General features: G+C 46.7%; 6 protein-coding genes across 6 annotated transcripts; 3 read left to right on the plus strand and 3 right to left on the minus strand.

The window, feature by feature from the left end:
- Positions 1-11,843: 11,843 nt before the first annotated feature.
- PtA15_7A590 (uncharacterized protein) lies at positions 11,844-14,810 on the minus strand (the record flags this gene model as incomplete). The annotated part of the gene is made up of 2 exons (XM_053171212.1): positions 11,844-11,922; positions 14,692-14,810. 2 exons carry the CDS (start codon positions 14,808-14,810, stop codon positions 11,844-11,846), a joined length of 198 nt encoding a protein of 65 aa, XP_053022416.1.
- A 1,327-nt stretch (positions 14,811-16,137) lies between these two features.
- Positions 16,138-19,243, plus strand: PtA15_7A591 (uncharacterized protein; the record flags this gene model as incomplete). The annotated part of the gene is made up of 5 exons (XM_053171213.1): positions 16,138-16,448; positions 16,536-16,568; positions 16,672-17,086; positions 17,237-18,729; positions 18,811-19,243. The coding sequence occupies 5 exons, from the start codon at positions 16,138-16,140 to the stop codon at positions 19,241-19,243; spliced, it is 2,685 nt and encodes an 894-aa protein (XP_053022417.1).
- A 22,214-nt stretch (positions 19,244-41,457) lies between these two features.
- Positions 41,458-42,504, minus strand: PtA15_7A592 (uncharacterized protein; the record flags this gene model as incomplete). The annotated part of the gene is made up of 6 exons (XM_053171214.1): positions 41,458-41,552; positions 41,623-41,708; positions 41,776-41,785; positions 41,859-41,924; positions 41,990-42,188; positions 42,244-42,504. The coding sequence occupies 6 exons, from the start codon at positions 42,502-42,504 to the stop codon at positions 41,458-41,460; spliced, it is 717 nt and encodes a 238-aa protein (XP_053022418.1).
- A 43-nt stretch (positions 42,505-42,547) lies between these two features.
- Positions 42,548-45,048, minus strand: PtA15_7A593 (uncharacterized protein; the record flags this gene model as incomplete). The annotated part of the gene is made up of 5 exons (XM_053171215.1): positions 42,548-42,674; positions 43,195-43,310; positions 43,373-43,495; positions 43,564-43,696; positions 43,766-45,048. 5 exons carry the CDS (start codon positions 45,046-45,048, stop codon positions 42,548-42,550), a joined length of 1,782 nt encoding a protein of 593 aa, XP_053022419.1.
- Positions 45,049-68,961: 23,913 nt separating this feature from the next.
- Positions 68,962-69,519, plus strand: PtA15_7A594 (uncharacterized protein; the record flags this gene model as incomplete). Its single annotated transcript, XM_053171216.1, has 2 exons — positions 68,962-69,021; positions 69,205-69,519. 2 exons carry the CDS (start codon positions 68,962-68,964, stop codon positions 69,517-69,519), a joined length of 375 nt encoding a protein of 124 aa, XP_053022420.1.
- Positions 69,520-69,547: 28 nt separating this feature from the next.
- On the plus strand, positions 69,548-69,937 carry PtA15_7A595 (uncharacterized protein; the record flags this gene model as incomplete). Its single annotated transcript, XM_053171217.1, has 2 exons — positions 69,548-69,622; positions 69,680-69,937. 2 exons carry the CDS (start codon positions 69,548-69,550, stop codon positions 69,935-69,937), a joined length of 333 nt encoding a protein of 110 aa, XP_053022421.1.
- Positions 69,938-71,821: the final 1,884 nt, after the last annotated feature.

The following is a 71,821-nucleotide window of genomic DNA, read 5'->3' on the forward strand; positions in this document are numbered from 1 at the left end:
CGGAACGCTTGCCGTGCAGGCCTTCAACTGACAAACAAGTATTACACCCTTACTGATTGCTCGCCCTTGTACCGAGTCGCTACGGGTGTGTGTTTTTGATATTTAGTTAAACTGTAGTATTTGTTAGTCAGTTTCAATCCCAATTGGCATGCATTCCTCATTGCTGCAGGGTATTTTCTTTCACTGATGACCGTCGACAGGTGCTTGGTGACTTGGTCGATGTAAATGACAACATTGGATAAGCGAGACGATCCCAAAATGAATAATTGCATTGTTATCTCGTGGAAAATAGTTAGTACGTGGACCAGATCGCGCGCCAAGTTCAGGTCTGACTGATCCAAGTGATTCCTGCGATGGAGACCATGCCTCTTATCGCGCTGCCACTCAAGACTTAGAGAATAAGTCAGGAAATGAGATGTTCTTCAAAGCAAGATATATAATGAGGGAAGGGACTTACATAGCAGGTTCACACCTAAGAATGCCATTGAGCTGAAGAAGTGTCGAGTCCCATCGGGTACGGACATCTCTTGGAACATTGTGTGGCTTTGGGAGACCTTTATCTTGACAGATCCCTACAAATTCAGCTTTTGAATTCGGAGAGTACCTCAATTTTCTTGCAACCGATTGAAACTGCGCAAAAATGTGATTTAAGTTAACTGTTATTTTTAATTTGAACGAACTCGATTTGCTGCTTTTTTACCTTGGCCAGAGTTTTTTTACATGTTTCAGTTGTATAACAATCACTTTCATCTTCATTGCTCACACCATCAACATCTTCCTTGCCGAGCGATTTGGTTTTGTACTCATTGGTATTGACCAATGATTCAGAATCACTGGAATCTTCGCCTTCTTCTTCCACCATCCAGTCTTTTTTGCCCCGAGGAATCCTAGATAAACAAGCAAGAAATACATAAATTTGATTGACCAGAACAATTGAGATTAATTGAGGGATTGAGGTGGCACCAACTTACAATCTGATTTGCTCCTCCGCATCATCACTCTCATCTTCAAAATTAGAATCTTCAGAGTCAGCGGCAGCCTGGTACAAGGCCAGGGAAGTTTTATGTTGTTTCGCAGGTCCAAACGGTCGAAGAATCGCCTGAACAATCAAGTTGAGAATGTGCGCGAAGCACCGGATCCATTGTGGCTCGCCCGAGAACCGTGGCCACTTGAGCTTCTTGAGTTCTTTCACCATCACTTGGTTGTTTGATGCGTTGTTGCTCACAATCCCACATATCTAAAATTGGTCAGTGTACGAAATCAAATAGAACCATAGAAGACGGATAGGTCTCACCTTATCCTTAATTCCAAATTTATCCACGACTAAACCTAAAGTCTTGGCCAAGTATTCTCCCGTGTGGCTTTGATTAAGACAAACAAAGTCTAGAGGCATGGCCTCTAGATCTATCTCATCAGCGGTTTTGTTTATCAATCGGTAGATTACTATACCCATGATGTCAAAGCCGTTTGGAGACTGCCAGGCATCAACTCCTAGATATAATGTGCCTTGATACGCCTGATAATAAAAAAAAAGAGATACAAGTGAGCCAGATATTATTTGAATCCAAGTGGAACTGATTCTCACATCCAACTTGTCCCAGTACTTGCTTTGAATGGCTGAATATAACAAGTGGATGTCCTTTGAAACCTCCTTGTACTTGGGTAAGTGCTTCACTACCGTCGGATGTAGGATTGATTTCATGCTTGGATCAAAAAGTGCTGAAAACGGCCTTGCAGCTTCAGCGCACCACATAACGCATAGTTGGGGAACCTAGAATAGAAAACCAACGATCAGCATCAATAAAACAAAAACAAATATGGTGCACATAACCTCTTTGGGATCAATTTCCCTTGTCCCAGTAAATCCAAATTGAGCCAACAACCCTGTGCTCTTTGCATCCTGTGTTTTGCGGAGGCATATTGAGGTTACTACAGGACAAGTCCGAGGTTGGGTGGTTTATCTTTGTGCCACATCTGATTCTCGGTGTCAGTTAAGAGTTAAGATTTCTTTTGGATCAGATAAGAAAGAAGGACATACAACTTGCACGGATAAGCTATCATCCGCCGGCCAAATTTGTCCTTTTGATCGGAAAGTATAGGTACTTCATACAAGCTATAGCTTGAAGTGACAGAGTTTTGTGTGATTTTTATAGCTCTTCCTACATGATAATCAATAATCAGAAAACTTTTAAAAAGAATGAAATGAATAATGATTGTGACTCACGTAACTCCTCTTTGTCGCTTGAAGGCTGGCTAGGTTGAGGATCAGTGATATCGTCCTTGTCAAGGGGGGGTTGGTTGGTTTCTTCTGGTGGTTTCCCTTGGTTTTCTTGGTTAGAGGAGGAAAGAGTTGATCAATGGTTGGGTTGCTTGCGGGTGAGACTCCCAGGAGGCATGGTGGTCTTGATCACTTCAGTGCTGTGGGCAGCTTGCGGTGAGTCGTGACCAGGCCACAGGGATAGTACTGTCCCTCCGGCCCTGACTCCCCCCGGGGGGTGAGTGGTACTTTCAGGCGGTACCCGGGTACAGCACCGCTTTCCGGTGTAAGACTCAAAAGTGGTAATGAAACCCTTTTGCTGAATGGTGAAGGGTATGATGGAGTTGCAAGCTCTGCCCTTCTGTTATCAGTCAACAAGACCCACCAAGCTCAGCTTGGCAAGTTTTATTAAGTGATAGGTCTGGTCTGTTCCAGATGAAATCTGTTTGACCGGCAACGTGTAAGTGTTTTAATTACTTTGTTATAAGGGTTGAATTGTTGTTAAAGGGTTGATTTATTGTTATAAGGGTTTTAGGATTTGGGTGTGGATGAGTGTTGGGTGACTTGTGAGTTCTGGGTGAGAAACTGGGGAGCAGACCACTGGGGGTGGAGAGAGCTCCTTTTATAGACAAAAGGGGAGCCCCAAAGGGGCTTGTGGGTTAGGGTTTCAACTAATCTAGACAACAGGGTGAGGGATTTTAGCTGGTGGGAGTAGATACAAATGATGTCATAACCCCTCAGGGGCGCATGGATGGTGTCAGAATATACAAAAGAACCTTCTAATGCATGCATGAGGTGACAGTAGACTGCATGAGCTTTCATACAGGGGGAATTAGTGTATACACAAAGTCTGAGGCTGCAGAAACAGTGTAAATGATGTCATACTATGTATATAAAGGAGTGTATGTAGTTAATATGTAATGAGTGTAGCCTGACAGGGAGATGTATGTTTGTATCCTGTGATGTGTATAAGTGTACTACTGTGAAACTTGGGTTGAGGCCGGTGACAGCTGGGTTACTGGGACTGGCCATGTGATAGGTGTCCATGAGGGGTAACTTCCACCTAGAGGGGTTCCAGGGGTACTTCCAGTGGTGACTAGGGGTGAAATTGGCCGTAGAATCCATTTCTGGGGTCCATTTGATGGTATCTTGAGGCCTAGGATGAGTAATTATGTGGCTTAGAAAAACTTTTTATTTTTCCACTTTTCCGTCTACCACACCGGGCAAAACCAGGTACCTTGTACCGCACCCGGCACCGCTTCGCGGGTGCGAGGCGGGTGCAAGGCGGTACCCGCCAAGCGGTACTAGGTACCCGCCCCGGGTACCGAATGACTATCTCCAGTTGACAATAGCCTGGTCAAAGTTGAATAGTTGAATTACAGAGCAAGAAAATTCTTGAAGGAGACTGAGTCACAATAACAGAGGGTTGGTCTCAACTGGTGGAAGATGTGACAAAATGGGGGGAGTGCTGTTGACAAGCAAAACAGAATGAAAGAACAATACCAACAAGCAAAATGAAGCTCTAGTACAAGTCTCAATGCATTGGACATCATCAACGGACAACGGTCAGGTCTGATATAATTGAACAAAGCACAAATAATAGGTACATGTCATTGAGGTCCGGAGTCCTCCCGGGCAAACCATTCAACCAGGTTAGTCAACTTAAACTGTGAGCTTTTTCCAGTGCACACCCGCCGGCCCAGCGCATAGCCCATCAGCAGCCCAAGCAGTCGGCTTGTTCTCAACGGATCTTATTTGCTTTTTGGCTATGTTTACTACAATCATTCTTTTTGCTATTAAGTTCATCTCAAGGTCAAAAAATTAATATAGCATTGATGTCTCATATGATTCACAAAATAAAACCAAATAGAAATGAGGTAAATCAGCATTCATGTTGATGGGGTCAAATCAGAAAATATCACAGTACCGCTTGTTCCAAGCCATTGTTGATGTACGCACTGAGAAAGCTCCTCCAATTGGTCCTTGGCAAAACTAATCAGCTGCAGATGATGGTGGTTGTTAAATGTAATGTTAATGCTGAATTTTTTTAGAAGAGGTTGAAAGCTTGAAATTGCCAATGGAAAAGTGCCTACTTCATTTACCCTTCTTTTTGGGATTGCAACGGCAGTTGGTATCTGTTGAAGGAACCAGCTGAGATTGAGCTGGGCCATGAACAAACTTACGCCAGTGGAGGCCTTTTTACACAATAGAAACATGTGAAACATGTTTCTGTGGAACTTCTTAGCTCAAAGCCCTAGGCAGTATTGACAGTACGGGCCTTGGCAGCTCATCCTATTGAGCTAGAGACACCTGACTTAACTAAGCCTCCCGGGACCGGGGGTGCAGAGCACCCCGATGCGGAGCATCTCCCATTCCCAAGGAGGTCGCGCTTCGCGCCAGCCCAGGCTGTACCATGGCCCTGCGAAGCGAGGGACTTGTGATAAGTCAGAGAGACACAGCGATGGAAAGCGGATGTGGACTGATATGTACTTTATGTGTACCTCCCCTTTAGCCACCAGGGGAAACCCTTACAGGTATTGGTAGCGCTTGAAACCCTTCCACCTCTAGAAGCCCAGGGTTCTACTCCCGGATAGGGAAAACCAAAGGAGTTGTTGGCTCCGGCCGCCTCCTACTACCGCCATCTCAAAACAGGAGAGCTCTCCTCCCTCATCTTCCCATTGCTGTAGTACAGTGGACCTGGGCCAACATTGGTTGTGCCACCCAAAACAAAAACAAAAAATGAATTCTGACACCCGTTTCAGATACATATGCCGAGTACATGCCGCAGTACATAGATACTGCAGTCTGCACTACGTCCACAACCTTCTCGGGTTCAAAGGGCATGCCCTCCGACCCTTCCGCCCAGAACAAGCCCATAAACTCCGGGCCAGGCCCGCTGATCAGGACCGCGCACACTCCAAACTTAGTCGGACCAGACCTTGGATCGGCCGCCAGAAGTGTGTTCTTTTGCCGGGGAGGCTCGGCCTATTTATGTCTGTTCGTCCGTCCCCCATCCTCCCACTCTGTTGGGAGGAGGGACGGCCAGGCCTGCTTGCATGACTTTGCCAGCATATTTTTGGGGCGCTTGCCTTGATTGTTTTTTTCAAGCGCAAACAAACGGACTGCTGCAGCTCGCGGATGTTCTCCAAAGAATTTTCACCTGACATACTAGCCAACAATGCCACTGAAATAGATCACCTTCCTGAATCACCCAGGCCCTTTATTTCCCTCAGCCAAGGGACAGCAAAGATTCCTACTCAAGATATCCTTAGCAGTATCATTAGTGAGACCTCTGGCAGAAAAAAACTAATTATATATAAGACTTGATGTACAACCATCCTGAAGGCACAGATTCCGACTCAAGGTACAAATTATCTAAACAACTGCCTACCACTGTCAAGTCTTCCAAAAGGGCACTCCAACACAAATCACCACCACCCATAACAAGAAGAAACACATCACCTGGAAAAATTGGGTCAAAGCTCACACCAGAATCATGGGCACTTGGTGGTAAATTTGCTTCCAAACCTGAAAAACTTCAAAGAACTAAGAGTTTTTTTTTCTTATCAGACTATGTGATGTAAGGTATGTACAATAGATTTATATATAAAGAAAAAGGAAAAAGTACCTAAGAGCAGGAACAGAGCCGCTCTCTACTTTTAAGTTGAGACTGAGATGAAGTAAGAAAAGATTAGTGTTGGCTTTTGGAGGTCTGTCATGGTCAACAACCATCATTAGCTAAACTTCCTTTTCTGCTCTCTCCTGAAGGTTTGTTTGAGCCTTACTTGTATTTGTCTTTTGACCTGGGTGACTTTTCACTTTATGTTGGCTATACGGCTAAGTAGCAATGCAAAACAATCTCCAAGATGAACTTTGCCTCAGCTGCTGTTGTTTTATTCTAGCCTCTGCCGTCTTTGAACACAAATCACTTTCCAATATTGCTTCCTGCTCTTTGAGCGGTATTGGGGTGTTTGGTCTGTCTTTCTTTGACGGTTCTGTCTAAGATAAATGAATAGAGTGTTAGCATCTATCTAATCATCTCACCATGAGTCTCTGAAGCTGCTTACCTTTGGTGCTTGCTGATATTCTCTTGATCAGTGATCTTGGGCCGGGATTTTCTGTAAGCCTAATCTTGCTGCTCATGTGCGTCAGACCTGTTTACATCAGAAGATGATTTTAGTTTCACAACTCCCGCGGCGCTGATTTGGACTGCGGAAATGGTTTGCTTTTGCTTACCAGATTCCGCAGCTAATTTAGTTCCCAGCGTATTGCTCAATTTATGAGTTAGGCACCGTTCCCCTAAGCTGGTATCCTCACAAAACCAACTAACAATCCAAAACATCTGGTATCTCATCTTGGAGGCCTCATTACACGTGTACATAGCTCTTCCATTGGTGGGGAATCAGTCAACTGGGTTTCAGGACAGCGTTTATCTTTTTTCACAACCCACCCTCCATCCTGTTGTAACCTAAGTGGTTAGGTTACAGTTAGTGACACTTGCCTGTCGGAAGACCATGCTATGTCTTTGGGGACTAAGCTGCAGAGCTTATTCCCCACTTCTACGCAATTGATAGGCTTAACACTTTTGGTCATATCACATCCAAATCCTCATCCACAGCAGGCACAAGATTTGAACTTTCCAATAGCATTTAAGGCATCACCAATTCCATTAACTACCAGGTCCACCTTAATGTAATAGTGGGAAGTGGGGGCATGAGGACAGCCTATATCAGCTCAGGTGAAAACAGAGCTTCAAGTTGGAATTGAGCACATCAACAACTGGGTAGCAAAAGTCAGGTTAAATGAATCACACCCATCAATTCACCAACATGAAACTGATGCACTGATGTATGAAGGCTTATCTTATCTACTCACCCAATTCAAGAAAGAACTCAGTCACTGTGAACACTTGAGAGAAATGCTCAAGAGAAAGGGAAACTCCATTGAGGTGAGTGATTGTCCCTTGCACCTGATGTGATATGTTTAATGCCATGCTAAATAAAATATTTTTGCTTTCAATTCATCATCTTCTCCGCCATTTTGTAGTAGCTGATGGCCCAATCAATTCACCAACAAATGTGCACTTCCTGGAATACTTCTTGCAAGGCCATTATGTCAAATATTCCAGCAAACATAACTTTTCTGTGCCTCAAAATCAGCCAGGAATGGACCCTGATTTATTCAAACTCATGAATTCATTCACACACTAGTCATACAATCAATCTAAAGGCAAGAACCTATTCAGTGACCTGCAGGGTGTGGGCCCAACCCTTACTGATCCCCAGATTGTTGATATGGATCCCAAGTGTGTTCAAAAATCATCTTTTTTTCAATCAACTTCTTATGACTTCCACCATTTCTTTTTCTGATGTGTTTCCTTTTAGATCTTGGTCTGATGTGAACACCAGCAGTGAAGGAATTGTAAATTTTTTGAAGGAGCATTCTTGCCGCACAGGAAATGAAGTTTGTGAAGCACTACATCTGGGAAAAGCAGTGGACTTGAAATGGGTAAAGCCCTGGGGATCACTGGCCCACCTTCTAAAATCCAGAAATGAAGAGCTACCTGAAATCTCTTACTTCAAAGTTTGATTCACTACCCCCTCCACATCACCCATTCAATCCTGGATCAACACAGTTGTAGCATTTTCTTCCAATTTACATTAACAATTCCTCTTGTCAATCCATTCATCTTCAACTTTTTTCTTGTCAATACTTATCAAATTGCCTTCTGGATTTCTTTACACATCTTACATTGTCTTTCAAAATTCTTTCAAAATTTGTATTATACATCCTCAGTCACATTTAACAGTTTCTTGTGAATCCTCATCAAGTTCCCTGTTGGCTTTCTTTCCATAACTTGCATCATCTCTCAAACCACTTTCTCATTTTGTATTATACATCCTCATTCACATTGTCAATCATATGTGATTTCCGTTGGATTTCCTTTCAAATGACCTTCTCATCTTGCATCAGAGTCTACAAAACAGATTTTTGCCCCCAACAGTCATGGTTGTTCAACCCCTTGTTGGACATGGTTGTCCCAGGATAGGTCGCGGGACAGCGGCCAATCCGAGGTCTTGTTTGACTCGAGTCTGACTGAGTGCCTGGCCCGGAGTTCATGGGCTGGTTCTGGGCGGAACGGTCGCGGGCATGCTTCAAACCAGGCATGCGGCATGCTTAAGGCTGTGACCCGAACCCATGCCCCGACCCTGAACCCCGGGGTTTGGGCCCCGGGGTTCAGGGATTGGGATGGCCTTCTGGAATGCCCCGAACCCCGGGGCATGGTGGGGTTTTTTGAGAGAGGGGGCGAGGGCGCAGAAACAGCCCTCGAGTGAGTTTTTTTGGGGGTTTTTTGGTTTCTTGTGTTTGTGTACTATTCCAAATGGCCATCAGCTAATTACAGTCGTTGTTTTGGGCAATACAATCGAGAGAAAACATGAAAATAAATTGAGAAACTAATAAAAAAACTACTACAAGGGCCCATCGAAAGCCATGTACCAGTCTTTAATGCACAAGAGCTGCTCGATGCTTCTTGGTGCTAAGGCAGATCGCTGCCAAGAAACAATCCGTCGGCCTTTAGAAAACACACGCTCGGAGGAAGTGCTTGTTGCCGGAATAGCGAGGAATTTTTGTGCCATCGATGACAACTTGGGGTAAGATTTTTGTTGTGTGGACCAATATTCAAGGATCTTGATGCCTTTGGGTTCGGGATCCTCTTTCAAATATCAAGCGATCTCCGCTTGAATACCGTGTAACGCCACAGTTGATTGGTATCGCGAAGTACCGAAGAAGTTTTTCTTCTTTGTTGAAGCCAAAGTGGTAGCTTGAGGCTGAGGATTTGGAGGAGTCGAGGAAGGGAGATTTTTCTCAAAATCGGCAGCAATCACACAGAAAGTTTTTTTGATTTGATCAACGGAGGCGGAGGTGCCGTAATGTGCCATGATGAACTCCTCGTGGAATTTCCAGAAATCAAGCTTGAATGTCGGGTCCAAGATCATCGCACAAATGTAAACTGGCTTTTCTAAAGCACTGCCAAGATATTGATCAATCTTCTCTATCATCTTGGTTGCCGGGATAACGAGTTGGGCTCAATCGTAAAGACCGTTGCGTGTCTCATGAAGGTGAACCACAAGAGTTATGTAAACGGGGAGAGCTGAGTTTAAAGTTGGATATTTCGAAGCGCTGAGCACATTTGTGGCGACTTCCAGTGGTTCAAGCAGTTCCATAATACCTTTTGCTTGATCCCACTCAGCATTGGTTAATCTGAATTTTGAAGCCTTGCGACTGTCTTCGCAAAAGTGGCGGCATGATTTTTGAAGGAGAATCACCCGCTCAAACATCTTGTAGGTTGAGTTCCAACGTGTTGAAACATTGATATCAAGACTCTTGATGCCCCTGTCTTCAATCTTGGGTTGCGCAAAGCTGACCGCCTTAAGGAATTGCTCGCGACGTTGAGGAGAGAACCGTACATAAGTGCACAACCCGTGAACTTGCTTGAGAATGGTGTTCGCATTGATGTCTGCACCATCGGGTTCCGAAGTAACAAAGGTGATTGCCATTCGAGGATCAGATGATCCCATATCAACTGTTGAAATTTCCTTTCCATCTTCTTTGTCTTCATCCTCCATTTTTCCAAGAACAGAAATCCCCACCTTTGCCACAAGATTGATCACATGCGCGATACACCCAAGAAGGTTGGTCGAAGATTCAAAGTGTGGTATTTTGAGAGTCAGATCGGATGCCATTTTGTTGTTTGTGCTGGCATTGTCGGCGGTGATTGTGTGGAGTTTTCCAATGCAGTTGTAAGTGTCAAGGACTTTGTGAAAGAGATTTGCAAACATTTGACCGGTATGACTTCCTGGAAGGACAGATTGGACTCGAGACAAATCAGTCCCTCCAGAATTCCTTGCTAATATTAAACACCGTTCTGTAACTTACCTTGAACGTGGGGGACGGCTAATGTCAAGTCCATCAATTGAAAATCTTCATCGATAAAATGGGCCGTTACCGCCATGAAGGCCGTACAGTTGGGTGCAGTCCAAGCGTCCTGGGTGAAGCAGATTGAGCCCTGTTTCTTGAGATATTTGGCCTTGATTGTTTCCTGAGATTGAAGATGCACCCAAGCAAGTTGGGTGGTGATTCCTGTAGAGACTGTAAAATGAAGATGTGTCTGGTGAGAGTCAAACTCACGACCTCAGCTATGCTGAGACACATACTAGAGTGCTGCCTTTACCAACTAGGCTACAGACGCTTGTGGCTGCCAGCTGGGTGGTTGGTTGGTAGTGCTCATGGGTCGATCCAACAGCCCTCCATACTGTGGTGATACATCATGGTAGCAGACTAACAGACAACTCAACAATTCCAGATCTGGACAGCTTGATAAATAGCGGCATAGCATCCTCATTGAAAAGATGCATAAGATTGCGGAACGACTTTTGTTCAACGACCAAAAAAGAAAGGTCGCATTCAGCCAAGAAGTAGACCATTGCGCTCTTCAACGATTCACTGTTGAGTTGAACCTAAAGCGTAGCATATTTATTAACACTAGATACTGAATTATCATTAAGGATAAGAAGCAGAAACAACATACCTTTGGCTCGCATTGTCCCTTCTTGACCCAACTTCCAATGTCCATATGGGAAGACTTCTGGGTCTTCTTCAGAAGATTCGAATCGGCAATCTGATGGATTGACAAAAGGTGTCCGTGGAGGTTTTTCGTACTTCGACTCTTGTCTCTCTTCAATGCGGCCCCGCAGATTTTCCCAGTTTTTTGAACGACTTGACAGATGACCTCGTTTGCGGCGGTATTCGATTTGATGAAATGGTTCCAAACCCAGCTTCTCTTCAAAGTCTGAGTACTGGTGGGAGCTTTGCCATCGCTGTCAGAGATATCAATAAAATCTTCGTTGTCTTCATCAAGTTCGATAACTTTGCGCCGGCCAGATGGTTGGGAAGATGCCGACTTGGAAGCTTGTGAGTTTGGATCGGGAGGGCTGGAGGGCTTGGGCACCTTGCGCTTCTGCTTCATACTGAGGAGATTGTTGCTGGCGGAGTGGTGAATCTGTCTGAAGGCCAGCCAGGCCCTTCGATCATCTCTCCTTGTAAAAATGGCTGTATGCCTCGGGGCTCGGGGCATACCTCGGGGCATACGGGGTTCAGGGTGCGGGCTGAGCCCTCATGCCCCGACCCGAACCCCGGGTCACAGCCTCAGGCATGCGGGCATGCTTCAAACGAGGCATGGTTGTTCAAAGTTAAAACTGTTGTCGGACATGGTTTTCTGAGGAGAGTTGGGACCGGCGGCCGATCCGAAGTCTGGCCGACTCAGTTCGGAGTGTCTGCTTGCATAAACACACGGTACTGATCAGCGGGCCGAGCCCGGAGTTCATGCGCATGTTCTGGGCGGAAGCGTCGGGGGGCATGCCCTTCGAACCCGAGCAGGTTGTGGACGTATATACAGACTGCAGTATCTATGTACCGCGGCCTGTACTCGGCTTATTTATCTGACACGAGTGTCAGAATTTGTTTTTCGTTTTCGTTTTGGGTGGCACAACCAATGTCGGGCCAGGTCCACCGTACTGTAGCCTCCTTACACATAGCCCCCAAGGTTGTTCGGCTGTTCAGCCGGCGGGGAGAGAGATGATCGAGGCGGCTTTTCTTGGTTGGATCTAGTAGGCTCGGACATTTTAAGGTAAGTAATGTTTATTGCGAGCCTAACGCATTGCCAAACCGAGGGGGCATATGCGTTTAGATGTGAGGGAACAGTCGACGCATGCAGGGTGGGTTATGTTGTTTGTGGTAACCAATTGCCTGTGGCAAACTCCTGAGGAGAATTTTCTCTCTCTCTCTCTGCAGAAGAACGCTTTGGGGATCGGTCTCGTTTATGGGGTGTTTGATGGATACATTTTCGAGGGCAGTAGATTTTGGAGGGAACTACATAGATACATCGATTGAGGGGAGGGCACTGGGTAACTTCTTGGAGGGCGCCAGGTAAAATTCAGGGAGCTGGCGCCAGCTGGAAACGTCCACTTTTTCACTTCAATCCTGAATGCGCTTCCTGTACCCCTCCTGTGTTGATGGCCGGTTCCGGTGATGGGCTATCCACCCTGTGCCGATGATTTTCTGTTCCCTCCGTGGCCCCTTGCCCCTTGCCTCAACTTGACAGTCGCTTCATGACGATCATCAGCAAAACCTACATAACAGCGATGGGCGAGAGGAAGTCTTGCTGATTTGCACGTACGATTTGGGCTCGACATATCCCGGGCTCGACATATACCGACAAGTACGAGATAGGCACTGTGTAAAAATATTTATTTACAAGCGACGTGTCCGAATGTTCCTGGACTTTGGACGAGAGGGGCAGAGCAAGTTGCATGGCCTGGGCTCACGAGGTCATCTGGCTGGATTATTTTAGCATTGAGAATAGCGATTCGTGGCGAAACCGGTGCGAAAGACTAGATCTCGTCGCCACTCGTGCACAAGTCCACGACATCCACGACTGCTTTGCCTGGAGCGTGACCGTTTACACTATATGTGATATGTGGTTCCGCATAGGTCAGATGGGGAGGATACGATTGGATTTTGGAGACAGTGGAGTGGGCTCCATGTTCGTCCACTCATTGGTGACATCATTCTGCTATGAAGAGTGTTTTTGCCGATGTGGCATTTTCACAGCCTCTGACTAGCAGGTCTGCATAGGAGACTCGAGCCCAACTGGCATCATTGCTTAGGGTTTCTGGTTCATCGATACATAGAAAAGTACCATGTCTCTTTCGATGATAAATCTTTCAAACGGCGTTGGTCAATCGCTCCCTTCTATGGGCGACGGCGGGCGATAGGGTGATGTGCGGCGAAGATAAATATTGAGTTTCGGAGTAAAGGAAAAAAATATCGGTGTGAATTTATTTATTTACAGCTGTTGTAATGCGTTGTTCAACCGCTTTTTGTAACCCCACAGTGATGGCACACAGCAGTGGTTGAAATGAACTGTCTGCTCGCCAAATCAGCCCAACTTTCAAAATTCAAGCCTCCTCCAGGAGTTCGGTTCCATCCACCCATCTTTCGGACGGTTCATCGTGGGACATGAGTCCATGACTCATCGGGGAGACCTCTCAAGAGCCCTGCCCGTTACCATGCGGAGGCGTCTATCCATCGATGATCGAAGGTTTGACGGATGTGGACCTTCTTTTGGAGACTGTAGTGTGCCCGCGGGCACAACGATTTTCTGAACTTTAGGCAGAGTCGCAGACACATTTTCTGTCATCTGGAGTTCCTCTTCACCGTTGAAAGTTGAACCTGTCAACTCTGCACAGCTCTGCACCGGATAAAACAAAACCGAGAGAATTCTTCCCAAGGATGAAGGAGCCCGAATTATGCGCTTGAGTTACAGAAACCTGCGTCCAACTTAAAACAACCCTTGTACATAACTTTATCATGTTCCGGACAAACATTGGGTGCCAAAAGATCCATGTCAAGACTCAAATCCAAATCTTGATGGTCTTCTTGAAACCTGGCCCGGGATTTGCAACTTGATCAGGTTTTCCATTCATGCAAGAGCACAGATCAAGTCCAGAGGGGCATTCACAGGTGTTCACTCGTAAGCTGGCTGGGAAAAGACAGCAGCACCTCATTCTCAGCGATTGGCGTACACTGGCGTACATGTATGTAACATGAATACGTAACAGCTGCCTCTTCGTTCTGCCAAGCTGAGTTTGAAAAGGTTTGATGATGTGTTAACGCGTGGAAAGAGGCAGGAGAAGGAAGACACCCATAAATAGGTCAATTTAAATAGAAGAAAAACACCTGCACATCTTCTTCAAGCATCAATCCCATTTGGCTTGAGTAAAATATGCATTGATGAGGGTTGCAGCCCTTCGAATTCCATTTCATAATCTTTTTCTCTGCAGTTTCCAATCAAGAAAGATGAGCACATCCTGCCTAACAGCCCCCCAAAACTATCACCCAGAGCCAACTGAACAACAGCAGAGCTCTACCTTGAGGGACATCACCGCCCGTCTTATGTATCCATCCAGGAGTTATGTGAGGCAGCTGGCTGGAAGTCTTCTGCCATTGGAATTTACATAAACATATCCCTCAGATCCAGAATATAACCATTCATCCACCTTCACGCCCGGCTCTCAGAGCCGTACATACCCAAACTCCAACTTGTTTTCTCGGCTTTGCCATTCTCTGAATGGTGAATGGGCTCATAAACAAGGGCGCGTTGATAGTGGTCCTCTTGAAGCGGCCATCGGCACTTCGTGGAGCTGTCGGCTCGTGAACTTTCCCTTGAAAGCAGAAGTCGTGACGTTACATATGAATCAGCAGATCAAGAAGGAAACAACACCAACACATGTTTTATCATTAGACTGGAGTCTACATTCATCATGATATTCGAGTGAAAATGTACGTGTTGTACCACTCTATGCAATACAAACGCTCGAGTGCATCCGTCTGCGCCGTGGGGGACGGCGTAGCCAGATCGGAGCCACTTCCCGGGAGCTGGGCGGGTGGTCGGGTGGTCGATGGAGTGCAACTCTTTTCTTCTGTCGGCCATCTTTTCCTTCTCACAACAACCCCACTTCGCCGAGGAAGCCTCCCCAGCAGGCGCGCTGGCTGCCTCCGCTCGGAACGCATCGGATCTCTGATATCACAATATCTGCAGCCTCCATCGACTCTTCTCTCTCCCTCTCTCTGTCTGTCTTCAGAGTTCTGTCCCTCCTGCATCAGAGCCTCCCATGTATTTACTTATGTAAACAAATACTTGCATGTATGTCTTGCCTGCCGTGCTCGTCCGATACTTGGTGTGTTGCATGACTGGGTATGTATCTGTGTGACTGACTGGCTGCCTTGTTCTAATCACCATGCTTCTACACCATCTCCCCCAACTCCCGGCGCTCGCTATGCCCAACTGTCTTCTGCTTCCTCCACCGGCCATTCCTGCGACGCGCCGTCTCTAGCAACCAGATAAACATGCCCTCTCCCAGAGATCCGCCACCCGCCAGTACAACGCGACGGTACTAACTCCTCCTACAGCTCGAGAATACCGACTAGCATCCTCCCAGTACCACCACAACTCAACTCACACTAGCACCATTCCTTCACTCATCTACACTTCTATCGTCTCCGTCCCCCAGTCACGACTGCCTCGCCTACGAACAATATACGCAAAACATCTCCTCAAGCGGTGCCCTTCTTCCCTCCCTGTCTACCAAACCTCAGTTCGCAGCTTCTTTCATCAGCAACAACCACAAGTGTCGAGTGGTAGTCACCCCAGCTCAGCTCGGCCCGGTCCCAACTCTACCCGATCAGCGTCCATCTCTCTCCGCGCGCTCTCTCTCTCTCTCTCTCTGCCATATAGGGTGCATCGTACAAAGCTCGGATTTCGAACACTCACTCATGTTGACCAGACCAATTGGCCCCCGTCCTTCTTGCAGTCTTTCTTGTCTATAAAAACAGGCCATCAGACCCACTGGCCGCCCCTCTCGCGTCACAACATCGGACTGTCATCTTCGTGCAACCCATTTCTTGAATAACTCGTCAGGTGTTTCTTATTGTAACCATCGCCCTGCTCTTTTCCGGCCCCCAAATACTTTGCTCCCCCGCCCCCTTACTCCGTCTGCTGAGACCTGGCACTGAGCAAGTCTCTTGGATATATATATTTATTTATTTACGTACTGTGCTCGTTTGTTGGATGAGCAGTACTACTATTCTAGCACCGTCTTGAGCACTTCCAGCTCAGTCGACCCCTCCAGAATCCACACCCCGCTTGTTTCTTTCGTCCAACTTCTATACCCCCCTCAACCGGCCCCTGCCCATCCTCTCCTCCTCCGATACTTGCGTTTGTTTGTCCCACAGTTGTCGTCAACGTCCATCCATCTCCAATGGCCACCTCCCATTTTGTCTCCTCTTCTCCTACCCCTGCTCATCATCTACCCCACCCCTTCCGTCACTTGGAGGCCCGCCCTTCCCCATTTTCCCCGGCCAGCGGCTCTCGACGTCACCAAACCCATCACGCGCAGCACGAAGATCACGAAGCTGATGAGTATCTTCGATCGAGCCCAGCCGGATCCGAAGGGTGCGTCGAAGCGGAGGACCAGGCAGAGTACTACGACGACCGAAGCCCAGAAACTGACGAGCTCGAGGACGAAGACCAAGCTGGCATGATGGACGAGCACGACCAACACGCTTCTGGGTGCGAATACGACGACGGAGAGGGCGACGAGGAAGAGGAATCAGAGGAGGAGGAGCCAGCTGAGCAAGCCATGGACGAGGCTTTCAGCCCAACATTAGATGCCTCGTTTGCAACGTCCATGTAAGATATTGGCATCTCTTCATCCCTTCCTTCGGCGGTCAACCTACTTGAGGTCACAAAATAAAAACAAAGTATTCACCCAAAATATCTCCACATTCCCTAGGTCAATCGCTACCGCCCCTCCCACTCCGTCTCCCAATCCATATGGGACCACATTCCCCGAGAGCGTCAGGAATTCAGTCAGCAGGAAGAACACCTTTCTACCCGCACATCTCTTCGCGCCCAACCCGAATGCCATGCCTCCCTCCTCTTCTCCGTATGCCATGGACATCTCACCCGCCCCTGCTCGACGCTGCAACATACCGAGAAACTCACTACAGACAAGCAGCTTCCAAGCACACCACCCGGACGACCCATTTGCAGGAAGCCCCTCTCGCTCTCAACCCAAAACTCTCTGGAAGGCCAGCCCGACCACCAGTGAAACCCGGCGGACGATTGGCCTGAGGAAAGCGCTCACCCGTCCGCAACTCCCCATCGACACAAAATTCGTCGCGTCGGGTAGAGCTGGTCAGAGATCTGTAAGTTTTTTTACACATTTCCATTCCTCTATCAAAGAATCATTAGCTCTCGGTTTCTGCAAAAAACAACAAAAGAAAAAAGAAAGAAAAAAAATAAACGCGATTTACACGGCCTTGACTCATTCGGGATGCCTACTCTCATTATTCAAGCCACCATGTCCATTGGCTCGGGCCAGCAGTGATGGCATGGATATCGATTCTCCCAGCTATACCCAACCGAACCATGGGGATGGCAATGACGCCCGCAGCTCCCATATGAGCTCTGATGACCAGGCGACTGGCACGTCGCGTCTAATTCAGCGGACCTCGCGCTCGGCAAGCCAAAGCAGTATTGGCAAACGCAGCCGATCTGATGAGGACGACGACCGGGAGCACCTATCCTCCCGTCCGAGCAGCAGCGGCAGTAATGGCCGCCAACTAGCTCCTCAGAAACGCATCGCGAGTCCCCCAAGGTTGTCTCTTCCAGCGCACTCTCAAGGCAGCCGTCTGTTTGCGCCTACACCCACCTTACCCGCCGAGGAGAATCGCTCATTCTCACCCTACTTTTCGTCCTCGTCACCAAGTGAGAACATGAGCCCAAGCATCAAAGCGGCTGCGAAGTTGACCCTGGGCCGCAAGGCTGGCGAGCGATCACTATCGGGATTTCACTTCCCGACTTCCAAACCCCACCTCCCCTCGGCCCCCATTCTCTCCAGCAGCCGTTCTCAACAATACGGCAAGGGCAGTCTAGGCTCTGCCTCCGGAAGCAGCATCGCCACCCGGCGCGCTGGCTTAGGTGTTGTACAGAGTAGCGCAACACTCTTCAGTCGCCATCAATCCGCCTCATCCTCCTCAACCGTCGTCAATCGCCAGCGGGATGCCATCGGAAGGCCTGCCTCCAAGTCTCGCCGGGCGATGAGCTTCGCTGCCGGCCGAGGTAAGAAGCTGGATCTTTTGCTGCAAAGTAACAGCATGGCCGTCGACCTCGACGAAGAAGATGAGGAGTCAGACATGGACGCCAGCTCAGCGTTCAACTGCTCCCCCATGCCCCGAACCGCCAACCCTCTGGTCAGTGGCACCTGGCCCAAGTCTTCCGAAAGTCCGATCCGCCCCAACAAGAGCAGCAGCTGCATTGACTCGATGCACCACTTGACCCGGAAGTCTTCTGCACCTGGTCCTTCGGGCTCGAGATCGTTGGCCCCACCTCCCTTCAACCACGGTATGGCCGACCAGAGTCCCACCCGGCCATTGATCGCTACTATCGGCGCGGCGGTAGAGAGTCCTGTGGGGATGGCGTTCAGCGAAAAGGAGCGCGCTGGGAAGATCCTGCCTTGCCACAAGGTATCCAACGACGGCCTGATGCGTATCTCCCCCCAGACGATGAACCGACTGCTGGAAGGGGAATACGACGACAGCATTACCCACAAGGTCATTGTGGACTGTCGCTTTGGGTACGAGTACGAGGGTGGGCACATCCGTTCGGCCATCAACATCCAGGACAAGAAAGCGGTCGACAAGATGCTTCTACAGGGTGGACTGTTTGCACGCGGGGAAAGGGACGTCCCTCTACCCAGCGAATCCGGCAAGGTGGACTCGGCTGGGCAGAGGAAGAAAGTGGTAGTAGTATTTCATTGTGAATACTCTGCCATGAGGGCACCGACTGTGTACGTAAACCAACCATCCTCTCATTTCCCTTTGACCGCGGCACCCGAGGCTCATTTTCCCATTGTTGTGCGACCCTTTAGTGCGAAGTATCTTCGCGAGCAAGATCGGCACAAGAACATGCCCCACTACCCTGCCCTGCACTACCCCGAAGTGTACATCCTGGAGGGCGGCTACGCCCAATACTTCGTCCACTCTCCCCAGCATTGCGATGGGGAGTATGTGAAGATGGATGACCCGAGCCATCGAAGCGACCGCCACGCCGACTTGAACCAGTTCAGGACGCGTGAGAGCTCGACCTTCTCGCGGGCTAAGAGCTTCACCTTCGGCGAGAACAAGAAAGTGGCCAAGAAAGGGAAGAAGCCCGTCTTCCTCATCGGCCAGACTCGCGTCGAGTCCCACCGGCAGCGGGATATCTTCGGAGCCAAGCCCAGTAACGAAGGCTCCTCCCAATACTCCAGGATCGTCGAGGAAGACGAGGAAGACATGCCCGGTCACCTCCCCGAGACGCAATAGTCTCCCCAACCCCTTCGCTCGGGTTCTCCGTCCCTTCCGAGCAACTACCACCCGCCATCCCCCATGGCTTTTTAATCGAAAAACAAAACGCGAACCAAGAAGTCATCTCGCACATAACTTGGTGGACCACTAAGTTTACGAAACCAAAAAAAAAAATCGGCCCGCCGATACCGATCTCCAACGGCTTGCTCCTAAAATTCACCGCAAGTGATCTTTACGCTGTACTGATATGTTGAATTCCCCCCTCGTCTCTATTCCCGTTCTGACGATCTATATATATCCTTTCCGAGCTGTGTGACACTAGTACCCCTTTTCCATATATATTATTATACCACCAAAATATTTGCCCTCCGCTCATTCCCTTCCATTCCCTCTTCACACAAACATCATCAACGCATTCCCACCACCCCCCACTTACACGTATCGAAATGTCCACTATATTCCCGCCACATTTTTTGCTTGTCTCATTGATGTGTGTTTATTCCGCTTTCTTTCGGGCTCTTTCTGGTTCCTCTTGCACTTCGTATAACTGTTGTTGTCCAAAGCGATCGGAATACATAGATATACATACATTTGGGTTTGCTTCTTTTCCTTCTTCACACCAAACGATACCCTAGTTTCTCATGTTTATCATTATATCATTATCCCTTCTACTTTTTTTTCTTCTTTTTTACTTTGTTTCTTCTTATTTAAGTTGAATACCATAAGTTATCATTATATAGTACCGAACTGTTTAAGTGTCCCTTCGAATATGTTGATCATCAAGGTTATTATTACCTGGGTTGTTCTTTGTTTTCTGCTTCCATCGACGTGACAAAAAAGGACCTCACTGAATCCAACAGAAAAATCTAAAGTGTTGTTGCTCGTTCCCCCAATCTCTTGTTTTTCTACTACATTTTTCCATCGAAGAAAAACATTGATTTACGCAAACTGTCATACTTTACATACTCCACAGATTAACCACGGGCTCAACAAAGCCTCTCGCCCGCAGGGTCTCTCTGCCTGAACTCCCATGGCCCGTCCCGAGGCCCTTCGCGCCCTAGCCCCCATCAGACGAGTGAATTCCACTGAGCCCGATGCCAAATTTTTCTTTGTATATGCCCAGGGAGCAACCTGGAGAAACGTTTCCCCCCAGTAAACACAAACCATACTCCAATTGGTCTCGGGTATTGAGCAGCCATCCCCAAGCTGCACTCAGGATGAATGAGTAATAGAAGTGGCTCATCAGCACATAAAAAGGGAACATAGCAATTAATTGAACACTGAACCGTCAGATTCAGCCGATCATCAATGGACGACTTCCCGTCGAGTCTGAGAGCCTCCCAGATCTCGATTTACACACCCAAATTCTTGATTTTTGACAAAAAGAGAAGTGTTTTCCCAACCCTACAATTTATTGATTTCATGTGCACTGGTTGATTTTTTGATAGGTGTTTTAATTTAGGATTTAGAGGGGCATCTAGAGCTCTCTAAATGACGACGGGAAGTCATCCAATGTCATATGCATTACACGCTGGGATCAGCTTATCACAAGCCAAAGATGTTGGTTTATAACTTCAGATCAATTCAGTTAGTTCACGTCACCTGACATGTAGTTACGTCAAAGTTTGTCTGGTGAAGCCTAATCTGAATTACACAGCCGTTTGTTTTTCATTTATTTTTCCTGTTGGTTGCTTTCTGGGGCATTCAAGGCTTCAACTCAAGGCAACATCAAAAGATAACTGGATGTACTCAAAGATTTATCTTGGGATGTTGGCACATTGCAGCTAATGTCATTTCAACCCACCCTACTTGTATTCTATGACCTTCCCGGTGGGAGTGGACATGGTCTATCTGTCTCATCATTGATAGGACAGGCCCTGAGTGGTAATTTTTTTCTCTACTTCTGTGCTGTCTGTCTTCCAAACAGTATCTCAAAATCAAAAAGATGTGGACCCTTGTTCCCACCAAAATTTGTGATCCTCCTTTCCCATGTTCCTTCAAAATTGGGCATCCAAATACCTTTGGGAAAAGACTGGCACACTTTTGTTAGGTTTTTTGCTTGCAGAAAGTGGCTTCAAAAATACTGGTAAATATTTTGCTGGGATTCTTGGTTATAATTCATCAAATTCTGCACGGAGCAATTTGGATGAACAGCAACACTGTCCCTCAAGGAACCCTCCAAAAGATCAAGCTTAACAAATCCCGCGAGGACCGCAAGGTGTGGAGCTGCAAGCAGGGCTTATGACTAATAAAAAATACCAAATTCCACATGAAGCATCCAATTCTTTTTGTAGGCAACCTACATTACTGGTCTTTAAAATTTGAAATGAGATTAAACTGATTCAGCCATCTTCAGCACCATAAAACCATTATGTTGCTTCATATTGGTCAAAAGCAATATAATGGTATTATGGTGCTGAAAATGGCTCAATGAATTCAATCTGAGTTCAAAGTTGAAGAGCAATGGTGTAGGTTGCCTAAAAAACATTTCAAGGATTTATGTTGAATTTTGTATTTTTATCGGACTTGCTTTGCGCACTGAAAAAACTCTTTGTGCACTGTGCAGTGCGCAAATTTCCAAACTCTTTGTGCACTGCAGGTGAAGGAATCAAAGTTTTCCAGATTTTTTTGGCAAATCAATAAAAAGACTTTTTATTGCCCTCTGCACATTTTTAGGAGCTTTTTTAAGCTCACTTGTATGCTGAAAACACCCATTAAGAAACAAAACAAGTTCAGTCATTTGGGGAGCTTGAAGTAAGGTTCCCGCATGCCAAAAATTCCAAATAGTTGATTGAATAATGCGAGATATTATTCAAGTGTTTCAGAACTTCTTGGCCACTTTGTGGAAGAACAAGGCTTTGAAATATTAGGAGATAGAACCACTTACTGGCACACTTTGACAGATTTCATGCATAATTTCCTAATATTTCAAAACCATCTTCTTGCACAAAGTGGAAAAAAAGTTCTGAAGCCCTTGAATATATATCTATCATGATTAAACAAATCATTTGGAATTTTTGACCTGCGTGAACCTTAATTCAAGCTCCCCAAATGGCTGAACTTGTTTTGCTTCTCAATGGGTGTTTTCAGCATACAAGGGAGCTTCAAAAAAATCCTAAAAAATGGGCAGAGGTCAATCAAAGGACTTTCTATTGATTTGTCAAAAAACTCTGGAAAACTTTGATTCCTTAACCCACAGTGTGCAAAGAGTTTAGAAATTTGCGCACTGCACAGTGCGCAAAGAGTTTTTTGCAGTGCACAAAGTAAGTCAGTTTTTATTGAATTAGTCAGTGATTATATCACCTATATTTATATCAGTGCCCAAATGGGGCCTGAAAGGAGGACATTGGCATAAGGCTATCTTGAAAATAAGCAGGAGGATTCTTGTCTTTCAATTCTCCACTCACCCTGATATGCAATGATCTTTTTATTCTATTCCAGCTGAGTACTGGCATCAGCTCGGCTATCTTTCTGTCTGCTCAGCTTCTCTCTAAGCTTTGTATTTTTTTCATCTTTTTTTGAAATCAACAAGTTCTTCATAGCTTGTTGGCACTTTACCTGTTTTTCTTTTTGCACTAGGGTTTTGGCAGTAAGTCAAGGTAAGTGGCTGCTGTGATTTTCAGACCAATACATGCAGCAGAATGCAAGATTCAGGGCAGAGCTAGTGTATGTACCGATCCTCAAGATGTTTTAGGATTGGGATGGGGATCTCAAGCTCTGCCTCCACCTCTACTGGTGTATTCAAGGTTCAGACTCTGCCGACTTGGTTTCAGTTTCATTACACTCTTTTGTATATGTTTCCTTGGTTCTCTCTCTAGCGCGTGTTTTGAATTTTTTCTCTTTTGCCCCACTTATTTCTGTGAATCAAAAAAATAAAGGCAAAGACAGCACAAGCAGAGGGAAAAGAGATCACACAGGAGTATAAAAGAAGCAAAGGAGGAATAGGGAGAAATTTCTAGAAAACCAAATAAAAATCTGTTTAAGTATCAAATTACATTAAGTCATGGTTTCCTGTCTGAGAAGGATGCCTATTCTTAGACATGGTATTGCAAAATCAGATTCTAAAGGTCATCTAACCACTAGTCACTCACTTGAACCACTAGGCTAGCTCCACTAATCAGATTCTAAAGGTCATCTAACCACTAGTCACTCACTTGAAGCTACTCCCTTTTTGGAAAAACAGCTCCTATATATGTCGCCGCAACTGGCTTTGGGAGTTGTTTTCCAAAAATATTTATTGATTGGGAAGTTGTTATTGTTTTCCCTAAGAAATGGGAGTTGCCCACTCAAAATGCCCTTTGCAGAGGGCCTCTTTGGGATTGTGTGCTGGAGTAACATGTTACATGTTGCACAAGCTTGATACATGGGTTAATTAGTGTAAATTTTACATGGGGTTACTTGTTGCTGAAATATCTACATGATGTTTATCTGGTGCGTAAATATGTTGTAAATGCACCACAACCCCCACCCCCCCCATATTACGCGGCATGTAACCTGGGCCCTGGGGCGCTCCGTGGTGTAGTGAATAGCAGCAATCTCATAAACCATGTAAAAAGACGCTATGCATGGCAGCGGCGCAGTCTTAAAATCTTTTACCCTCTTGAAACAAGTACTAGAGTACCACAACAGGATGTGCCTAACGGACACCTGCACCTGGCACCCAACAATGGGTACTAGGGGCCAGGTTAACAATACACCTCATGGGGTGTGGTTTAGAAAATGCATACAATTCACAGATAAACTTATTGAAGAATTTCACCTGGTGTATGTTTCAGCCACCCAGAGATACTCAACAAATCATTTTACTTTTTGAATGAGGTGCTTTTTCAACCTCCATGGTCCCAGCTTCCACATTCTTGATATTTATCACCAAGCAATTCTCAACAAAACACTCTTGGAAACATTAAGAAATCTCAAGTCAACAAAACTTCTCCTACTCACAAGAAATATGCCAATGAGTTATACTCATCACCTGCTAAGATTTTTGAGGTTACTCATTTGTTGTCATGCAATGCAGGATCTATCAAATTCTGCTGATACTTGTGGTCTATGTAGTTATGGAACTCAGTTCCAACATTCCAAACCCAAATATCTTTCTTATAATCTCTCATTTAGCTTGCAGACTGAGGGCCAAGATGATATGATTTATGAATCATCAAACCAGTTGGACCATGCCAACAATATCTCCAAACAAACAGATATTGAGAATATTTCTGGAAATTCAGGCCTTGCTTCAACAAATCACTCCCAGACTAAAGAAAGTAATGTGTGTGAAGATCTGAGAGTTCAGGATGAACCATTGCACCATGAATCTAGCATTGTGAAGCTTCCTGCATCATTTTCAGGGGTGAACAGATCTCAAGACAGACATCTCACCAACACAAAACCACCAAAATGCTCCCAAACCTCAATCAATACATCTCAAACTCAGAATAAAGTGGATCTGGAAGGCAATTTCTTGAAATCATCCTACATTGAAAGTGAATTTTACCCAGAGCAGGTAAAGCATTGTAAATTATCTTCTGGGAAGGGGAAGTTTCCCTACAAAAGCTTGAAATTGAATGAAATGAAGAATATTAGAGGCTCTGTGGATAATTCCCAAATCATGAAATCAGGGTATGATAATCAGTTAATTGCCTCAGCAGCCAAGAGGATTAAACCCACTCATCCCCTATCAAAAATTGTAGCACAAAGAGATAATTATGACAAACTTGTTTTAGAACAATACAAGACAAAAAGTGTGCCAATCAAAACCTCCAGCACTTCCAAACCAGCAAAAGGATCAAATTTTGCTTCCCTGAGCAAACCAATGCAATTGAAAAGCTCAATAGGCTACAATCCAATTCAAGGAGGTCAATCAAAAAAATCAATACTAGTAAATTCTAAAAATCATTTTCCTCTCTCTTTGGGAATTGGAAAAGTTAGAAAGATCTGTGATGTTCAGCTTGAAGAAAAAGTCAAAAAGAAGATCAAAACCAAAGACCTGTCATATTTTTCTCCTGAAAATTGGAATCAAGGGGGATCCTCCCATTCAAATAAACCATTAACTGTAGCATCATCAGTTCCGCCCAAAGGATCAAGCAGAAGGAATGGTGATTATACTGAAGGATTCACTAGATCAGAGCCTGGAATGCGCTCAAGGCTCTCCAAAGAAAAAGAAGATATAAAAATTCCTTTGAGTTTAAATAATTCCAACTTCCACCCTGTATCAAATCCTAAACCAAGCATGAGCCCTGCTGATGATAATCGTATGTCTAACCCAAAAACCGGCAAAAAGACAAGCCAAGATTCAACAAAATATGTCTTAAAATCTAAACCGCAATTGGATAATGACAGAATTGTTCAAATGAAACATAAGGAGAACAAAAAGGAAGAATCAATACAGAAACATAAAGGTTTCATCTATAGCAATTGAAGAATCACATGAGGGGAAATCAAGGGATTTAGAGGGGAAATATGAATCTAATTCATCCCCCAACAGGCAATCAACAGCAAAGAAGGTTGGGTCTTCCAACCATTCCAATACCAGTGATATTATATTTTCTGAATGCAGCAGAGAAAAATCTGAAAATATGATGGTTGAAAAGTTAACAAAGAATCCCAAGTCAACCAGCGAAGTTTCAAAGTTGATTACATTTGCAATCTTTCGCAATAGAAGAAATGTTCAGCTGTGCAATATTGACAAGTCATGTCTCAAAATTCTGTACTTCAACCAACACAGTCTTGTGGCTGAAGACCCACATAGACATGTTCAAAATAGAGTTCAGAAAATTTTCTCTTTAATGCCATTGAGTAAAATGGGAAGCATCATGTTGAATTCTGGAAATTGCTTCACATGGTTTAATTCTGTATACGGAGCTTCTAGTTTTGCAGTTCATGATGACATGGTTAAAAGTGGATTATATAGCAGGAGAAGTTTCAACAAAAGCACCCAAATAAGGAAATACAATTCTTTCTTGCAAAATAAGCAAGTGTGGTTCAAATTTTGGGAAAGGCAGGCCAACATCAAATTTCAAGCAGAGATGGAAGATTCAATATTCACATATGAAATCCTCACGGAGATACTACCATTATTCCTATTCTATGTTCAAATTATTGATCACATATTTAATCCCTGTGAATCCATAGATGAAAAGGCCAAAAATGTCCCTGCTATCATAAAACAGGCAATAGGAGTTTTCAAGGCTAGTGCACCATTGTTGCTGACCGTGCGAAGTTATAAAATTAATGGTAGGATATTATATTCTAGTTGGATTTGGAGCTTTCTGAAGTGTTGGATGGAGACCTCTTTCACCCAAGAATTCAAAGAAATTTCTTGGAAAGGGGAAAGTGATATCAACACAATCTTCAAGGGATTTTTCAACCTAATCTTTACATCATCATGTGATCAGTTGACCAATCACCTGAGGTACAATTTCAAATTTGAGATGAAAAGAATGTATTTCAATGAATACAGCCTTTATCTTGAAGATTCAGTTCAAAATAGCCAAAACAAAATCAATCATATGCTGAGTAACATGGAAATAAATCCAAGTACAGGAAGTATTGTGTTGAATTGGGAAACTGCCCCCAAATGGTTTGCTGAAATTAAAACAGCTTTTTCAGCCCAATATAACCATGAGGAAGATAAAATTAATCAAGAGAAAAGCTTAAAGAAGCGGTCAAGGAATTCTAATTATTGGCAATCAAAAGCTGTTGATGAGTTTTTGGAATTAAAAAATCTTTGGCTAACCTTCTGGGAAAGACAGAGCAACATCAACCTTGAGCTGAAACTTGAGATAGAATTGCTGGAAAAAGGAGAATTCCCCATACTTGTTGTGGAGAAAGCATATCCAGTGTTTCTTTTTTATGTGCAGATGATTGAAATTATAATGACACCAATTGGATCTGTTGAGAAAAATGGCAAATATCTTTCAGATCTTTTGAAAAATGCAAAGAAAAGTTTTGAAAAGTTTGCAACATCTCCGTTTATAATGTCATACAAAGACAAGAATGACACACAAAATGTATCCAATCTTACCTGGAAAGCTTTAGAATACTGGTTAGAGAACTCCTCAAATTATGAATTGAGGAAAATTGCTTTTGGATCAAAAAAAAAGATACTCCTAATTTTTAAAGTGTTTTTCAACACAATATTCAGAGCCTCAATTAAAAATTTAAACTGCCACTTGAACATTTTTGAAGTTCAGTTATTATCATGATAAATTTAACCATATGAAACAGGTAGCTAATCTGAAAAGATCAAAGCTTATGGGAAGGATAATTTACTAATCTTGATTTTTGACCTTATCTTGATGTGTTTTTTCCACTGGGTACCATCCAATGGGTGGGTGGGGGTCACAGTAGAATTCAAAAATAACTTAGACCTATCAAGGCCTTCAGGAACATACTTATAGCACCAAGGAACACCCAAATGTGGACAGCTTCAAATTTTTCAAAAGTTGCTCCCAAAGGCCCTCAAATAGGTTCTAAAGTTTTTTTTTTCAAAATTATATTGTGAACCCCCCTAATATACACACTTTGTTGATTTGTAACACTCTATGGTTGATTAGGGCAAAAATGAATGTTTGAGCCTACCTCTGCCTTTATCTGGTTACCAGACACTAAAGAATTCCACCAATATTAGATTATGGTTTTGAAAGCCAATTTGGGGCCTGGTCACACACCACAGTTTGGCAAACAAAAGGCCCAGCAATAAGGCCCTGTTTGGCACCAATATAATCAGTGATATATTTCACAGATTATATTGGTGAAATACCGATGGTGTTTGGCGGAGCGATATATCCAATTTCCTGTAATTACATTACTACCCCTCAATATATCGGCAGCTCAGACCCGGCACACACATACATATCATACACCCTCTCCACTGGTCATGGAGAGGATTGACCGGTGCTCAATGTGTACACCACCTCTCGATGATCTCGATGACCAGTTGACCGGTCATTGAGAAGGAGGATACATACACCTTCTAATAGATGACGGGTCACACAAGTCATCCAGGTGTTGTACATTCCTTCTTGATGACCAGTCAACTGGTCATTGAGAGGTTGGGTTCCTCTGGATGACCGTTCAAACAGGCCATCCCAAAGCCTCTTGATGGCTTGTTTGACCGGTCACAGAGATTGACCGGTTGATCTTGTTGACCGGTCATTGAGATCGATCAAGAGGACTTCAACCTTTTGATGACCGGTTGACCGGTCATCAAAAGGGTGAAATCCACCAGAGACCAGTTTAAAGAGGTCAAGTTTCCTGTTTTCGTTTTCGACAACCGGTTGAGCGGTCATCAAGAGGGAGAAGTTCCTGGCAGGGATAAATTTTTGCAATGGTCATCCCAAAGGTGTACAATCTGCGTCGGACCGGGGTGAAGTGTACATAATAATTATTCAGCATGTACTGACAAACGCTAGCAATATATTAATTTAATTTTTATTTCGGGTGTAATAATCAGCATGTCACAGATTATATCGCTCTAGATTATTTCACTGATTATATTGGGGCCAAACGGGGCCTAAGATATTGGAGAAATTATCTGGAAATTTTGCAGGGCAACCTGCTCAGATTCCCCAGGTTTTGAGCAGGGTAACCTGGTCAGTTTCTGGAGATGGGTGTGTTGGTTTTGGGCCAGAGCTGGACCAGTGGGGCAGTCCAAGGATGCCAGTGGATAGCCCTGAATGGCACCCTTGGCCCTTGTTGGTGTCCTCTTCTCCCGCTTGGCCCTTTAGATGGTTAAGATTTGGGCTGTTTGTAGGTCAAAGCCATTGTTTGAGGAGGAAGGATTGGGTGATGAGCAAGAGTGGGGACCCAGTGCATTGCAGTGTTTCAAGAGACCAACCAACACCACTACATAACTACCCACCAGATTCAACAAGCAAGGAATTTATATCTTCTATGATCACCCCAAAAGGCATTTTAGGGCTTTCTCAATGTTTTTAAAGAAACTAGAGGCTAAGGGGGCTGCGCTGCTGCAAGGTTTTTATAGAGCCACATGACTTCACAAAACTTTCAATGCCAGAAAAAGTGGCATTCCAACTGCTGATACACATGTTTCAAGCTACAGCCAGGCAAGCTCAAATAAATCATTACTCAGATGCAATACTCAAATTTCATATTTCAGTTGTCAGGTACATCAAATTGGAATTTCTCCACCCATGTGAAAATTAACCATAATGCTCTTGGATGTTCAGGCCAACACTTTGCACCCAATGCACGGAGTTGAAATCTGCAAGGAACCGTGTCAAATTAAACATGCTTTTTTGACCAAGACTCAATTCATTGGTCAAGCTGTAGCTTAGTAGTCACAGAAAATTTTCTGAAACAATCATTAAATTTCAATTAGGGAGTAAAATAAAACTCCAAAACTTATGCAGTGCAGGCCAGTGCACCACTTGGTGCTAAACAGCTTTGCTAATTCATGCTTTGATCATCATGCTTCCTGGTATGAATTACTGAAATAAGACCAGTTAATAAATTCATTCAAACTGTCACTTAATACCATGCCATGACTGGTTAAACTTGTTAACTGACCAAGAGCCAAAATTATATTCAGTTTCAATCTGTTCTATTTTGTTTTCATACCCTTTTGAGACCCCATGATTCTCATACTTCAGACCAGCTCAACAGCTAAAAGTAACAAAAAATTAGATAAAATTAACAAATCGGCACCATGCAACTGGCACCTGTGTCAAAAGAGTCCGGCTGGGCGATATCCTGGGAGAACATCGCGCTCTGGCCTGTTGTGGGAGGGCGCCGAGCGAAGCGATCTCTCCGACGGCGACTTGACGGAATCACTCTCAAGCTCGCTCAGCTTGACCTGTGGTGCCGTGGGCCCTTTTGGACAACAGGCTTTAGAGCATTTCCACCGCGGGCGGTATTTTTGGGGCGCTAAAATTTGATCTCTGGCAGTGCGCAGCCAGTTTTAGCGCCCCAAACTTCTGCGGCATACACCGCGAGAGTCTGTAAAAAGTCATGAAAGGCATGCGTTGCCCCCGGTCCACTCCCCCGTCAAATCCACCCGGTTATTGAAGGGAGTTCACTTGTTGATGATCGGAACAAAGCGGGTCGTTCCGGTCATTGTGGGGAGTATGTACCCCTCTCAATAACTGGAACGAACCAGCCATTGAGGGGAATAAATATGTACCTCCCTTGATGAGGTCGGAACAATCCGGGTTGTTCCGGTCATTGTGGGGAGTATATACTCCCCTTGATAATTGGAACAAACCGGCCAACTCCCCTCGATGATCAGAACAGAACAGTTTGTTCCGGTCATCATGGGGAGTATCCTCTTGATGACCAAAAGGAACCTGACATCAAGGGGAGTATGTACTCTTCTCAATGACCGGAGGAACCGGCCATCAAAGGGAGTATGTACTCCTCTCAATGACCGGAAGGAACCGGCCATCAAGGGGAGAATGTACTCCTCTCAATTACCGGAACAAACGGGCCATTGAGGGGAGTACCTCTTGATGGCCGGCCTGCCTTGGCCATCATGTGAAGGGATTGTAAATTTGGGGGTGTGAGCTGTAGTTTCACGAGGAGTTTGGTGTGTGAAAGGGAGTTGAGGTGGGGGTGAATGAGTCCCTAGTGAGAGCATCTCCACCGCGGGCCCTAAGTCAGGGGACTATACCAAATTTAGTCCCCCAAACCCAGTTTAGTCCCTCCACCGGAGGCCCTAAAGGAGGTCCTAAACTAGGAAAAACCCATTGGGGCCCTATACCAGTCCCAAATCTAGGACAGCATAGCTCCCCACATAGTCCCTCAAATTCACATATCACACAGAAACCTTCTGGTGATACTCCACTCCCTTCCTTACACAACCCCCGATATCCCCCACTCACCTCAATGTACACACATATATATCATAAACTCGATGGGCCATACCAGCCCAATCAAGAGCAAACCAACAAATCAACACCACATTCTCTCGATGGTTGGCCCAGACCATCGAGATGAATACATGTACACTCCTGGGAGTGGCTGGTCAGTCCCGGCCATTGACAGAACCCCGCTACATGCATGATCCGGTCATCAAGTGCACAACATAATGCACTCCTGATGACCGGGACCACCGGATATCAAGCCATCAATGACCAATCTAAAATTGACGACGGGTCTGCAATCAATGACCAGCCTGTGATTGAGGACCGGTCTGCAATCAATGACTGATTATTAGTATTACCGACCGTTCTGCAATCAAAGACCAGTCGGCAATCAATGACAGGTCGGCGACCAATGAACGGTTGGCGACTGATGACTGGTCCGCGACTGATGGCCGGTCTGTGAGCAATGACCAGTCTGCGTACACCTCTTGATGGCCGGACCAACCATTGAGAGGTGTACTCTTCTTGACAACCGGTGATGCAGTGATGCAGGGGGATCGGGGGCATTCCCTTTCACAACCTGGAGGTCCTATCTTAGGGACTCTGCGGTGTGAAAAAGTCTTTGGGTGGGGGACTAAAACTGTGCCACAGTTGGGTGAGTTGGGGATTTAGTCCCTCAGATAGTCCCGCGCGGTGGAGATGCTCTGAGTCCCTACATGTAGGGACTCAAGGTCAATATTTAGGGACAGCCGTAAATTTTGGGGCAGGCTAAATCCACACCAAAAAATCACTACATCCACTCCAAAAATGGAGTGAACAGTAGTCCACTCCAACTTTCATTGGAGTGAACCATAGTGTACTCCAAATTTTGTTGGAGTGAACAAAATTCCACTCCAAAAAAGCCTGTTTTTTGGAGTGTACCCATGATGCACTCCAAAAATGTTGGAGTAAACCCAATTCCACTCCAAAAATATCTTCTCCAAGGTAAAATGATTCATTTTTTTTGGAGTGCACAGATTTTCACTCCAAATTTATTGGAGTGGTTTTCAACACTATTGCAGTAAAATAAGGGTCAGCCTAAATGCACTCCAAAAAAATCCCAAAAGCACTCCAAAAGTGATTGTATGGAGTGTGCACTCCAATGATTGTTGGAGTACAGACTAGAGTACTCCAAGTCAATTGGAGTGCAGAACTGGGGACTCAAGACTCTTTGGAGTGCACCACAAAGAACTCCAGTGGCCAGGAAATGTAATGAGTGCCCATGAGTCTCACTCCATCAGATTGGAGTGCATTCCCCCAGCACTCCATTCCTGATATTTCTCCTCCTCAAAAGGGGAGTGCAGTACTGTGCACTCCAGCCAGAGCTGGAGTGCCTACAACTTCAACTGGGCTATGTACAAACACACCCCACTTGATCCTCCTGATATCCATGACCGGTACAGACCGGCATTGAGCGGATTAACATCTCCTCTCAATGACCAGTCTGTACCGGACCGCCGGTCATTGAGGGAAATCACAGAAATCACACCTCTTGATGGCCGGTCTGTGCCGGTCATCAAGGGGAGTAACATCTCTCGATGACCGGTCTGTGCCGGTCACCGAGGGGAGTAACATCTCTTGATGACCGGTCAGACCAACCGGTCATCAAGAGTAGCACCTCCCCTCAATGACTGGTACACACCGGGCATTGAGAGGTGTTATTACCCTTGATGACCGGTCTGACCGGTCATCGAGAAATGTGACTCACCTCAATGACCGGTGATGACCGGTCATCAAGAGGTGTGAGTCCTCTCAATGACCGGTCTGTGCCGGTCATTGGGAGGTGTGACTGATGACCGGCGCGGAGGTATGAGTCCTCTGGATGACCGGTTGTGTGAGTCCCCTCAATGACCGGTCCAGACCGGTCATCAAGAGGTGTGATTGCTGTGGGCACTCCAAAAAAAAGGAGACTTGGAGTGCACCCTAATGCACTCCATTTGGCATTTGCTAGCTGGAGTGCAAAGCCAAAATCCTTCACTGAAAAGGTGGAGTGCTTGGGCTTGCACTCCATTTTTTTTGGAGTGCATCTAGCTGCACTCCCCTATTTTGGTCAATTTTGGAGTACCCAGTTGTGTACTCCAAGAAACATGGAGTGCCCATCTGGGGACTCCATGTTTTGGGAGTACAAAATCAAGGCACTCCAACTTTTTTGGAGTGCTGGCCCCCCAAAGCCAAAAATGTGGAGTGCATGAAGTAAAAGTTTGGAGTGCATTTAGGCTGACCCTAAAATAAGTCAGGGTTCTCAAAGAGGAATGAAACCTTATGTCAGCATCATATGTGTATTTAAAATACATCAAAAATTATGTATGTAAAATGTTTTCAGTTTCTACAATGACTAAAACCTGAACCAGAAATAAATTCAAGGGGATTAAATTTGGTTGGTTCATGTCACCTGCCTACTACTGCCCTAAAGTTTTCCTGGTACTCCACCCCAAGAACTTGGAATATACATTTTTCAAAGTTACATGCAAGTTTCAATTAGAGATTTAAAATTGCATTTTTGTAAATTTGAGAAACCTTAATCCACTCCAATAAATTTGGAATGAACATCTGTGCACTCCAAAAAAAAAAAAAATGAAAAAAATGTTGCTTGGAAAAAATATTTTTGGAGTGGAATTGGGTTTACTCCAAAATTTTTGGAGTGCATCATGGGTACACTCCAAAAAACAGGCTTTTTTGGAGTGGAATTTTGTTCACTCCAACAAAATTTGGAGTACACTATGGTTCACTCCAATGAAAGTTGGAGTGGACTACTTGTAAGGGTCTGATGTACCCTCACTGGAAACAACGTGGAAAGCGGGGGCGAGGGGACGAGGCCGGAGCCTGAGGAACTTTCTAGTTCCAAACGGTGGGCTGAATTGCAGATGGGCTAGCCGGGAGAGAACAGATTCTCTCCGTAAGTACAACCAGAGAGAGAAAGAGAAGGGAAATGAGAAGAAGGCTTACCTAGCCGGGAGAGAACAGATTCTCTGCCGGACTAGGGAAGATGGGGTTCGAGCACATGTATCTGTCTGCGCAGGGGTTACATAATCCTCTGGCCCTTTGTGTGAAGCCCCCTAGGATAGGGGACTTTACACTACTGTTCACTCCATTTTTGGAGTGGATGAAGTAATTTTTTGGTGTGGATTTAGCCTGCCCCTAAATTTTCAACACAAATAGCGCCCGCGGTGGGTCGGGTTGAGGCGGTAAACTCCTGAAATTTCCAACTAGGGCCCCGATTTAGGGCCCGCGGTGGAAATGCTCTTAGCAAGTGTGCTGGCACAAATGTTGGATCTCTGCCGGCTGCTGCTGCGGCCGCGCCAGCTCCACTTGATGGGTGGCTCCCGACCGGGGAGGATAGTCCGGCTGCACTCTTGGGTTTGAGCTGAGCCTTTTGTCAAAATTGAGCCAGGAGACCACCAACGTCCACCGGCAGCTTGTCCGAGACCTCCCTGCCACTCAGGAACCCTGTGCTTGGGTCCTGATAGCGCTTGTTGACTGTCTCTGAGCAGACTTCTTCAAGTGGCAGCTCCAACCACGGCCTATTGGAGACGCCGTGTGTCAAACAGATTTTCCAGGCATAAATACCAAATAATCAATATTCCACACTCAAAAAGGAGGGCAATGAGAAAAGACCGTGTCAACGACGCCGATCCTCTTCTTGCTGAGACCTCAAGAACCCAGAGACAGGGAGCAGCTGATCATGGGGTTTCCGTATATCATAGAGGCAGGAATTGAAGGCAAGGATGATATTGATGATGTCCTTGGCCTTGGCCATCCTGGGCCCACTGCTAATCCCTTTCATCTGAGAGCCAGCAGACACATGCAGTACCCTTGCACGCCCAAGTTCCAGTGCAAGAAGTGGTGCTTGTACACATGCGGATCTAGCAGCAGATCTGAGCATTTGAAGCTTGACGCTAGCTTCTCCCTGACCGCTGTAAGACTCAAAAGTGGTTGCGAAACCCTTTTGCTGAATGGAGAAGGGGATGATGGAGGTGCAAACTCTGCCCTTCTATACTATCAGATAACAAGACCCACCAAGCTAAGCTTGGCAAGTTTTAATCAAGTGATAGGTCTGGTCTAGTTCCAGATGAAGTTGTCCGATGACAGATATGTGAGAGTCGAGAGGTTTTATGATGATGGAAAGGGTGAAAGTTGACTTGATGTTTCCGGTGGGGTTTGAACACAGGTCCTCAAGCGGGTGATATGAAAAGTTGAGAAGAGTGTCTAGACTGAGAAGGGTATATGTCTCAGTCAGGAGTTGAACCAGGAACCAGGTAACTTGTGACAGGCACGTGATATGTTAAGCAAGAGATATGAGAGATATGAGAGTGAGCTCAGTGGTTATTTGCAAAGTAAGGGCTGTTATGAGGTGTTATAAGGGTATTTATAAGGGTAAAGGTAAAGCTATGGGTGGTATGTAAATAACTGGGGAATACTGAGCTGAGGGAAAAACAACTGGGGGGAGAGAGCTCCTTATATAGACAAATGTGAGGGATTTTAGCTACAAGGGGGACCCTGGATGAGGGATTTTAGCTGGTGGTCTGCGTACAAGTGGTGTCAGAAGATACTAAATACAGGCAAAAAGTGGGGTGAGAAATGAAAGATGATGTCATACTAATGCAGGGAGTGCATAAACAAAGCGGGGACATGTCAAATACAGAGGTACTTCATGCAAGGGGTGCATGAGTGGTGTCAGACTAATGCAAGGAGTGCAGAAATGAAGCGGGGACATGTCAAATACAGAAGAAATGGGGTTGGTCTCCTGCAAATGCAGTGGCGATAAGAGGGATAGAAAAGAGTATGTGTTTGGCTGGGGCTGAGTATGTGTATACCTGGGAAAGGTGACTTGAGGGTTGTGACAGGTTGATGACTGGGGCTGGCCGTGTCCATGGGGGTCCAAGAGGGTGTGACTTCCAATCCAGCGGGGTTCCAGTGACGCTTCCAGTGGTGACTAGGGGTAAAATTGGCCGTAGAATCCATTTCTGAGGTCCATTTGGTGGTATCTTGAGGCCTAGGGTGAGTAAATATATGTATGAGGAAAAACTTTTGATTTTTCACTTTTCCGTCTACCACACCGCAAGCTCTGGTCCACCAATGAGTCCTAAGGCTGGCACCCGGGGGTTTGGGCAGGGGGTCAACCTCATCCCAAACCCCGCATCCAAAACCACCCGGGTGGAACAGATTTTTTTTTGCCCCTGAGCTGCTGGCTGCCTGGCAGCGGAGTTGAGGCCGTGCACTCACAGGCTTGACAATCTTTAGCACCCTCAGTCACGATGAAGCGCAAGAAAACATCCCACCCTGCTCCCGCTGGCGCTGGAAATTCCACCAGTTCCACCTCAAACCACCCCGATGTTATTGAGATCAATGTTGAAGATGAAGGAGAAAAATCCAGCCAATCTCAAGCTCATTCTGTGAAGCGCATTTGGGTGTGGACCTATTTCAAAGAAACTGAATCTGGAACCTATGCAGTCTGTCAATTTGTGGGTAAGACTAACGTGATTTGTGGCGCAAAGTTGAAAAAGGATTGAAGTAGCAGCACAAAAAACTTTCACAAACACCTTCAAAATATCCATCAACTCGTTGATCCAAAGCTCAGTAAAAAGATTGACAAATATCAAACTGACATTGGACGGTGGACCAATACTAATCAGCTGGCCCCAAAGGTAAATCTCTGGCAAATTTTGTGTGTTTTTTTGTATCAGTTATGCTGAAGGCCCCACAATTTTTTTAGTTACAGCTGAACCAAGAGTCCCTGAAGACGGCTTTGGTTTACTTTATTGCCAAGGCCGATCTCCCCTTTTTGGTTGTGGATAGGCCTTTGTTCAAAAACTTGATTAGACTTGTGAACAAAGAAGCAGCGAAGTTGATGGACCCCATCAATCAAAAGACTATGGCAAATCACCTGACAAGGGTGTATCTCCATTCTCAAGAAAAGATGAAGGCTCTATCTCTAGCGCCAGGATTTCATCAGTTTTACCCAGGACGCATGGACAGCCCCAAACTCAACTGCTTTCATGGGTGTAACTGCCCACTTTATTAATAAAGATTTTGAGATGATCGATATGACTATTGGAGTCCCCAATGTACGAGGTACGTACTCTTGAGTCATATTGCTTTCCTCTGCTCTCTTCAGTTACTGTATGTGCTCAATCTGATGTGATATTTGGACAACTTTATTATCAGGCAAGCATACGGGAAAAAACTTTGCCAACCTATTCCATTGTGTGCTTGAAGACTACAACATCCTCAGCAAACTACACACCATTACTGCTGATAATGCAACTACAAATGGAGTGATGGCTTGAGAATTGAAAGTTCAGATACCGTCTTTCAACACTGAGACCCACCTTTTAGGTTGCATTGCCCACGTCATAAATCTAGGGGCAAAAGCGGGTCTTGTGGTCCTTGGCGGCGTTGAAGAAGACCGCAATGGTCAAGAAATCTCGATGGCAGATGAAGATGACAAACAGAATTGTGAAGCCCCCCTCATCAATGGGGCTCCACACGAAGGGTCACGGGATTACGTGACCCCCGCGCATCAAATTACTTAGTCCGAGCTACTCGCTTCCCTAGTCCGGCAGAGAGTTCCTCCTCTCTCCCGGCTAGGTAAGCTCGACCCCGTTTCTTCTCTCCTCGATTTCCTTCTCCATGATTTGACTGTATTTAGACTAACACAGAGAGAGTTCCTCCTCTCTCCCGGCTAGCTTGAAATCCAATTCCCCACATTTTGGACCTAGAACCCTCCCAGACGGCTTCTAGCCCGCTCTCCGTGCCCTTTCTACCCATCTCATCAGTGAGGGTCTACTGGACCCTTACAAGAATGCCAACGATCCTGATGTGTCCGGATTTGGCAACACAGTCATGCGCATCTTGCATCTGACCTCCAATCCGGAAGGCAGTGGAATCAACCTCAAAACTATCCTCAAGAGAATCCACGGCATGTGCACTTACGTTTGGTTTTCTCCGCAACTCTGTGAACGCTTTTGTAAGGTTGTTGAATATGTACAGCCAGAGCTTAAGGAATTGGGTGCCAAGCTCTTTTGCCTCGAGATCGATGTGGCTACTTGGTGGAACTCAACTTTTGCAATGTTCAACCGTGCAATCCAACTTCGCCGGTCTTGCATCCACTTCTGCAACAAGACTTCTGAGACAAGATTGTTCATCTTATCCATGCCAGAATGGAATCAAGCAGCTAACCTGATGCGCTTGCTAGAGCCTCTTAACAAAGCAACACAATTTCAAATGCTCTGTGGATCCAACTACCCGACCTTAAACACCGCACTCCCTGTCTACATAGTCTTGATGAAGCACTTGAAGCAAGTTCAACATGATCTATATGACCCAGCACAGCTCATCCAACCTGCCACCCAGATCATCAACAAGATTGAAAGCTACCTCTGCTCCGCACTTGGCAAACCAAGCTACATATGTGCAATGATCCTTGACCCAACCTTCAAGACTGCCGTCTGGAAAAGGAACAAAGCCTTTATGGAGCAGCACTATGATATGCCAGTCGAGGCAATCCTCACAATTTTTGGTGGGGTTGCAAAGACTTTTGATGAGATGCCCGATCCCCCTCAGCAAACCCAGTCGAACCCGGGTTCAAAGAAGAAGACATCTAGCTTCTTCTCTTCTGAATTATACAAGCCAACAACTGAGCTGGACACAGTCAAGGCCAAGATTGATTGTTATCTCAAAGAAGACCTTGAACGCAAAGGAAAACCGATCTTGAAGTACTGGTCTGGCCAACAATCAAAATATCCGATCTTGTCAAAGATGGCTCGGCGCTACTTAGCCATTCCGGCTACAAGTGCAGCCTCGGAGAGAGTCTTCTCTAAAGGTTGTCGGGTAGTCTCTTGGCAGCGCACATCACTTGATCCTGAAACCATCAAGCAGTTACTGTGTCTCAAGGGATGGTATCAGCTACTCAACAGCCCATTATAGTTCCTCATCCCTCTCTCCCCATGCATTTTTTCTCCCAACACTCATATAAATTAGTCGATACACTTGTTTTTTACTCCAATCAAGTTGTTTTTCACTCCACATGCTCCCCTGTCTACCTTCCTTTGCTTTAGGTACACATTGCTTGCCTCATCGGAGCACTGAAACCCGTTATCTTGCTACACTCAACCTCCCAAGCCCGCTCATTAAGTACTGCCAAACCACCTGGGGTTTTGGGCGGGGTGTTGGCCCCATCCCAACCACCCGCACCCGGGGGTCACTTTTTGGGTGCCAGCCTTAATGAGTCCCACTTGTCTAGGAACAACGCCAACACAAGCACGAAGCCCGGAATTGAGATCAGCGTTGATGGGTGCACAACTGAGCGCGCTTGGGGACATGATGAGGTGGATAGTTGGTTATGATAGGCCCGGTAGACAGCGAACAGGATATCAGAATCCAAAGCCGTCCATCAAATATAAAATCCAAAGTCAGTTCCCCCTTCCTCACCCGTAAAAAAAAAGAAGGAACAGACCAATTGCTGCTCATCTCTACCTGGACGTCACCCTCCTGCACAAGCAGATTATTGCCACAGTAGGATCCCAAAGGTCAACGCAGAGCCAGTCGTCAAAGTCCGCGAGTTGTGCGACGCCACCTCCGCGTTCTTGGCCACTGATCGAGATCTTTTTTAAAAATGAAAAAATACCAACAGGCTCTGGGATTTGGCAATGGAGGTCTGCAGTTTGTGACGGAGAGGAGGGAGGACTGGCAGTGTGGGGAATGGCTGGCCGTACTGGCGCTTTTGAGGGAGAGGGACTTGAGGATCCTGGCGCGGCCACATGCGGTGGGGTAGTCTACAGTTGCTCCTCCTCCTCTTCCCGCAGCTCTTGATGTTCCTTGTGTCTTGTTTGCTTTGATGATGGGGGCGGTGGAATGGCTGGGGGATCCGAATGGTTAGACGATGAAGGGCGAGCAAACGTTGTAGGCGAGTATTGTGCTGAGTATTGGCAAGGCGCTGACAACATTGATTAAGGGGGTAAATATTTTTTGGTTCCTATGGCGCAGATTTTGTGAAAAGCATGAAGTTGCCGTGGTTACTGAGGGGTGTGGAGGGAAATTAACATGGGATCATTGTGGCTGAGGGGGGTACATAGGTTGTTGGCTTGGTTATGACGATGGCACTGAGTTGCGGGCATGGCGGGTTGAGCTTTGCATGCAGCTGGGTGAGTGCCTATAAATATTGCGGCCTTGGTATTGATGGATCGCCAGTCAACTGTCTGTGCTGCACTTCCAGCCAGTGAGTTGACTCAACACCCTCCGCTGTTGCACTTGCGCAGTCTGAGGGTTTATTCTTGGTGCCCCCCCTTTGCAATTGCCTTAAATGCCGCGCACTGGGGGGCATCTGCCCACTACTTTAGACCTCTCTAGAAGAGGATGGGAAGTGGGTTTGGTGCTGTTGCTTGTTTTTTTTTCTGAATTTGTAAGGGGGAACCCTTGATCTTGGTTTTTGTGATTGTCTGTCTTTAATAAACTTGGATTGGCTGGTTTTGAAAACCATTTTCATCACCCCACTCCGCTAGCCCAAGCCTGCCCAAGCTTTCCGTGGCGTATGGGACACACCACCGCTGTGTTGTCAACAACAGCCCGGTCCACATTGGGCTTTTACAAGCAGGATTCTGATTAGAATCAACTGCGTTTAATGTCAGTTCTTGCTGAAATTTGCACTCCCCCAGCAATTTTTAAGCTCAATTTTTTATCAATCAGCAACATCAATTTTAGTCGGGGGCATAAAATGCCCCAAGTTGAACCAGGCTAATGCGGCTATAAGAAGCAAAAATTATTGTAAACACTTGTCAGTTAAGTGGCAGTTGAGCCACATGACCTACAATGATCACGGTGCCAGGTGCAACAATCTTCAATAAGTGACGTCCGCCTATGTAATAGTGGTCCTGGTTCAGTGGTTAATTACATTATGACAATTATCGCACACAAGGCTGGTCTGGAAGAAATGCCCAAAAAATGATAATAGCTATGTACATCGAGAAAAATCCAAATACGTATGTGTGATAGCTAACGTCCGCTGTGCAACTCTAGAATGATACAAGTGTATGACAAAAACAAAGAAATGGATGTGCTGCTTTAGAAAGATTGGTTAGGGCAAATGTGAGAGAGACGACAATCGTGATGATAAAAGTAGAGATTCGTGCTGCTAGTTCAATGAGACAAAAACGAATTGAAGGTGACGAAGCAAGGATAGGCTGTAAGAAAAGGTTTGGATGCTAGAACAAACGCAACCGAACATTCAAGTTCAACACTTGTTAAACATTTTGTACACATTGAATTGGCAGCTTGTTCATGGTATGAAATAGGCCTGACTATCTCAGATCCATTCAATGAGATAGCAAACCCTTACCAAGAAAAAAGAAGGGTGCCAAGCAAAAATCCGGCGCAAAGTTATTGATGAATGGGAGTTATCGATGACATCGGAGGCCTAACCAACAAGGCGGCATTGGCTTGTGAGCGAGCTTTACGTTGCAAATCGTTAGCATCTAGGAGAAAAAAGACACGTTCAGTGGAAGCAGTATAAAGGTTAAGATATCTGACTGATTGGTAACTCACGAGGAAAGGGCTCAGGAAGGCCCATCAATGGTCCACTGGAATGGTATATCTTTGGCCTGAAAGATTCTTCTTCCTCCATGATGGCACTACGATGAACAAAGAAAAATGTCAGGAGGTATACTACAAACTGGTGAAACGTTTTAGAACTCTTACCTGTTCCTAACTGAGTCGTCCCACCAATCAATAACTTTTGTCAGCCGAGCTGGCTTCATACACGAACATGAAAATGCACTTACACTTCTCGATCAAGTTTTCCTTTCCTTGAATGCTGGCATAGCACATTTGCACCGTTTTCTCAGACACTGGAGAGAACCATGTAAAATGGTCAGTTATCCAATACCGGCCTACTAGATCAAACCCGACTCACAAAATACGCCCCACTTGACCCCTAACTTAGCCTTGGCAAACTTTAACACATTTTCTACGGAGAGGAAATTGATGAAAGCGTAGCCAACGTTCAAGCGGGCCTTGAAGTCCATTCTCAAGTACAAGAAGTCAAACCCTCTGGGGCATATGTCATTGATAAAATTAAAGAGCATCTCATCGGTAATTTTGTTTGGAATGTTCTGTCGAAAAGGCGTCGTTAGTTTGGTGCTCGGGAAGGTCAAGTCCTACGCCTACCTTGATCATGCATGTGGTGCGAGGATCACTACCACACTCGATACGATCCAAATCCATCACATTGCTAGGGGGCACCCCAGGGAATGGAAACGCGCGCGGTCTACTGACAGCTGGCGGATGAGGACTCATTTGCGGGTCGATGTGGCGTAAAGGTGAGCCATAGAGATCGGGTGTAATGGTCTGAGGTGTGCCGCACGCCATGCTGTCTGCCGACAAGGGTGCAGGGCCGTGCAGATTATACAAAGAAGTAGCAGGAGGCATGGATAACTACCAAGGTTGAAATCAGTGTAAACCTCGATAACTGTTAGTTGAAAGCTAAACTAACTGGCTGGCTCCACGGAAGCACGTAATTAGCAGCGTACGGGTCTCCAACATAGCGATACAACAAGCTATTGTTGTATTGGTCCGTAGAATTGAGCATGGGCGGAGGTCTGATAGTGGGAGGCAGAAGGCACACGCTGGGTGCAAGTCCATTACCAAGTGGACCGGTAATCCCACCTTCTCGGAAATCAGATAGCAGATCAGCGGCTGAATGACATTTCCTAAACAGATGAATTTGCGCCTCACCAGAATATTGGTTATCAATGACGGAGCGTAGATCTGATTCAGGAACCTCAACGGTGACTTGAAAATCCTACGATCAATGTCGCAAAACGGCATGCGAAATGTTTGGCAAAATTGTCGCTCGAGCGGGATGATAATTTGAATTGAGAAGGCTCACGGCAAAATCTCTGGCAACCAGCTGCTTTTGGGCTGCATCAGCTCGTCGGTCGTCATACCACTCTACAAACCAACGGGATGGCCCAACAGCTCGTAAGGCTTTCAGATCACCATATCTTTGCAGATATTCTATCAATACTTCTTCCGTTATGATGCCGCGTGGATCTAGAGCACACAAATCATGTCAACAAATTGTGATGTTTTTTTAAGAAATAATGTTTACCTTCAAACCGCAAATTGAGAGCGCCTTCATTCGAGGAAAGAACGGGGTTCTCAAAGTCTTGTGTGAGATGAATTACATCACTGCGCTGCAAAGGTTCCATCTTCAGATAAGAGCCAAAATTGTTCTAATTGTAGCAAGAAAATCAGGTAAGCTGAGGAAAACATAGAGCACAGATAAACGATGTACCTCGAGATTTTTAACGCCATTTTGGATCAAGTTAAGAAGTGAACGCGTGTCATGGAAGCCAACCAAGATGAAGCCAACAGGGCTCAAAGTATCCACGTGAATATCCAGTAAATCACCATACGCCTGGACGTGAAATCTTTTAATTCAGTACGGTACCCAAGTTATGCTGAAATTGAACGCAATCGACTCACCGCAAACGCGTTGCGTACTCGGACGATACCTTTCATACTGCCCAACAATTTGGGAGGAATACCTAGGACTTTGCAATATCGCGGCGATGTGGCACCAGACATGACACCCCACGGTTGAAGTCGGTTAGAGGAGCTATTGCATTCATGTTTGTAATCAGCATCAGTAAAACTCGTTGTTATAAAGATGATGCCGGCGACATACGACATTGTAGATTCTCCGAGCTGACCACCTGCAGCCGAGCGTGTATCAACTTCGGTAGCTTGTTCGGAAAGATCTTGAGAGGATTCATTTCCTTCCCAATTGACACTCAAAAGACTTTTGGCATTGCCCATCGGCCTTCTGCCACTCGTATCAGCCACAGTGCTGGAGCGGGGCCTGAAGTTGGCATTAAACAATTTGGATTGTAATCGGTCTACTGGGGAAGAGCCTATCAAGGACATAGATCGCTCCTCAATCCGACGGGCCGATCCGGGGGGTCCCGGCGTGCCTTCGTTAGACGACGAGGGGAGTGAAGGGCGCCCGTTGTGGAAAAGTGGACTGCTGTCAGTGGGGGCCGTGTGGTAGCGCTGGTGGCGATCACTAGCAGCGTTACCAACCAGTAAAGCTGATTGCGGCGTTGACTTGGAGACGCTTGATGCAAAACCGGTTGGATTTCTGGATGTAGGAAATAAGAGAGTCGCGGGATCCTCGGCGCGCTGGTGACTCGAGCCCAGGTAGGAGCCAACGTTTGCAAACGCCAGCGGAGAAGACATACCCGCAAACATGTTGAATGAATTATTAGGGTAATTTATGACATTCTGGCCAGCACGGCCAAGACTGCCCGGCGGTGTGTCATTTTTGCGCTGGTTCAGCAACGAGGAGACTGGCGAGACATCAGAGGCGAGGGAACGGAATGAGCCGGAAGGGGTGCTGCAAAATGTGCCTGCGCGTTTGCGGTACTCAGCAGAGCTGTCCCCAAGAGGCACACCAAAGGCGAGACGGCTTGGTGAATCTGACTTGGGAGCGAGAAGGCGATTCAAAGTCGGATTCTCGGTGGGATCGAAACTCGGCTCCATGGGACTGGACACGGACCGAGGACGGTGGGGTTCAATCGGAAGCAGGCTCATTTGATGTGTCAAAGACTCGATCGGACTAGCTCGGGGATGTAATTCCTGCGAGTTTGGGGAACTTCCTCTACTCGAGGCCCTACCAGACAGCCTGTAGGTTGGCGTAAGTCCGGACAGGGGCGTTCTGGGTTTGTTAGCGACCGGCTCATGCTTGATAGTGGTGGGTGGAGTCATGAGCATGCCTCGTGACTTGTCCATTCCTCGAAACTGGACATGTTGGGAACTGTTATTCCCAAGAAACTGTTCCGACCTCTTAAGTGGCGTAAATGGCGGGGTCATAAGCACATTCGAATCACCCGCTTCTTTTTTGCGGGATGCGTTGTCCTGCTCCAAGGGTTCAGCCAGAGCGGAGGTTGAGCTAGGGAGCCACTTCGACATTAAGTTAGGGCCTTTTGCGGAAGGGATACTGGAAACCGGAGGGCTAGAAATATTGGAAGTTGGTACACCGACTGGACTGGCTAACTTGGCTGCTACAGGTTCACTCTGCTTCGAAGCCGACTCGTCTGCGGCCTGATGATCAAGAGGTTTGTGCGGCAGGTTGCGTGGCGCATACTTTGAAGCTCCCAATCCAGACACAGGAGACTCAGCCAGTGGACTACTGGAAATGGAGCTCGCGTTGGATGGCGACAGAGGGGTTGCCGCGCGCAGGTGATCCGGAGTTGAGACTTTAGATAAAGAGCTTCGAACAGCAGAAACGGAGGGTTGAGCGTCCATACTGAGATACCAGCGAGTTCAATCAAGTAACCGCAAACCAAGGAGATACGATATGCAATCTAATGGTCGAATGTGAGTGCAAAAAGTTAGTAAAAATTGTTATCCTCAATTCGGGGGACTGTCCGCTAAATGGCAATTCAAAGGTACACAAACATACCAGGACTCAATCGATCTGGATGGATTGGATAAAGATGCAGCCTGCAGTGAGGCTAAGTGCGTCTGATCCAAGCAAGAACTGGCGGGCGGGCGAAAAGAAATGGGCGTCGGGACGGAAGGATCTTTGGTCGCAGCTTGTGGTCTATTTACACCTGACAACGTGGGCGCGGTTCATAAATGATTCGTAGCTTGGCTGAGACCACCGATTTGTTTGAGTGAAGAAAGGTCTTGGGAAAGAAAACTCGGGATGCAACTAACTCGCCGGGACCAGAAGGAAGAAAGAAATTGGCAAAGCAACAAATCAAATATCAGTCGATCGAATTATTGGATGTGCAGAGTACTCCCTCCACAAGTGCACACGAGCGAAAGGTATAGCATCTCCACGGAGGATACAAGCCTTGGGAGGCTTGTGCAGGAGCCCGACCAGTAGGCGGCCCGCGCAGTTACCCGCGGACTTCATGATGGTCAGCTATTAGAATGTCAAAAATGAAAGCACAACTCAACACTAGCACCGGATGAGAAAGAAATGCCGAGAAGCCAAGATTGATCTTGTGGTCAGACGACTTAATTCGAGGCCTAAACCTTGCCAAGAGGCCAAAGTCCCAAAGGAGGTGGTGGAGGAGAGGTGGTCTGCCAACAAGTTCAGCGATCACGCACAGCAAACAAACAGCAGCTGAGGGGGGTGAAGAGAAAGGGCTGAAAGGACCGCAAGAAAGCCACAGTCAAAATTCCGAAGGAAAAGGGTAAAGTATATATAACAATCGGTTCTGCCAAGCGCAGCAACGCTTCGGAGTCACTTTCCGTAAGCGGACAATGAACGGCGGTGCGCGACAGTGAACGTCAAGGCGAGCGCAGGTTACGGACAGGGGATAGATGATGGTGGGGGTAGCAATGGACGATCGAAAGGCCGAATTCGGACAGACGGAGCGATCCTTGTACTTGGGGCTGATAAGCTGAAAGGTGTTGGGAGTTCCGAGGCTGGAGTGGCAGGATCGGTTTGGTTTGGGGAAGAGGAGGAGGTTGGTTTCGGAGCGGCAGACAAGTGAGAGGGTTGGTAGTCAAGTGGTCAATCCAAGACAGCATCTCACTTGGAGGATACTCGAGGTGTTTGTAGCCAGCTGGACACTGTCAACAAAAAAATAAAGCCCCAGAAGTGCTCTGATCGACACGGAAGGGGAACTCGGGAGTTGGGAGCACAACGCTGAGCTCGAAGCAATCAACAGTTGGCTGACGCAATGAGGAAGTTCCAACCGAAGATGTTCATTGAGGTGTTAAATTGAAAATACGGAGAGGAAAAAAAGCCCGAAAGGGTTCTGGAAAAGAGGAGGGAAAAAAGGAAGAAAGAACAGCGAAGGTGAACCTTATCACAGGATGAACCTAAGCTACCATCTGCGGGGTAAAGAAAACCCCGTCGGCCAGCCGGTGCTGACCAACTCCTTGCCGTTAAGGATGGTCAGTCAGCCGGGGGGCAGTTCCGTGCAGAGCTTCGGGATGCAGAAGCCCGGATCAGGATGTCTCAGTCGAGTGATTTGGCACGGAGGATGGCCGGAGAGCCGTTGTCAGAACTATCAGTGATCGAATCTGACAACGTCTGACTCTAGCTGGCAATCTTCATCAGTCAGCCGGTCAGCTCAAATATGCACTGCCAAGGCGCTACTCCGAAAGACCCGCCATCGACGAAAGCTCATGTCAGCCAGCGGAGATGGACATCAGCCTGCGAGAAGGGATATTGCCTGACGTTGCAAAGGAGTACAGCCTCCTGCATGGAGGAGAGGCCAGCGCTCGGGGTTGAAATCACCCACAAGAAAGACTTGGACTGAGAGTGATCCACGATATGGTAAAAGGAGAAACAGCTAGGTAGAGAGGGAAAAGGGAAAGAAAGATTGAAACCAGACCTTTAAATGAGAGGACGCGGCGTCGATCAACTGGTAGGATGGTATCGACGGCTCAAACGAAGCGTTACCCGGATAACAATGTTCCAATCTAAGATAAATGAAAACGATGTATGGTGTAGTATGCACTGCCTTGCGAGCCAAGAAACTGGAGTGGTCAAGAAACTAGAGTGGTCCTTCTCATTCGCCAGATCGACCTGCAAGAAGAGAGTTAGAAGTATTATATTCAGGTAGAGATATATCTGGAGAATTGTTGGTTGAAGATAGGAAGTTATTATGGAAAGTGATGCCGGAACCCCAGAGCGATTATCCACCGACCGTCAGCGAAAAAAAAGCATCGTCACAAACGTCTGCTCCTGGAGACTTGCAGAGACTGGAGCGAGATCGGGTGCGCAGGAAGCCTGATAACGGCCATGAAGGAACCCGGATAATGAAAAAAGTGCTGAAGAGCTCGTCAACGGGCGACAGGCGCCCAGTGTGCAGAGCAGCCGTCGGTGCCCTTTTAAAGCTCTGACCGCCCCTCGACCCGCCAGCACCCCCCAATCTTCGCCGAGTTTCTATTGACTCGTGAGTCTTATGAGAATCGAATCTGCACCGGCGGGTGATGCCTATGAAAATGTCAGATTGCTTTTACCAATTTTCTTACATACATGTGATGGTCAATATTACAACGACTATGATAATCGGACCTGCCGGACTCCTTGATCACGTTGCAGACCATTCCCTTATATTTACATGGTGACTCTCACACCCTCTCGCACACCTCGGGTGGCGTGCGGGAAGGAGGCGTGGACGATTCGGATCCTTGTCGTCTTGTCGAACCAAGATGAGGTATGTACACACTAACGAGAGCGACTTGGCAAGCTGTGTACGTACCGGCGTACGACTGAAATATCCGTTGGCAGCGGCGACGTTTGGATAAGCTTAACTCCTGCCCTTGATCATACCATATTGGTCTGGAAGGCAAGACTTATCCGACCTTGCCTGTTCCGCCGATATCACGGGACTAGCAACCAATCGTACCTCTGGAACGGCTTAATGTCACCTCCGGAGAGCGGGATTTTTGCGCCGACACCTCAGGAGCCGCATACACGGCGGGGGTACTTCCTGCCCCGCCCGTTTGTGGAACCGACGAGAGGAGGGTAATCCGTGGGACCGACGAGGATTGGCTCGGTAACCCCTCGGTAAGCTCGTCGGTTCCACGAAACGCTTTTTTTCCACGTGGAACCGATGGGCTTCACACTTTTCCCCGCCGGTTCCACGATGTGCCTTCCTGGCACGCGTGGAGACCACGTCAGCTCATTGCTCACGTCGGTTCCACGGCTTTTTCTTTTTTTTTTTACTTCCAGCCAAGACCACCTCAGGCTGGTCCTGAGGTTTTGAAAGTCCGACAAAACTTGATTTTGAATAGAGGAAGAAAAAAAAATTAAAAAAAAAAAACTTAACCAAAAAACCTATCGCAAACCCGATCGCAAACCATCGTTTGGGGGGCTGATATTGTGTAAAGCAGCCAATTATGACAATGTGAAATAGTCCAGTTGTCTGGCAATGCCACTCGAGCTCCCAGCCTGGTTGTGGGTTCGAGTCCCATGAGCAATACTTTTGAACAAGGTGCGTTTCTGCGGAATTTTTCACTAGCCCGCCTACGTGGCCACGTGGATTCCACGGGTACACAACTGTAAGTATCCGTGGAATCCTCGGGCCATCACGAGGTGCCCCCGTGATCCACTTGGTGGATGTTGTAACCCAGTGAGGGTTACGCGTGGAGGGTCTCACCTAGACCCCTTTCTCTCACTGTTTTCTATGTATATAAACCTAGTCATGTTCATATACATAAAAATTAGCATTCCTATTCCAAACCACATTCTGAGGTTCCTTTAGGTTATGAGCCCTTAAAACGGTTATCTCGGCTGAACCTATCCTTTCCAATTTTCTCTCTACTTCATCGGATAAACAAGTCTCTATATCTTCATACTCTAGGGTATCCCAGCGTAGGGAGTAATCGGCCCGTCAGCAATTGTGTTTTTTTTTTCTTTTCGTTTCCTCTCTTTGTCCTCAGCACCAATCCACCATCATACCAAACAAAGTATAGCTATACCTACTAAGCTACACGCGATTAGCTACCGCCGTGTATACCTGTTCTCAGGACGCTGAGTTCAGGGGCCAAACAGTTGCTTACCTTCCTCTCGACTCGATCAACAAACTTGTGACCAAATCTTGAATCCTTTCTTTCTTACTTTGCTTCCTCCGAAAAATTCTTTCTTCTCGTTCCTCTCTGATATCCATGCTCGAATTTCCTTAGTAAACTTACCTCCGATCTACCGCACTCAATCTTTTCCTATATCATTCTTATCATCATAAAAAAAAAAAAAAAAAAAAAAAAATAGCAAAACACCGTTCTCTCCTCTCTCCGATCTTCAAACATCTTACTCTATCTGCAAATCCCTTCCGAAATACTCTTCCTCCTCTGTCAATCCATTTTTTTCTCTCTCCTCTTCTTTTGATCTATCTACCTCTTCCCTTCCAAACACCTCATCGACTTCCTCTACAAATCCATTCTCGTCATGTCTTCCCCAGTAGTAAACACCCCTAACTCTCGTGGCAATACCCCCAGACCCGATCCTCCAGCCCCCAATCCTAGACGCCCTGCAGTGGTCAATATTGCCGAAGACCAAAATACTGCGGCCATAATTGCGTCAGTCGTTAATCTTATCCAAGACGAGGATCATCTCCTCCCAGATGGATCCAACTTCAGGGTGTGGGGTGATTTCGTGGAAGAACGAATGCGTGACGCCGTGAATGACGGCGACTATCTCATGTTTCCCTCAACCAATGATGTTCAAGAACGTATTGCGAGATCAGTTCTGTTAGCCTCTATTGACCGAACTCTACGCCGCCCTATGGCACGTTTTGCGACCACCCGGCTAATGTTTGCAGAGATTCGCCTACGATTCAATGTCATCACCAGGGCGGCCCAAATCAATGCCTTTCGCCGGTTACTCAGATTCAACATCCGTGATCATGCATCATCAGCAACAGTCAACCTGGCGATCACCGACCACCTGGATGAACTTCACCGTCAGAACATCGACCTCACTAGAGATCTACCGGGGTTGATTCTTCAGAATGGACTTGGGTCCGAGCCGGAGGTGATGAGGGAGGTGGACCAACAAGTGGAGATGGCACTACAGGCTTCGCGAACCAGGACGGTACCGGATTTCGACACAATTGTACGAACTGTCACCATTGTTTGTGAGAACGTCCGGCATCAACGTGAGGGTGATAATGAAGACCGTCAAATGCCAGCAGCTCAACCGCTGGCCATGCAGGCCGACCCAATTGGCGCCATCTCGATCCCAAATACCCCAGCCCAACACCCGGACAACATTCCGGATGCAACAGATTTCATGGCGATGCAAGCAGGAGTCTGCTGGCAGTGTCAATCACCCGGCCATATGCTGCAGGATTGTCCCCTCCGAGCACGGAATGTCTCCAACCGCCCGATGAACAGGCCGGTGAACCAACATCGAGGGTATAATCAGTATGTTGTGCCCCAGCAACAGGGCTTCCAGCCTTTCTATCCGATAGTAGCACCCTCCGGCTACACCGGCACCTACCCAACAGTTCAACCGCCGACTTCTGCAGCTCAACAAACCAGCCCGCCTGTAAACACTCAAGGCACTCAACCGGGCGATTCCTACCAACCGGTCTACAGGAATGCCCGCCAAGACTCAGCACGCCAACCTTCTGAATCTCAACAACAGCAATCACAACCGGCCGCCAGAATGTCCGAAGCACAGATGCAGCATCCTCCGGAACACTCGGCGCGCATGGTGGAAATTGGGGATCTTGCCGATGACCTGGCTGATCTCAACTTCGGACATGCTGATGTGGTGATGGCGGATGGAGCACCGATCGTGGATTCTGGTGCGTCTCACCATCTTTGTGGTGACCGTCGTGTTTTCTTCAATTTTCGCTCATTTTCCCGCCCGATTCCTCTTAAAGTAGCTACTGAAGGCAATGCTGCCTATATCACGGGCCAGGGTGACTTGCATTTTGATGGTTTGGACAACCAGAGAGTGACCATACATGGTGTTCTTTATTGTGAGCGGGCGAGAACGACTCTCATCTCTCTAGCCGCGCTGAGGAAAGCTAACGCCTACTTTACATACGATGTATCACAGGATCGCTATGAGATTTTCAACTGCAATGGCAAACACATGTTTTCCTGACCTTTCTTGGCGCGATACAACAAATGGATTTTCCCTAATCCGCTGCTCAACCCACTCCATGCCACTCATGTTCCTCTTTCCTCACATGTTACTCGTTCAGCTCCCAATCCTTCCTTTTGTCCTATCTCTACATCCGAGCGTTTGAATTTAAAAAACAATTTCTATGTGCCAATTGATACGCCACCAGCTGACTTCAGCATCTCTGACAAGGATCTAACCGCGAATGAGAAAGTGCTGATGTATTGGCACCGCCTGTTTGGGCATGCAAGTCTGAGAAAGATTAAACACTTGTGCAAAGTCGGGAACGGAGAAAATCTGCCAGCGATGCTCCCGCCGGGAGAAATCAAATGCTTGATTTGCGCCATCAGCAAGAGCCTACTCAAGAACCGGCTCTCTTCTACTGACCGTATTGTTCCTCGTTTAGGTGTGATATCAACAGACATTATAGGTCCGTTTCAGGTCCCAACGTTCAACAATGGGCTGTTCATCCTGACGATCAGAGATCTCGGCACAGAATTCTCCGAAGCGAAGATCATGAAAAGCAAAGATCAGGCTTGCTCGTTGGTGATCGCAACGATCAAACGTTGGGAGTGTGCTACTGGTGACAAAGTTCGGGTAGTTCGTAGCGACAATGGCGGTGAATATAATAGTAATGTCTTCCTGACTTTCTTGGCTAACAAAGGTATCAGAGCTGAACGGGCACTACCTTATCACCATTACCAAAATGGGGCGATTGAAAGATACAATAGGACACTAAGTGAAATGGGAAGAACATTACTGATCGACAGCAGACTCGACAAGTCTTTTTGGGGTTTCAGTTATATCTGGGCAAGTGACACGCTGAACCGCATTCCAAGCAAACAAAGTGGAGAACGCTCGCCTTTCGAAGCGTTCTACGGGAGGCGGCCATCTTTCGACACTGCAAGAATATTCGGTGAAATCGGTTTCGTTCACATACCGGTTGAAAAGCGGCAGAAACTGGATCAACGAGCCTTCAAGGGACGCGTGGTCGCAAACTGCGACAACAGCAAGGGATGGGTCTTTTGGGTTAAAGAAACCAACAATTTGGTGGCGTCGGCAGTAGTAGATTGGCAAGTAAAAAGACCAATCATGTTTAAACAGCCTCCTATCCCCAAAGCTCCTGCTCATGTGCTGCAATCAATGCCACCTACTATTACTGATGCTCCTGCAAACAAGCACAAACTGGACTTTGTCATGAACCGACTCTGTCTGGGAGACCACAGTGCGGACTCGCTCATAGCGGAACAGGAGCTGGTTGTGGACAAACTATTGCAGGAATGTTCTTTCTTTGCGTCAACAGTTCCGAGGACGTTTCTTCAAGCAAAGAAGTCGGCAGAGTGGCTGAAATGGTGTGATGCGATTGAGGAGGAACTCGGCAACTTGTTCCGGATGAAAGTTTGGTCAGCACTACCGTGCCCCAAAGATCGACGCCCGCTCAATGGGCGATGGGTTTTTGCTGAGAAAACAAATGACAGGTCTGAGGTTGTACGATGGAAGGCGAGGTATGTTGCGAAGGGTTTCACGCAGCGCGAGGGGTATGATTTCAATAAAACTTTTGCTCCCACCGCCACTTTCGCCTCTCTTCGTCTCCTTTTAAGCCTGGCTGCGAAGTTTAACTGGCCAGTTCGGTCTTTTGATTTCGTTGCTGCTTACCTGAATTCTCCTATAGATGAAGAGGTGTGGGTTAAGGCCCCAGAAGGGATGAATCTGCCCCCTGGGTACGCGATGAAACTTCACAAGGCACTTTACGGGACCAAGCAAGCGGCGAGGTGCTGGTGGCTGCACCTAAAAGGGATCCTGGAACGATTGGACTATAAGGCAAGCCAGTATGACAACAGCCTTTATACTTTACAACACGCCTCGGAAATCGGTATTGTATGGATCCATGTGGATGACGGCGTGGTAACAGGCTCCTCTGATACACTCCTCCGAAGGCTAGAAAACAGCCTAAAAGGGATCTTACAGATCAAGTGGACCGACGGTCTAGAGTCGATCATCGGAGTCGAGATACAGAGACAGACTGGCAGCTTCCGCCTCAGGCAGCCGAAGCTCATCGATCAGGTTCTGGCAGATCATTGGGACGGAGCACTGACTTACAAAACTCCTCTACCAACTTCTTTAGAGCTAATAACAGATGCGAATGGTAATGCTGATGACTCAACTAAGTACCTTTCTATCCTGGGATCTTTCAGCTATTTGGCAGTGGGTACCCGGCCAGATATTGCTTTTGCAGTGAATCTCTTGGCGCGTTTTTCGGCGAAACCCGGAGTGAATCATTGGAAGGGAGTTCGCCACCTGCTTGGATACCTGGCGGGATCACGCGACATTACGCTTGACCTATCGCCACAGGACGACCACAAAGCTCTCAAGTGTTTTGTTGATGCGTCCTGGGGTGGCGAACATGCAAGGTCAACGTACGGCTTACTGGTAACTTTCTTTGGGTGCCCCATCCTATGGGCTTCAAGGAGATTTGCAACTGTAGCCGCGTCGACTTGCCAAGCGGAATATATGGCACTAGGCATAGGGACGCGGCAAGTTTTGTGGATCAGACATCTGCTGGCTGACATCCTTAAAAAAGACTTCACAGGACATATGCATTGCGACAACCAGGCAGCAATCCGAGTCAGCACGGATGACTCCGCGAACAAGAGGGTCCGCCATGTGGACAGGGAGTTCTTTTTAACTAACCAGGCCATCTACAGGAAACAGACAGATCTCGTATGGGTGCCTACAACGGAACAACTAGCGGACATTTTCACGAAGGCACTGGGAAAGGACCTTTTTGAGAAATTCCGGGGGAGGATAATGAGCGGTGTCTAGCTGAGGGGGTAGTGTTGTAACCCAGTGAGGGTTACGCGTGGAGGGTCTCACCTAGACCCCTTTCTCTCACTATTTTCTATGTATATAAACCTAGTCATGTTCATATACATAAAAATTAGCATTCCTATTCCAAACCACATTCTGAGGTTCCTTTAGTGGAGACCCCGTGAACGTGTGGACCAACAGCCGCTGGTCCGACCTCGCGCGCGGCTACCACGTGGACTCCTCGTGGATTCCACGGGTTATCCTCGTGGAAGGACTCCCCGGGTGTACATTACGGACGTCAATCACGGACCGGTATGTAAGTCAAACCCAAGCTTAACACTAACTTATCAAAGTCCCTCCCTATGCGGGAGGTCGGAGTTTGGAGTTCGGGTGGTGGTTCGGGTGGTAGCTCATTTGGGTGGAGCTTAAAGTTTGGCTGGTGGCGAAGCCACCCCTGCCGCAGGAAGGAACTTAGGCCTAATGTGGGGGTCGTGGCGCGTAGGCCACCCACCAAAAAGTGGCAGAAATGCAGTCTTTGAGTTTTGCAGCCTGTAGTTTCAACGCTGGCCATTCCAGCTACCGGAACTTAGAAGCTCCTCCATGGCGCCAATCTTTAGAGCTCTCCCCCCCATCAATCATCCCACCGGACTATTTTTGGGGGATTTTTGAAATGAGTCAAGGCAAGCCAGAACAACCCTCATCTGGCGCGGTGCTTGAGTCCGGGGGTCCGAGCACATCCAGTTTTTGTTTGGCTTCTTCATCATTTCTTTTTTGTTTGACGAGTTGTATCAGAATTCTGAGCATACGGAACGATAGCCAAGATGCCAGGGTATCTATCAATGCCCGAGACCTCACATGTAGCTCGCAAACCAAGTGAGCTACAGCCTGTGTAAGTTGAACCACCCATTCCCGCAATGGCCTACGCGCCACGACCCCCACTTTAGTCCTAAGTCCCTCCCTGCGGTTGGCGGCACTTCGTTCACCACTCAGCCCCGCATAGGGGGGACTGTGTTAAGTTAGAGCTTAACAAATCCTCTCAAACGGGAGTCCCGAAGGAACACCCCGTAGGAGAGGCTTACCTCAAAAGTCACCCGCGTGGCCTGAGCACTTTGAGAAAATGATACATTTTTCACCATTTTTAAGCTCAAGAGTCATTCAAGCAAAAACCAAGCCCTTCACAGCAATTCTGAATTGGCAAAGTTGTAGCCTTGCTTCTTAGGCATCTTTTGCTTGTTTTTTGGAAAAAAATTGATGCAAAATAGCTGGTTGCTTGCAAGTTTCAGTTGGTCTTGTCCTTTCATTTTGTGAAGTAACGTTTGACAGGTGGGGAACTGTTCAGATCATTGGACCATGGTCCCTCTCACGGTTTTTTGACTCGATGCAGCCAAGTCTGAGTCTTAAATACATAGTACCTGATCATTATAAATGTTAGCTGTCAAAATTGTGTGATACTTGGTTATTGATATAGGTACCAGACATATCTGCTAGGATATCCGGGATTGAAGATGTTGGATTGTTTACATTGTAATTTTATTTACAGAATGTTTTTTCAGAAGGGATGAAGCTACTTAGGAATTTCAAGCTGGATTTAGTGTTCATGGAATCTTGCGCTTCTAATGGTGCCAACGGCGGGATGTTGTTGGAAGGATTAGTGGAGAAATCAGGGGGCAAGATCACCTTCAAGCCATTTGGCTGGTGGCTCTCCCCCTTGTAAGCCAACTTTAGATGCAAGTCCCTCCCTTTGGGAGGCAGGCCCTTTGGGCCCCCCAAGCATAGGTGTGAGGGAGGGACTTGTGTTGAGTTTGAGTCAAACCGCGGCTGGAGATATCCTGACTTGCCCTCCAAAACTCTTCCAACATTGTTTTCCATGTTGCAAAGCTCATCATTCCAATCTCACAGGAGTCCAATCACCGGGTGCAATGTAGAGACTGCAAAATGAAGATGTGTCTGGTGAGAGTCGAACTCACAACCTCAGCTATGCTGAGACACATACTAGAGTGCTGCCTTTACCAACTAGGCTACAGACGCTTGTGGCTGCCAGCTGGGTGGTTGGTTGGTAGTGCTCATGGTTCAATCCAACAGCCCTCCATACTGTGGTGATACATCATGGTAGCAGACTAACAGACAACTCAACACCCCCCCATGCTACATGATGGGAAGTGGGGATTGACCCCAAGAGAGAGTGCGAATGAGACCCAGGAAAGATGATCAGTGTAGGGATTGAACCTGTGATCTAGATGTAGGCTTATAGGGGTTTGCGTGGTCTTACAAGTAAGCATTCACAAATTCATCAAGTCTCTATTGTAAGCGAGTAACGCTCAGGTAGCTCTGGGCTCATAACCTGTAGAGACTGTAAAATGAAGTGTGTCTGGTGAGAGTCAAACTCACAACCTCAGCTATGCTGAGACACATACTAGAGTGCTGCCTTTACCAACTAGGCTACAGACGCTTGTGGCTGCCAGCTGGGTGGTTGGTTCAACGGTGGGCCAGCTACGCTAACTGTAGCATTAGCGTGGCGTAGCGTAGCGGAATTCCGCTAACTTTTAGCGTAGCGTTAGCGGAATTGCGCCTTCTCTGCGCTAACGCTACGCGCAAAGGATGCGCAGCTAATTTAGCTGTTAGCGTAGCGTTAGCGCAGATGCGCGCAATTGCGCAAACGCTACACATGCAGGGCGCAAAAGAGCGCGCGCTACGGTGCGCCACAGTGCTTTTAGCTGAAAAAAAGGCCTTTTTTTCCGCTAAAAGCGCTGTAGCGCAGCGTAGCGTAGCGTAGTGACTGTAGCGGCGCGCTAACACTAACAAACAATTGGCGCGCTGTTAGCGCCGCTGAAACGTAGCGCAGCGTAGCGGCGCTAACAGCGCGCTAACGCTACTCAAAATGGGCGGGCGCTTTTTGCCGCTACGCTAACGCCAAGTGGCCCTGTAGCGTAGTGTAGCGTAGCAGCCCACCGTTGGTTGGTTGGTAGTGCTCATGGTTCAATCCAAAAGCCCTCCATACTGTGGTGATACATCATGGTAGCAGACTAACAGACAACTCAACATGCAAAAGTGTGACATGAATGTGGATCAGGTTATCCTGTCCTGCAGGTGTTACATGACTTCCAGCACCTGTGAAATTACAGGTCATTTGATCAGACCGGGCACCTGTACAAAAGCTGCCTGACCTGTCACATGCACAGTGACTGTACATTGGATTTCATCATGTATGAGCGTTCACATTTGTTGGGTTAAGTTGACAATTTTGGGGAACTTAACCCAGCCGGCAATCACATTGGTCCGGGAAAACCCTGGGTCAACAAACCTCAGGCTTGATTTTAGGGTTAGGCTTGCTAAAGCCTAAACCTGAGATTGAGCCTCAGGTTTGGGCAATTCTGATGTCAATTAGCCTGAAACTGAGCCAACAAATGTGTCTGCCCTTGTCAGCCTTAGAGATACATTAAGTATCCAAAAGACTGCAATAACTTAGTAAATAATAATAATTATTAAATTATTATTGCAGAATCAGATTCCTCATCATAAATCAAGGGGGGTCACCCACTTAAAGTACCCCCTTATTCCTATTTCTCCATGGACTAATTGTATGAATAAGAATTGGCCCCAGAAAGCGCCCAAAAATAGTATTACATACAAAAATTTAGTAAAACAAACAATGTACATAAAATTAAACTGTTGTACATTAATGAGTAATATTCCTCATGTAAAAATACCCCGTGAAAGTATTATGTAGACTTCTACTGAAGCTCTTTCACATGACAATTGGTTATAAACATGTCATGTGACAGAGTCAGGGAAATTAGTCTATTAAAATACAATTAAATTACCCACAGCCAAGCCCTTTTCACGGCTACACCCCTGGATACTCCCATAGGGAGAAAAGAACTCAGTGTTTACGCCCACTGAAGTCCCCTCTATAAATAGAGGCCTATTTGGCCCTCAGGAAAAGATCCCCCAGACCATTCACCACCCATAAACTGTAAGTTTGCCGTGAATATTCTCCCCTGCTACTATTGTAGCCCCTTTTCCCTTTTAAACCATCCCCAGCACGTAAAATCCACTGGATTAAACCTTTAAAATATCAAAAATCCCTTATTAGTATATTTACAAGCTTTATCCTTAAAAGTAGTTGCAGTAAGACCTCCGCCTCTGACAAGCAGCCAATCAGTTTAAGCGCTTACCACCTACTTTTCTACGCCAAATTTATTCCCTGTAATTAATAATTATATATTATTAATTACATAATAAATCTTCCTCTTTTTAAAGAGTGTTTAAAACCCTTGTAGTGGCCAAATTACCATGTAACAAGCTTAGTAATTTACATTACTAGTGTTTACATCAGCACAGTTATAGTGCTAGGGCCCAAAACCCTTATTTTGACGGGTTTTTTGCCCTAAGCTTCATAAACAGAGCTGTCAGCCCTCTTGGCCTTGGTCAGCCAACCTGCCCACAAAACCAGGCTTACTTGACCTGGAAATCTAGAAAAATAATGCAAATGCTCTAATAAGTCTTCAAATCCAAATTCAGGTACCAATAATTGCACAGGCTCAAGGAAAGACAATCAGGAATATCATCTTCAAAGTGGGGGTTGCAAACATGCATTTTGCTGCATGCATGACCAAGTTATTGAAACCCTCAATTCAGGAAATCAGTATTTTAATTTAGCCCAACCCTTTGTTTCTGTGCTGTTTGGGGAGTCCCAGTTTCTTGAAGTGGGGGTTTCTGAATTTAATCCTGCAGGTAGAAATTTTCAAATTTTCAAAACTGCCTCATGATGATAGGGTATTTTTTCATATAAATAGAATCTAATAAATAGTCTGGAGAGACTGTAAAATGTAGATGTGTCTGGTGAGAGTCAAACTCACCAAAGGGTGCCAAGTGCGGGTGCAGGTTTCCAGTCTGGAATGAAATTCAGGCATGTATCCAGGTGCAAAGTTCCAGCTCAAGTTAAAATTAGAGCTACATTGGACTATGCCACATTTCAATTTCTGGGAGTTTAAGTCTGTAAGAGTCTTGAGTGACTCTTCACAAATTCTGGTATTAGACACCAGGGGGGGAATGGTCACACTTTCCAGAGAGTGCCAGACCATAATTCATTCATACAACCTGTCTGATGTTAATCATATGTCAGTGCTAATTTCAACTGCAACTCATCTTTATCCTCATGCGTAACTCATCATGAGACCTGTTGGAAGTATGATATATATATACTTCTTCCAGTTTGTATTCAGGAGTGAATTATCCTGATGTGAAATTTGAATCCTACCTCCAGTCCATCCTTACTGTCTGTGTGGGATATCTGATCAAACCCAACATGACTACAGATGCACTTGTAGCCAAGCAAGCCAAACAAGTGTTACATGGTCACCAAATTTACCAAAGCAAATCAAATTCCAAGTCATGTTTCCTCAGTCCATTGTATGCCTGAGGGATTGAAGTCTCTTTGTGCCAAACTGAAGCAAGATTCCATCACTCTGTGATACTCATATCCTCATATTTATCATCTGACTACTTTCTTTCTCTTGGGTGTTAATGGTCATTTACCACTTTGGAAGTCACACAAACTAACTGATCTTTATGATAAATGTACCCAAAAAATTGCCAAATCCAAATTTTGGCATATGTCAAACAGTCCAGGATAGAACCTACACAGTTTGCAATCTTTGAGTCACATTCAGCTCAAAACAAACATTTTGTACTATAATTATTGATTGCACCTTCCTTGTTCATGCTATATGGGTGTTGCCCCTGTGTCTTTCAGGTTTAAGTCCACAGGGAACCTCATATTCATACAAGAGGTCATCTGTCAATTATTGTGAAGTGAGAAAGGCAATGTTTTTTGTTGAAAAAAAAACAGCCCAATATCATGGATTTTGGACCATTACCCTCCTGTGACAACTTGTAGGTCATGAGGGAGACAGAGGTGGGATGGACACCAGATACAAAATTCTATTGGTTCCCATTGAATCTTGCAAGGGTTCCAGGCAGGCCCTTTGTCTGAAGGGGGTGGGGGCAGGAAAGTCCCCAGAAAGGGGTGCACCTTGATGAATGCACAAGTGGGGTCCGACCTGTGCACTTGTCCACCGCAACATTCAGCCAAATGTTGCAGTGGACAAGATTACAGGTGCTCAGGTGCAGCTGTCTTCACAGGCAGAGGGTGGAAGTGTGTGTTTGGGAAATGAGGATGTTTATATAACCTCATTGCTCAACTTGGCTATCGGAGGGAGAAGACCACTAGGTTGTACCTGCCATCAAAGGAGTGTTTCCCCATAATGGCCGGTACAACGCAGACATGGAGAGGCATACACACTCCCTTTGATGGCCGAGTTGTACCAGCCATTGAAGGGAGTGTGTACTCCCCTCAATGGTACAACCCAGCCGTTGAAGGGAGTGCGTACTCCCTTTGATGGTGGGTACATCTCAGCCATTGAGTGTATGTAGACTCCCTTCAATGAATGGGTTGCACCCACCATCAAAGGGAGACACACTCCCTTTGACGGCTGGGTTTTACCAGCCATCAAGGGGAGTACACACTCCCTTCAATGGCTGGCACATCTTGGCCATCAAAGGGAGGCAAACTACACAATCCCTTTGACGGCCGAGCTGTGCCAGCCATTAAAGGGAATGTGTACTCCCTTTGATGGCCGGGTTGTAACCGCCATCAAAAGGAGTACACACTCCCTTCAATGGCCGGTGAAACCCAGTCATTGAGGCAAGTCTACACCCAATGGCCGAGGTGTAGTCGCCATCAAAGGGAGTATGCACTCCCTTTGACAGCTGGGTTGTACTGGCCACCAAATGGAGTGAGGGCTCCCTTCAATGGCAGGTACGTCTCAAGAATAGGTGGCATACTCTCCTCAATGGCTGAGTTGCACAGGCCATTGAAGGGAGTAAGGACTCTGTTTGATGGCTGTTCCAACTCAGCCATGGAAGCCCTCCATGGCTGAGTTGTAACAGCCATTGAACAGAGTTGTTACTCTGTTCGATTGCCGGTGAAACACGGTCCAGCGAGCTGGATACTTAGAGTTTTCATATAATGGAATGGGAATGGCTCCCGTTTGTTTTGGAAAATCCCCACTAAAATAGTGCGGAGTGTGATTTGAGTTGTGCAAATAGCTGCAGGTATGCAACACAGGGTTGTGTCAGATTCCCCTTTAGGGGCCCTACAGGGCCCTTGTGCTTGGTTGATATGGGTGATTGTTGATCAGCCCCCCCCCCCCCCCCCCCTCCATCCCCCAATAGCCTTGGCTTTTGGATACATATCTTTGAGTATTTGCACAACTCAAATCACACTCTGAACTATTTTAGTGGGGATTTTCCAAAACAAACAGGAGCCATTCCCATTCCATTATATAATGGCTGTATGTATCAAGCCCGCGGAGAGCGTTTCTCCCAGCGAGCTGGATACTTGTGTATCCAGATCAATGGGAGGAGTCCTCTCGGCGAGCTGGATATTTATATATATATATATAAATATATCCAGCTCAGCAAGGAACATCGTTTCCCATGTCCACCCTCAGGTTTGGGCAAACGTGAGGGTGGACATTTCAAGCATGGTCCCTTGTGTCAAATGAGTGCTCCTGGTCTGTACCAGTGCGGGTGTATGCTAATTAGTGAGAGGACTGCAGAATGTATGCAAAATGATTTCCCCCCTGAATCCCTTGCCTGCGGAGCTCAAGTGAGAACCTCAGACTTGAGAAGAACTGCAAAAAATCACCAACTATCCCGCATATCCCTTAATCCACTGCCAATCTCATCCCAACTGCTCAATTCTAAAATCACTTCCACCGCTTGCTTAGACTTTGAAGATTCAGGAGGAGCTCGGATTCAACTCAAGTGAAGGTATTGCCAAACCCCTTCTTCTCTCTCTTCTCCACTCTCTCTCTCTTCTGATTTACTCTTGTTGATCATTTTCTTTATCTCCCAGGCTTGCTGTTGTTTCTCTCTCCCTTTGCAATCTTATTTGTCTATTCTTTGAGTCGTAGTGAGGACTAGAACATCTGAAGGTACATTGTGATTTCATTCCTTTTCATCATAATGTGTCTTACTTATTTTCTCTTTTCTCTTTTATTGTCAGTTATCTACTACTATTAGCTTTAGGTATTAGCTGCAATAAAGTTGTTGATCTCAAATTCCTACACCTGGTGACATTGCCCACCTATGTCACAGTGGCAACTGGGTCATTTCAGGGAGACTCCCTTCAATGGCCAGGTTGTACTGGCCATTGAAAGGAGTGTCTCCCCTCAATGGCCGGTACAACCCTGCCATCAAGAGGAGTTCACACTCCCTTCAATGGCGGAGTTGTACCAGCCATCAAAGGGAGTGTGTACTCTCCTCAATGGCTGATACAACCCAGCCATTGAAGGGAGTGCGTACTCCCTTTGATGGTGGGTACAACTTGGCCATCACGGGTAGACTCCCAAGGAGTCCTCTCAGCAAGCTTGGTATATATCCAAGTCTATTAAAACCACAATTTTGTGGGAAAAAAAATCAAGGGTTTCCCCTACAATGAACAAAATTTACAAAAAAATGACAGGAGTTTCCCCACAAGACAACAAAGTACAAACAAATCGTGAGGGTTTCCCCAATACATGAATGAAAAATGTTGTGACAGGCTAAATTACACTGAAAATTAAAAATAAAACCTCAACCAGCAACCTAGCCCAACACCAGCCAAAGGGGCGGGTGAATTTCACAACCTATGCCTTTACACAGACAACCTCATGTAAAGGGTACAGTGTGTAAAACTACATGTAACTTTACTTGCATGCAATTTTACATTGACTTCGTCCACAATGACCTCATGTAAACACCCAACATGTAAATGGCAGAGTGCAAAAAAAAACCTGCGCTCCCGCATTGGGTAATTTTACATCCTGTGCACGCACAACCTTGTTCCAAAGGCATGCAAATCCGCAGATTGACCCGTACAGAAACAGATTTGCAACCTTGTGAGAGAATGTGCACAGTTCATCCTCACCCATCCGGTCATTTCTCTCCAAATCCACCAACGCACCATTGCATTCACCGGCAATCTCTAGGTCCCCAACCGCGATCCCCACCCACCCTTTTGGATTGCACTTGTTGTATGGCGAGCTATAACTCAAAACAATCAAAGCATGCCGGTAAGTATTTCTCCCTCCTCTCTTATCCTCTGCAGACTGCTATTTCCCGTCCGTCACCATCTCAATCTACGAAACTCCTAGCCAACAATCTTTCTACCCGTTCAGCATACACAGTCTTTTCAATCAATACCTTTTTGCTGCAATACACGCTATACATCATCCCCATGGCCAAGAATCGAAAGAAAAAGAACCCTATGCCGGAAACAACTCAGATCAATTTCAACTCCCCGCCTAATTTTGCTGAAACCATCAATCACCCAACGGCCCTTGTCAAAAAAACCAAGCGCCATAACTGGGAGATCCCCCACGGAATGGATCAGGACCACCAGACCTTTATCGACCACGACTGCATCCTTGACAAGCAGGGCTATCCTATATACCCCAACCGAGAAACAAAGTTTGTTCTCAAGCCTGGCAATCAGATCACCAACTTCGGTTCTGTCGGGTACTCTAAGAAGAACACCGTTGATAACCGTTCAGATGGCACATGGAAAGTGCGCCGCTTCCTGTGTCTGGGGGTTCTCCTGTGCAACAATGACAAATGTGATTACACTGGTCCTCCCCCCACTGGCTGTGGCAAAATCAAAGAGCTGCTTGATCAGTAAGTCCAGTTTACTATTTTCTCCGTTCATCACATCACATTTAGGGGTTTTTTCTCGCGCCTCAGGAAACCCCCGTGTGAAGGAAGCGCAGGACAGTGCCCCGGTACTGTATACTGGAAGAAGTGTGAGGGAACAATGGTGCGATTTGACATTCACAAGGAAACCAGTTGGGGTCTCATGCGGCATCACGGATACCACGACCACCCCTGGCCAACTGCAAAGAAGGCTGATCCCCTTGCACGAGCCGAGTTCTCCAACGAGGTTAAGAAGAACCCAAAAGCTAGTGCACTGGAATTGAAGGTAAGTTTCCCTCTGGTCCTCACCACAGCAAGTCAATTGACACCGTGGATTAACCTGTACAGGTCGGAGTTCCCAACCCCGATGATGTCAACCAACCATTTACCAGTGTGGTAGAAATTCACAAATCATTTGGCAACTCAGATAGACTCCGCTACCTCCGCCGCGAAATCCTGCGCGAGTTAAACCTTGGCCCCGACAAGAACGGCGCAGGCATGGGGGACTTATTTATCCTGCAGATGTTTGAGTGGGACCGGTTGAGTACTTTTCTTGTCTTATCATTCTTATTTTCTTCCTTGATCTCCTGATTTCTAACTCACACTAATTATTCTCGCCTGCTACCCTAAAACTTGGCCTTCCAGCAAAGGATTGGAAATCATATTGGCATCATTCCGGGGTGGCAACAAGCACTTTACTTTCCAGACAAAGTGGATGTCCGAACGACTTCTAGCTCAATCAGAAGAAGGCAACCAACTTTACAGTGGTGGACTTCTTTCCGACGTCACATACAGGTTTTTTGAGAATGGATATCTCCTCACAACCTCGATGTATTGTAGTCGGATCAACCGATGGATACCCGTACAACTTAGCTGGATCCGAGGACTCACTGAGAGATACTATCAAATACACTTTTCCACCCTTTTCAGACAGTTTCTCATCCCCTCAATCCTGAAGGAGGAACGTGAGCAGCTCTTACAAAGTGTAGTTGATTTATCTAGTGCTCAACGGAACGGGTTCATTGCCGCCTTTATGGAAGTATTCAACACCACCGACAAAGTTGCCATAGGTCACTTGAAGGGTTGCAGTCACCACTTCCAGGCCTCCGTTACTCGGATCAAGCGGAACCTATCGGTCATCATGGCTGACGAAGTTGTACGCACTTCTTTTCCTCCCCTGCATTTTCATTGCATCACTCATCAGGTGTTTTTACGTTTCACAGAAGCCATTTGAGAAAATGTGTCACAACCTTTTACTCACAAACTCCGCGGCAGGTCGGACACATGAAGAGAGGATTGACGAGATTCGACGCCGCTTCCCAAAGGTCAAGAAGTGGCTGGATTGGTGGACAATGGCAGACGTCGAAGCTACTTTGTTCCCCAGCCGACGTGTGATGCTCGAGGACTCCCCTGATGGCGAAGATGGTCTACCAAACACCACCAATGCTCAGGAGAGCATGCACCGAGTATACTATATGTTTAGGTAATTACTCCTTCCCATCGCCTTTTTATCCTTTAATGGAACTGATTTTTTTTGTTCATTTCACAGTGTTGGAAAGAAGCACCTGTTCCACGGGATGATTGAGCTGTATGGCTTTGTGATGGCGTTGGAGCGGGATTACCATGCTGTCATGCGAGGCATGCCTATTGAGTACGGAAACCGACCAAGGAAGCAGATTGATGTCAGTCAATCTATCGGCTGGACAAAACCCACAAAACTTCAGAGGGCTTTATTCAACGATGGAAGGGCCCCTGATACAACGGAAGAGCTTATTTCCGAACATCCTGAGAAACGCGCTAAAGGACGGCCTCCAAACGCCCCTAACATCGACCGATCCCTCCATACCACCTTTGTATCCTACGCTGTGCCAAAGAAGGTTCACAAGCGATACAACTTCTTGAAGAACCGGTGTTGGTTAGTGGCAACACTCGAATCTCTCTTTGCAGTTTATAGCCCCCTTTGGCTCCAACAAACAGGTGGCAAGAAGAATGATCTGTTCTACAACCTCGTCTTGCATTTCTCATCTCGGTCAACCTTCGATCTAACTCCAAAGGGCTCCATCCGTTCCACACTCACCAACGGATCAAAATCATTATTTGATGTAGTCAACCGAATCAATCCGGCAAGCTTTGTACTGGGCCAGTTCTCCTTGGCAGACCGTTTTGTGGAAATGTGCATCGACCCCAGCAGCAATTCCTCAAGAGCTCTTCCATTGTTGTTCCAGGTCCACGAAGCTCGCGAATTCTCGTGTCCCACACATCCTGAAGCTGTTCAAAAACAGCATCACCGGGCGGAAAGAACACTGAATGGATTGAAGATCACTCCAGAGATGTTTCAACACAACCACCTTCAGCCATCAAATGTTACGGAGATTTTTACTCGGTGGACCACAACTGGCCTGTCAGGCATCACTGGGCTGCAGTGCCATGAGTGTAACCGCGACCTCAACAAAAGGAAAACAAAGAAGGCAGCTCCCACCACCTCAAGTACCCCACGATACATGCACAAAAAATCAACATTATCTTGGGAGAACGGAAAGCCCCTGCTACACTTGTATGCTCACGTTGAACTTGCTACGATTCCCGAAGACGATGCTCAGCTAGAATTCATGGCCAAGATTGATTGGCCATTTAATTTGACGTTGGCTGGCGAGGTCTATACTCTCATATCTCGCGGCTTTTGGGGCAAGGTGTTGCGCCATGTCAACGGCATAACTGGCGTGTGGTTGCACAACGACCTGGAAAACAACGGACATGCAAGATTGATTAACCGTGTTCCTGGTAGTATCAGTGGGGCCCAACCAAATACCAGCTGGGTGATCTACTCCCAACGATGGACGCCCGAGGAGGATGTATTTGTTGATCAAAGCATTGCTAACATTGCTCGCAATAACCCCCGAGCAGGGCCAAACCTCCCATTTTCTCAAATGCGGGCGGTGTTATATTCGTCGTACTACACAGACCGACCAAGCGGGATCCATATCCAACCTCTGAAGGTGGTCTCCTCGGCGGTAGTTGATCCCAATCTTGCTACAGGAACACGTAAGTGGTGCTTTGCAGTTTGTATTTTTTTTTAAATTTTTTTTCTAATGATTCCTTCCCCTTCATTTGAGCAATGTAGAATCCTTCAAGAAACATTCCGAAGAAAGAGAAGCCCCACTGGAGGACGAGCAACCTGCCCAAGAATCCGCGTCCCCCATAGAGGAACGACCCACCTTGAAGATAAGGATCAAGCGGGCGAAGAAAGTTCAGGTAGACGCTATACCCGTGGTGGCCCCTCCGGCTATCTTGCCGTTGCCATCACCGGCTACCAAAGTTGTGCGGAAAAAACGGGGTCGCGCAGGTGATCAAGACACTTTGGCTGGTGATCACGGCTCACCCAGTTTAGTTCCAGCTCTGTTGGCCGCTCCCTTGTCTTCCCTGCCAGCGACTGCACCGGCGCAACTAAACCCTGGTGCCAGTTTGAAACAAGTCCGTCCGACGAAGAAGATCAAGAGTGGCCCAGCTGGTTCAGCTACAATTCTCGCGGCCGCTCCCTTAGCTCCGCCGCCAGCGACTGCACCGTCGCGACTGAACCCTGGTGCCGGTGCAAAGCGTTTCCGTCCGACAAAGAAGGTTAAAAGGGGCGACTCAACTCCCGAAGTCCCTCCCGCGCCATCACCGGGTGGACCTAAGGTACTCAATGTGAAGAAGAAGGTGCCCTTGAAGGCGATTAAGAAACCATCAGCGTCTGGTTTCCAGCCTCGTCCTTTGGACGATGCGGACTGGGATCGAATTGAATCACACTATTGGAATTGGAAAGCGGTGGCCGAGGTCAAGGAGAAGGCAGGCAAGAAGGCGGTGGCCGAGGAGAAGGCAGGCAAGAAGGCGGTGGTCAAGGAGAGGTCGGGCAGGGAGGCCACTTCTGTAGCACCTACGCGGAATTCTGCTAGGATAGTGCGGGGTGCTTTGGTCTAGCTCATTTCTTCGATTTTGTTTGCTGTTACATTTTTTTCTTGAATTGTTGGACGGTTTTTTTTCGGTTTTTTTTTCTGCTTTTTTTGCATCGCATGTAAATCTGCAGATTATGGATGTTAAGTTCCTTTTTTCCATGTTACAATTTTTACATGGTAGGAAGATACAATGTGAATTTCATTCTTTTTGGTAACTTCTTTAACTTTACACATGATCTCTTTTGCACGGGACATACCATGTCAGAGATGAATTGTGAAATTATGTTGTGACAAATATCAGTTGTACTTTTACATTGTGCCTTTTGCATGGGGTCTTATTTTGATGATCACGTGTAAAATTCAACCAATGCCCTCCATGATACAATTTTACATCGTATGGGATTTACGATGTGGATGCAGTGTAAAACATACATTGTAAAAATCAACATCCCCCCAGCCAAAGCTGCTGCACCCAGGTCCACACTGCCGCCCAACTCACCGGATGGGTCAAACAGTATGTAAGGAAGGCCCCCAGCAGCGCGGTGGCAGAATGCTTAGTGGGGGGCCAGCTCTTTAACCCCCCAGGCTGTGCAAATGCATATGCAGCAGTTGGGGAGCATGAGACACACCGCCAGCTGGAATTACAGACAAAACGGATGCGCCTGGGGGGACAAACAGACAGGCAAGTTCTTCTTTATATATACATACATTTTTGTTGTACCCGAGTCCCCGCAGGCCTTGGGCTTCAAATTGGACTCATACGCACAACACCAATGCCACGGAAACAACGCCACCAACACCGCCATGGCGACAACGCCACCGAACACCGCCATGGCAACAACACCACCAGCACGGCCATGGAAAGTAGCCTGAATGCAATGGCCAGCGTTAAAGCTGTAACCCGAATCCAGTACCCCGGGTGTTTTCACGGGTGTCGGTCCACGGGCTGAATCTCTGAGGCCACCCGAACAGTTGTACAGCACATATTGGAGGGTTGAGAGCGAGGAACAAGCACATTTTCCCCACCTCCGTCGGCCGTTGTTGCAGTCCTTCCAGACCACCTCGGGCTCGTCCGACTCGCATCTGACCTACCCAGAGCCTGATGCCCAGCGCCGCAAGAAGTTCAAGCCCTCCATTGACCCGCTCGTCCAGCCCGGCCATCTCCCCGAAGTGCCTCTCCACATTGGGGGCCCGGAGGCCGAGCCGGACGTCGAGATGCACTCCTGGACCCGCATCAATCCTGAGCCGGCTGTTGGCGAGTACCCCGGCCTGCATCCCATCCAGCAGCCCTACCGGCATCCCGCCACCGCCGGAGCAGCTCCCTTTGCCCGTCTTCCCATCCGACGCTACCGGACCCCATGATCCTCCTCCTTCGGGAGAGACGGACCCGATGTGTCGGCCGGCGAAGAAGGCCGCCAAGCTGGTCAAAGCGACCCACATCATGTCCAAACAACGGCGCAGAAACGTTATCCAAGGCGGCTTAGGAAGCCTGGTGGAGATCCTTTGAGCGGGGGAATCCCAGTCGGGTATCTCCATTGCCACGCCGAACCCGCCTCCGCCCGGCTCCTCAGCCACACCGATGTCCGAGCAGAACAACGCCAAGAAGCCCAAGACCGGCGGCCGCGGAAGAAGAGGCGAGATCAAGACCGGCGCCAGTAAGTTTGTCATCCTCAAACGCGCAGCCGAGTTTGTTGTCTGGATGGCCGACTATAACTCTGCCCTGTCCTCTGAAATCTCCTGTCTCAAAAACATCCTCCTCAGCCATCAAATCCAGGTCTAGCTTCTCTCCTCAAAAGGGGCCCGTCGGCATGCCCTCAAAAAATCCTCAATCAAGAAGGGCCAAGTCTTGACAAGGAGAGCTTACAATGAGTCAATGCATTCAGCGGGACATGAGCGACCAGGCCTGTACCCAAGCAGGCCAATGGCCTCGCTCCAGCAGCTACAGGCAACAAAGAAGGAAAAGCTGGCCTACAAACGCAACAAGCTACTTGGGGGTTGATCCTGGTTGGGCCGGGCAAAGGCCTTTTCCTGCTGGTCAACAACATGAAGGCCGCCGTCGTCAACAAGCCCGCTCCCAGAATGTCTCCCTGATAGCAAAGGACTCCGTGCCCCGGCTCAAGTTCAACTGCTTGATGGTTGAATTTTTCCTCAATCAAGTTGAGGAAGGTGGCCCTGACTGGTCAATCTCAACCTCAATTCTCTCTTTCTCTCTGAAACTTAATGACTCTTTGTGTGGGATTCACTGATATAGATGTACTCATCCCTGTCTCTAAGTCCCAGCAGTCTTGTCTCCGCTTGCTCACAAAAGCCCGCAAGAGCGCCTCAACACCTGCCCAAAATCTGATGATTAAGCTGACATGCATCCCCGGTGAAAACTCTGTCAGCCATGAAAGCTTGGGAAGTCTACACTGGGCAATCCAGCAGAGCCTGATTAAGGTAGGTCTCTGTCTTGGCCTTACTTTCAACACAAGCTGTAACACATATATCTCAAGAAGTCTTTGGGGCAGGCTCAGTCTGGATCAGACAGCCTTAATTCAGGTCTTGCCCTGCAATTTGTACTTCCAATCCTGCGGCTTGCTGTCTCCCCAATCAAGTCTGAAGTTGTTGCAGTTGGACTGAATCTACAAGCAAAAATTCCTAGCAATCCTTGAGCAGCATTGGGAATAGCTGAACCTCCTGACAACAGTGTTTTACAAGAAACAGAGGAAGACAAATTGTCCTATGTTTGTCTTTCCCGCTCGCTCCGGCAGAAAGAGAGAGAGAGACTAAACCGCGCGGCTGCTTGCACTTTCTGGCTTTGAAGGTCCCAGGCTGAGCCTTGTATCAATGTATTATATAATTATATGATACCTGTCATAAGAGGGCTTCAGATGAGTGGTCCGGATTCCAGTCCACCTGACACTTGGAGCAGAGCAAGTCAAACATGCGGAATGTGCCGGCGGTGCTGTTCCTACTGCACTTATCCCATGAGCATCAGCTGATGCTTCCACAAGGGCTCAGTCAAGCTTCTCAGCAACACTTACTCCAACAAGAATCTTTGCATTGTTTCACATGTGGCCATTTCCTGTTGGTTTTCCATCCTGGTTAAAGATTTTGAACTTGTGATCCATGATATCCTGAACTGCTAATGATAGAAATTTACTTATATTAGATTGATTTCTGTGGTGTATTGGTCACAAGTGGAGTGAGCTGACTGAGGGAATTAACAGAAAAACATTTGGATATTCATCAACACCTGAATTATAAATAGGCTGAATTTACATAGTGTCAACAAAGAATGCACAAATAATCAGTTGATTAGAACAGACATCAAAGCAGCCTGCCTCATGTTGACTCTGGCCCTGGGTGTGGTGGAAGTTTGGCCATAAATTGGAACACAGACCAGAAGGGCAAAAATATGTTTTAATTCTTCTGGCACAGATATTACAATATTCCTTGTATCTAATTTTGTAGGTTGGCGTTCAATAAGGTTGTGGGCCAAAAGATTTAAGATGACAGAGGGATGTAGTGCAAATTGGCTTGCATGTGCCTGTGCCACTTGGTGTTTGAGAGAAAACTTGAAAAAAAACTCACAAAAGTGGATGTGAGGGGCACCTAGCGACTTCAAACTGTGCTCATTGGATGAGCATCCATATCCACTTGTGTTCTGGAAAAAGGAGTTGGT

Source organism: Puccinia triticina, chromosome 7A (assembly GCF_026914185.1).
Source record: "Puccinia triticina chromosome 7A, complete sequence".
Lineage (NCBI taxonomy): Eukaryota > Fungi > Basidiomycota > Pucciniomycetes > Pucciniales > Pucciniaceae > Puccinia > Puccinia triticina.